Here is a 72,089-nt window from a genome sequence, read left to right as displayed (position 1 = left end):
AACCCTCTCCGGGTTCCTTGGGGCGGGGCCAAGCAGGCCCACAAAACTAGCAGGACTGATCCAATTTTCTTGGCAGGGGGAGAGCTAGAACAACCCAATGTAAAGCATACAACAGACCACAGAATGTGAGCTCAGATCTACAGGAATGCAGAGGTCACATAGGCTCCTAAGCTGAATATGGGCCTCAGACCTCATCAAATCGATGGTATTTACAGTCAACAGTATTTATACCCCTTTCCCATATTAGGGAGCTACTCTCTTCCCTGATCCAGCTTTTTGTTCCTTTTCCATCCATGACATCATCTCCCCAGACAATAATTTAGATCCACTTTCATATCATATTTCAGGCTCAAGGGGAAAAAATAAACTAGGATAGCCACAGGCCCTTTGGAATATAACTAAAATATGCCTACTAGCTATCTACAAAATGAAGGACCCTCCCAACTCTTCATCTGCAGTATTCCAGCCTTTAGGTCCATGATTATTCAACAATTTGTTTGGCTTTGTATGTTAACTCTCTTTTCAGCCACCAGGTTCCAGATGCCAGCATGATACTGACCAGACTTCCCTGGACAGACAACCCCACCAATGTGTCCTGGAGCTCTGCTTCCCCAGAGCCCTACCCTACTAGGGAAAGAGAAAGACAGGCTGGGAGTATGGATCAGCCTGTCAATGCCCATGTTCAGTGGGGAAGCAATTACAGAAGCCAGACCTTCCACCTTCTACATCCACAATGGCCTTGGGTCTATACTCCCAGAAGGATAAAGAATAGGAAAGCTATCAATGGAGGGGATGGGATACAGAGATCTAGTGGAGGGAATTGTGTGGAGTTGTACCCCTCTTATCCTATGAGAACCGCTCTTATCCTATTGAAAACATCATATGTAGGATGAAGGGAACTCCATGGTTGGTGGAGTTGTGTAATGATGTTTATCCTCTATCTATCTACCTATCTATCTATCTATCTATCTATCTATCTATCTATCTATCTATCATCTATCTATCTATCTTACTCCTTTCTCTCCCTCTTTATACATAAAAAAATGGAAAGTGGGCAAGAGGTTAACTATATATAGTTCTTCTTCTTCTTCTAGCATTTGCCCTTCTTCCGTAGCCAGTCAACGGCGTCAGGTTGAAAGCTGTCAGGAGCTGCTTGTTGCTGGCTTTGAAAGTGACTGGGATCCATGTGGATTCAGTCGGCTAGGAAGGATCGTCAGTTTCCCCAATGAATGGGTACTCCCGGGATGCACCACGAGAAGGTCGATCCAATGCATCCCATTGCATTACTATATTATATATTATATATATTACTATATATAGTACTAAGTACAAGTATCCACACAGGAACCTGGGTTCTCTACACAAATGTCTGCCTCCAAAGAGCCATATTACAGGGAAAATTAATTTTATTTTCCTTGACCATCATGAAATCCCATTCTTTGAAGTAGTCAAGGTTTTGCCAATGTTTCCTTTCTATAAAAAATAAATAAATAAATCAATGACAACTGCTGGGATAGCCTCGTGGGCGGGAGAGACGACCAGGGACTCATGGCTGAGCTGGGAAGCAGTATCTCTTTATTGACGAGCGGAGATGCAGTTCAACAATCTAATCTCTTCTAATCACAACACAATTCTGTCCTGCATCTCTCCTGAGGTGGAAGAATCAGGAACAAGGAAGTATGTAGGATAGGGGGCGGGGATAAGGGAAAAAGGTGAACCACTGATGATTAAACCAATGTCCCAGAGGCAGGGAAGTGCTTAGTTAACAGTGGCTATGTAAATAGAATACATCGTGAGTAATATAAGTGAACCTAATGTGATGATCAAAACAGAAGGTCTTATAAGCAGGATTTAGAAGCATACCAACAGACAACAACAAAAGAAAATAAATAAAATCTTTTTAAAATAAATAAATAAGTAAATCTACCATTCCTGGCAGCTATACCCTCTTTTTTTCTTTCTATTTTTATTTGATAGAACAGAGAGAAATTGAGAGAGGTGGGAGAAATAGATAGAAGATAGATAGATAGATAGATAGATAGATAGATAGATAGATAGATAGACAGATAGATAGGCAGACACATGCAGACCTGCCTTACCACATGTGATCATCCTTCCTAAAGGTGGAGGGTGCATGGTGTGTGTGCTTAACTGGGTGCACCACCCTACAGAGCATGATTTCTAATTGTGAAAGTTGCTCCATATACATTCTTTCATTTCATTTTTAAGATATAAATGAGAGACAGAGAGAGAGATATATAGCATAGCATCAAAATTTTCTTCAATGTAGTGAGGGCTGGGCTCCAACCTGGGTTATGTATATTGTAAAGCAGTGCACTATCCAAGTGAGATATTTTACTTGTCCCTTTCATTTCAATTTTAAAATGGTTTGATCATGAGACACATCAGAAATATTAGATGTAATAGGAAGTTAACTTTTATTTTAAAACATGAATTTTTATATGTCTTATTTTCTTTGTGGATCAACTATAATTCCAAACTGGCTTCTTTTAAATTTAGTTATGACTTATAGTTAATATACCAACATTCATTTGCTCAAAATATTTCTTTTATGGTATAGTCAATGTATGCTAGGGGAATAAAATATATGTTTATCATAAACTTGATCCAGACGTAATCAGGGAGGGAAATCTGCAAGGAAACACCCTATATAGAAGAAGCTTCCAGAACAGCTGAAGGTGGGCTCAGCCACCAGCAGAGACACTTCTCAAGTTCTGGCAGATAAACTAAGAAATGTCTGACTGCAGAAGAATCTTGGGAGCCTGAACTCGCCTCTCATTCTTGAATTGCATTTATTCTGGGAACCAGAGTGCTGTGTCAATCTGTTATGAAGGAGGCAGATTTATAAATAGGATATGTGCTAGAAATAGGAAATAGGAGGAAAGATGGCATTTGGGGCTTTCACACCCTCACTATCCACAAAATAGAGAAAGAAAATCCATCCAGATTTTTTTAGAAGCAAAAAAATTTTAGTGGCCATCATTTCAAGAAAAGTGAAAGGGAGCAAAGATGTAGAAAGTATGAAAGTAGTGAGAAGTAGAGAGGTGGGAAGTACTGAGTGAGATGTGAACAAAGTAGTGGAAGGTAAATTAGCCTTCCAGGAATATGAGATAAAATAAAAAAGAAAGACCTGGTACTAATATGAAAAGTGAAGCTAGTGAGAAACTTAAAATAGCAAGATAGTAACCACACATGGATAGAAAGAAGAATTAGGAAGGAAAAGGATTGAAAACAGTGTGGGAGGGCAATAATGTAATAGTTATGCAGTCTCTCAAGCTTAAGGCTCCAAAGTCCCATGTTCAATCCCCACACTATCACATTAGATGGACAGGCCGATATAACTGTGAGATAAAAGAACATTCCTGCTCAATAGCATGAGTAGCTCCATCTCCACTTTCCCCTAGGACCCCAGATTTAATGTTTACCTATGTTTAAGTGAGTATTTTCAATGGTATTTGTGAATCCATAATGGGTTATCTTGCCATCAGGAGTGGGGAATGGTCATAAGAAGTTCTAACTGTGGGTGTTGAGTCAAGATGGCAGCAGCCTGAAGACAGAAACCAGAAAGATCCCCCCCTAAAAAAAAACTGATTTAAATCCTGGGAATACTAAGTGGGAACAGGATTTCCAGACCTGCAGGAGATAGACTATACAGGAGGGTATAAAGAGGAACCACGGTGAAATATTATATCTCATCTATAAACCAGCAAAAAGGAGCTGAAAAGTACAAAGGAAAAGCGTGGGCACCTCAGAGTTGGGTGAGAGAGCAGTGGTTATGGCTATGTGGAGGTAGCAAAAATGGCCGCCTCGTGCAGCAACCTTCCCTGCGTCTAATCACCAAAGTGAAAAGTGGGCAAGAGCGAGAGGGGTGGAAGAAGAAGGGCTTTATAGGGCAAAAACCGGGAGTGATGAGCTGGGACAGGATTGGTTGGGAAGGGCAATGAGAATGTCCCAACTCTCGTGGGAACTGGCACTATCCTGAGGGGACATCTGCACAGCATCTCCCCCTTTCTTTTTACCTAATGGCCACAGTATAGGAAATTTAGATTGGAGCAGGCTTAAATGTTTTTTTAAGAAATACCATGCTCAGGTGGGAACATGTAGGATGTTTTTGTGGGGGAGGGAAGACTTACATGGCTGCCAACCTTGTGAGATTTATGTGTTCCCCCTGTGCTCAACCCCTCTGTAGAGAGAGACTTACCTGGAGGGACTCATCTCATAGGTTAAGCTCTGCCAGGCTCCACCATCTCCTCACAATATTTCTACATCTTCCTATCTTTCTATCTAGTCATCACATTAAGATGGTTCAATGTCTGTAAAAGACTCCATCTGTGACAGAGGAATAGTAGTGTAGGGGTGAGCAGAAACCTTTTGGGCATAAACCTGAATACTGTAACATAACAGGAAGGGACAAGTGGGGGAGCAGTAAGAGCCAGTGTGATACCAAGGGAAGGCTTGGTGTGCAAAGGGGCATTTCCTGCCTCTGGGGGTGTCCCATGCCTCTGGGGGCAGGGCTTAGTAATGAGGGGGGTTTCTGCCTCTGGGGGCATCTCCTGCCTCTGGGGAAAAGGTCTAGTAATGAGGGGGCATTTCCTGACTCAAAGGGCAAGGCCTGCAGGCGGAAGGGTGTGCCTGCCAAGTGAAGGGGCTGTTTGGTGTTTGGCTCTGTACAGTCCCCAAGGCAACTGGCTGCAAGGTCCATGAACTAGTGTGGGTTAGTCTTTGAAAAACTGGCAGCATGAAGGGAAGGAAGCTTCTGTAAAATTATGTAAAGTATCCAATGGATGTACCAGCAAGTCCGATAGAAGTCTCAGTCCAATGCAGATGACCAGGAGAAATGCCAGGGTATTAAACGCTGCACATCTATCTCCATGGGGAAGGTCAGCCACCGGAATTCAGCTTTACTATAGAGAGTGGACTGGAACCGCCAAAGAGTGACAGGCAAAGCAGAAGCAGGAAGGGCAGACAGACAATAAGAATGTTTTGTCCTTGGAGTCTGTGAATCAGATTCTTCAGATCGTGTCATTTGATATCATGGGTTTTGGGGGGTGTGCCACTGTAGTCGTGCCCGTCTAGTGGGTAATGTCAGAGTGTGCAGGGGTCCAGATGGTTTTTCCTGGATTCCTGTGAAAAAAACACAAACAATTTGCTTTCCGTGGCTAGCAAGGCATCTGATTCAATTTTTTTTTTTATAGTAAAAGAGGTTTGGTGCCTTAGCCAACTGATTATTGGGGGGATGTATCTCCCCTTATTTCTTTCTTTACTTAATTGAGCCTAGGCGTTTGGCGGGCCTTCTCAACAACGATTTGTCTTTGGGTTTAGTAAGGGATGTCTGTGGCATGGGTGATGTTATAAAGGGAAAAATCTTTAAATTGTTGGCTGACAAAGGCAGGCCTATTGTGGCAAAACGAGATACACCAGTTAAGTGTAGAAAAATATGTGAATGTTGTTAATTCACATGAGTTGTATATGGAGGAACTTCTTATAGTTTAATACCTTACCATATGAGCAGATGTGTCTTCATATGAAGGCTTGACAGCAGTAATCATTTACTTGTGAAAAAAAAATAAAACTTGTAAAAAATTAGAAGTTTACTATAATTGATAACTCGATGAATATAATTGGTTTGAGTATCTTTATAATTTTGGAAGGTCTTTCTCATATCATTTTAAGGCCGTTTAGCCAATTTAAGCACAATAAAATGTGGTAAGGCAAAGAACCATTGCTAGAGCCTCCGGCATTAGAATCATTAGCATAACCATTGTGATCTATCATTTGCCTGGGCTGGTTCTACCTCTAATTGATGAGGTATTTGAGAGCTTTACATATCAGTAACGTCTTTTCTATCTTTTGTTACACCCATTTAAGATGGAGACACACCCTAGGTTTGTGCAGGATTTTCAGAACAATTTTAGTTAAAATATATTGATATTTAACTAATTTTTACTTCATACTTTAAATGCAAATTAATTTTACCTTTATGAGCATTATGTTGAAAACTCTTTTATTTAACTTTGCCTGGTAAGAATGTAGCCTTAAAGTTACATTTTTTAACCTTAAAGTTAATGTTTACCAAACTTTAAACACACACATAAACATGGTCTTTAATACACAAGAGGAGAAAAACTTTTGTTACGAAGACATGTCATTTTAAACACAAATTTAGATCTGTACTGTCCTAGTTGAACCATTTCTACTCACACAGTTTAAGACTAAAACATTTTATATTTATTCTAAGACTTAAAAAATATCAAAAGAGGAGAAAAACAATTTTTGTACTGTTTTTTGGATGTTTCTAGAAACCATGGCTGTGTCTAGCATTTTTTTAATAAAGTCAATTAAGTTTCAGAATACTCAAAGCAAAATAGGTCATACAAAAATTCTGTCATTTAAATCATTCTCTTAAAAAACACTACTGAAAGCAAAGGGGTTAGACAGCAAACAGGCTTAAGATATTTAGAGAGAGTGAGGGGGGAAGAGAGAAATGGTAGGGAAGTTTTGTTTTTGGGCTCTGTGAACTAATTTTTTTAGATTTTGCCATTTTGTATTATGAGTCCTGGAGGACATCCTGCCTCAGGGAAAAGTGGCAGGGGGAGGGGCAGCAGAAGCTGTGGCGGCAGCCAAAGACGTGTCTGCTGAAATAGGAGCCTCTGGGCTACAGCCTCATGCTTGGTTAGATTAGGGCTGTTTTTCAGATTAGAGTCAGTGCTTCCTGCGGAAGACACGGGAGGGGACCCCGCACATCTTCCAAGCGCTACGATCATGGTCAAGAGAAACCAAGGTGTGGCCCAGACTTGAAGATGGCCTTGTAAAATGGACCTGGTCCATGGAGCATGAACTCTATTGTTCATAATTGTCTGGTGAAGTACGTTAGGATCTGTGGAGGAATGTGGGTACCACCCCTGGGATTTCTGTCTATTGGGGGTAACGTTTACCGGGAATGTGTGGACTTGCTCCGGAAGAAAAGCTCAGTTGCAAAGCCCACAAAGGCATTCTGTGTCTGATAGTGGTGTATCGGTGGGGGGAGGAGTCATAGAAGTGGGAGTCGCCGGAGGAGCAGCAGCCAGAGAAACAGCTGTAGAGGTAGAGGCAGCACGAGAGGCTGGACACGTCTGCCAAAATGGGGGTGGCCAAAGAAGCAGCTGTGGAGGCTGAAGGAGAATCCGGACACATGTCTGCCAAAACGAGAGCCTCAGAGCAAAATGCAGAGGGCTTAGGGTGGGTAAGCACAATGGCCATCTCCCTTAACTCTTATATCTCAACCTCAAGGTCCCTTAATCTTTTGGGATGGCACCCTACATATCCCCTGAAAGCTGCAAACATGGTCATGAGTATCCACAGTGCAGCCTCAAGAAAAATATCCCAGAGGTAGAAAACCTGTCTCAAGACAAAAGAGTGGAGGGTTTGGGAAGCCTCTTCGTAAAATGGAAATCCTCTCATGGAGGAAAGGAACACGAGGCCACAGAGAGTCAAGCGGCTGTATACTTACCTGCGTCTGGGCGGGTCAAGTCCCTGTTTGGGTGCCAGATGTCCTGCTGCGCCGTGGAGGAGAGACAGAGGAGATCCAGAGTGGAGAGGGAACACAATTCTTTATTCGTGTGGGCACCTCAGAGTTGGGTGAGAGCGCAGTGGTTCAGGCCACATAGAGGTAGAAAAATGGCCACTTCCTGCTATGTGCAGCAGCTCTCCATACACCAAGGTGAAAAGCGGACAAGAGAGAGAGGGGCGGAAGAAGAAGGGCTTTATAGGGCAAAAACTGGGAGTGACGAGCCTGGACAGGATTCATTGGGAAGGGCACTTTGAGAATATCGTATTAACTCTCGTGGGAACTGGCACTAGCCTGAGGGGACAACATGGCAGAACAGGTGCTCCGAGAATGTCCCAACTCTTCTTGGGAACTGGCACTAGCCTGAGGGGACATCTGCACAGCAAAATACAACATCCCTTTATGATCAAAACACTACAAAAATGGGAATAGATGGAAAATTCCTGAAGATAGTGGAGTCTATGCATAGCAAACCTACATCCATACTCAATAGTGAAAAACTGGAAGCATTTCCCCTCAGATCAGGTACTAAGTCAGGGCTGCCCACTATCACCATTATTTATTTATTTTTATTTATTTATTTTTAATTTATTTTATTTATTTATTCCCTTTTGTTGCCCTTGTTGTTTTATTGTTGTAGTTATTGTTGTTGTTGTTGTTGGATAGGACAGAGAGAAATGGAGAGAAGGAGGGGAAGACAGAGAGGAGGAGAGAAAGATAGACACCAGCAAACCTGCTTCACCGCCTGTGAAGCGACTCCCCTGCAGGTGGGGAGCCGGGGTTAGAACTGGGATCCTTATGCCGGTCCTTGTGCTTTGTGCCACCTGCGCTTAGCCCGCTGAACTACAGCCCGACTCCCACTATCACCATTATTATTCAACATAGTATTGGAAGTTCTTGCCATAGCAGTCAGGCAGGAGCAAGGAATTAAGGGCATATAGACTGGAAGAGAAGAAGTCAAACTCTCCCTATTTGCAGATGACATGATAATATACATAAAAGAACCTGTGGAGTCCAGCCAGAAGCTTTTGGAAATCATCAGGCAATACAGGTAAGGTATAAAGCTACAAAATTAACATTCAAAAGCCAGTGGCACTCCTCTATGCAAGCACTAAGTTAGAAGAAGTTGAAATCCAGAAATCAATCCCTTTTACTATAGCTACAAAAATAATAAAATATCTGGGAAGAAACCTAATCAAAGAAATGAAAGACTTGTATACTGAAAGTTATGAGTCACTACTTTAGGACATTGAAAAAGACACAAAGAAGTGGAAAGATAGTCCATGTTCATTGGCTGGAAGAATTAACATCATCAAAATGAACATTCTATCCAGACCCATATACAAATTTAATGATATCCCCATCAAGATCCCAATCACATATTGTTGTATGCTTTACATTGGGTTGTTCTAGCTCTCCCCCTGCCAAGAAAATTGGTTCAGTCCTGCTAGTTTCGTGGGCCCGCTTGGCCCTGCCCAAAGGAACCCCAAGAGGGTTCCAGAGTTCCAGAGTAAGAGAGTGCTTGGCGCTGCCAAGGGGGAAAGAGGCAGTAGAGTTCTGTTTGGTGACTAGTTTGTCTTAGTTTATAAATCGTTGTTCCTGAATAAAGAAATACAGCTTTTCTGCCCAGCCATATGTCTCTGGTAGTCTCTGTTACCCGCCCGTGAAGCTAGCCCGGCCAGCTGGAGCCACCGAATTTTAACAACAAATGGCACCCACGTGGACCTGACCTGCGCATCTCTCAGATAAGTGAAGACAATTTGACTACCTATGTACTATGGCCTTCTCTTCTGCTTATGAAGAGATCTCCAAAGGCCTCAGCTCTTTCTTCACGAGACTGTTTTGCTGTTTCTGGAACATATATCTCTTGACCACTCTGTGGTTTCCACTCGCTCGGATGAACTCAGAATAGCCAGCAGGAAGATCCAGCGGGCGGGAGGCGAGGCACGGAGCTGCTGTTTCCACCTGGTTAAACAGCCAGCCAGCCAGCTGCGCCCAGACAACCCCGCGCACCGCGCCCTCAGCCCCACAGCCTGAAGGAGGCTGACACCAGCACACAGGAGCCTGACACCACCACACAGGAGGCAGACGCCAGCACACAGGAGCCTGACGCCAACATGCTAGAGCCCGATGCCAACACGCAGGAGCCCTATGCCAGCACGCGGGAGCCCAATGCCAGCATGCAGGCAAGCCCACAGGAGCCGGCTCTCCACCACGTGACGCAGGCCACTGGATGCGTGATCACTCCACGCTGCTTGGCCACTGCGAACAGGGCAGCAGACATGGCAGGGCCATGGGGCAGGGCCGCGGTGGCCTATCATGGCCGCCACCCCTGGGCACCTCAGCCCGCGCCTTCTACAAGGCTAGCCCACCGGCCCTCATGCTATGAATTCTGGAACGATCCTGGACTTCCCGGAGCCCCGGGCTCCCTGCCGAAACTGAGCACATGAGATCTCCAGCTGCCGGTCCGGTCTGAAGGCAGACAAGCTGGAGTATGCAGAGATTTGTACAGAGATCGCAACCTGCAATTCCTAGAAGTGAAGCTGCCCAAGAGACCACCACTGGACAATGCAACCCCCCAACAACTAAGACAGTACATATCTAAATTCGTGTTTGAAATGACATGTCTTCGTAACAAAGGTTTCTCTCCTTGTGCATTAATGACCATGTTTATGTGTATGTTTAAAGTTTGGTAAACAGTAACTTTAAGGCTAAATTCTTACTAGTCAAAGTTAAATGAAAAAGGTTTTCAATGTAATTCTCATAAAGATAAAATTAACTTACATTTAAAGTCTGAGGTAAAAATTAGTTAACAATCAATATATTTTAACTAAGTTGGTCTAAAGACCTGCGCACACCTAGGGTGTGTCTCCATCTTGAATGGGTATAACAAAAGGTTAAATAGACTTGTTGATATGTAAAACTCTCCATTACCTTCTCTATTAGAAATGGTAGATCGCACAATGGCTATGCTAATTATTCTCATGCCTGAGGTTTTCTTTCCTGCGCACACCTAGGGTGTGTCTCCATCTTGAATGGGTGTAACAAAAGGTTAAATAGACGTTGTTGATATGTAAAAGTCTCACATTCCTTCTCTATTAGAAATTTTAGATTGTGCTGTGGTTATGCTAATAACAAGTTTTGTTTCATAGTAAGTAAATTGCAGCCAGCTGCCTTTGGGACTCTAGGCCATTCCCCACCCCCATGCAAATGCCTGTCGAGGCAAGTACGCCCCCCAGAGGCAAGAAATGTTTTTTTAAGCTGATAAAGTTTTGCCCACAGAGGCAAAAAATGGCCCCCTCAGGCCTTCCCTTGGCAGCATACTGGTTCTTGTTACTTGCTTACATGTTTCTCCATGTTTGTGCCAGTTTCTTTTTTAGAAATGCCTGTATGATATAGGTTTCTGTTCACCCCACACCCCTGATACTGTGGTCATATAGTTAAAAAGAAAAGGGGGAATTGTTGTATGCTTTACATTGGGTTGTTCTAGCTCTCCCCCTGCCAAGAAAATTGGTTCAGTCCTGCTAGTTTTGTGGGCCCGCTTGTCCCCGCCCCAAGGAACCCTGAGAGAGTTCCACAGTTCCAGAGTTAGAGAGTGCTTGGCGCCGCCACAGGGGAAAGAGGCAGCAGAGCTCTGTTTGGTGATTAGTTTGTCTTAGTTTATAAATCGTTGTTCCTGAATAAAGAAATACAGCTTCCCTGCCCAGCCGTATGTCTCTGGTCATCTCTGTTACCCGCCCGTGAAGCTAGCCCGGCCAGCTGGAGCCTCCGAATTTTAACAACAACATATTTTAGGAGAAAAGAACAAATGCTACAAAACTTTATCTGGAACCGGAAAAGACATAGAAACAAAAAAAAAACTAGGGTCCATCTATACATGTCAAACACATACTGAAAGAACTACAAAATTTCATCAATAATAACATAGTACACATCTTTTTGGTTGGGTGTTATGTAGTCCCAGGGGTATATCCCCAGAAGAGGAATTACTGAGTCATATGGAAGGTCTATGTCTAGCCTTGTGAGTGTTCTCCAGACTGCTCTCCACAAAGGCTAAACCAATATACATTCCCACCAGCAGTGCAGAAGAATTCTTCTGTCCCCACAGCCTCTCCAGCATTTGTTGCTGCTGTCCTTTTTATTTATTTATTTATTTATTTTTATAAAAAGAAAACATTGACAAAACCATAGGATAAGAGGAGTACAGCTTTGCATAATTCCTATCACCAGACCTCCATATACCATCCCCTCCACTGATAGATTTCCTATTCTTTAACCCTCTGGGAGTATGGACCCAAGATCATTGTGGGATGCAGAAGGTTGAAGGTCTGGCTTCTGTAATTGCTTCCCCACTGAACATGGGTGTTGACAGGTCGATCCATACTCCCAGTCGGTCTCTCTCTTTCTCTAGTGGGGAAAGGCTTTGGGGAAGCGGAGCTCCAAGGCATATTGTTGGAGTTGTCTGTCCAGGGACTCTTTAGTCACTATCAGGCCACTCCATCATCTAGGGCCCTAGTTGGGGAGTCCTGATATTCCCAAACAGACATGATGAGCCTAGAACTCAAAAAATCCCTCTCTCCATTGTTTTCAGTCATCTCTATCAGGACCAACAAAATAGACCCCTTTGTGGGCCCCTATAGGACCTACAATGGTAGAGAATGTTGCATCCTCCAAAGGGAGGATGGACAACATTCTTTGCTACACCTGAAGAAGATGGGACCATACTGGGGCAGCATGGAATGTTCCTACTCATGACCACAGAATGTGAGCTCAGATCTAGAGGTATGCAGAGGTCACATAGACTTCTAAGATAATTATGGGCCCCAATCACATCAAATTGATGGGGTTTACAGTCAACAATGTTTATACCTGTTTCCCATATTAGGGAGCTACTCTCTTCCCTGATCCAGCTTTCTGGTCCTTTTCCCAACCATGACATCATCTCCCCAGACAATAACTTGGATACACTGGCATATCTGATTTCAGACTCAGGTACAAAAAGAAAAACAAAACACACTAGTATAGCCACAGGCCTTTTAATTTAACTAAAATATGCCTACTAGCTATCGACAAAATGGAGGACACCCCCAACTCTTCATCTGCACTATTCCACTATTCCAGCCATGAGGTACATGATTGTTCAACAATTTATTAGGCTTTGTATGTTAACTCTATTGTCAACCCACCAGGTTCCAGATGCTAGCATGATGCCAACCAGAATCCTGGGACAGACAACCCCACCAGTGGGTTTTTTTATTTTATTTTATTGATTTATTTAATTAATTTATTTTTATTTAAGAAAGGATAAATTAACAAAACCATAGGGTAGGAGGGGTACAACTCCACACAATTCCCACCACCCAATCTCCATATCCTACCCCCTCCCCTGATAGCTTCCCCACTCTCTATCCCTCTGGGAGCACGGACCCAGGGTCATTGTAGGTTGCAGAAGGTGGAAGGTCTGGCTTCTGTAATTGCTTCCCCGCTGAACATGGACATTGACTGGTCGGTCCATACTCCCAGTCTGCCTCTCTCTTTCCCTAGAAGGGTGGGTCTCTGGGGAAGCAGAGCTTCAGGACACATTGGTGGAGTCTTCAGTCCAGGGAATCCTGGCCGGCATCCTGATGACATCTGGAACCTGGTGGCTGAAAAGAGAGTTAACATACAAAGCCAAACAAATTGTTGAGCAATCATGGACCCAAATCTTGGAATAGTGGAGAGGAAGTGTTAGGGGGATACTCACTGCAAACTCTAGTATACTTCTGCTTTCAGGTATATATTTTGCACTAGTTTACGGATACGTGTGAACATACGCTCTCTCTCACAGAAACTGGTGTGTATCTAGGTTTTGGGACTTTGTTAGAAAATAAACTACCTGAGACAAAATTAAAGTATACTATGAAAGGAAAGGTCTCACCTGAGTAATGAAGCTGAAGGGTTGTCACTCCACACGTGAAGTCTCTGAACACAGTCTGAAGTGAAGCATGTTGAGGTGGCAATCGTGTTGATTAGGTTGTGATCGGCAGATGCAATATTATTTGATATGGATTGGGAGAGGCATGTGACAAACTGGGCCCTATCCAAGGGTTCCAGGACTGGGGGAAGTAGAGGCTCTATAGTGGAGATGTGAGGTTCCTGCTGTCTTAGGGTTCAAAAAGACAATCGATAGTTAATGTTATCATCACATTGTTTGGTAATTGGGTTAACTTTGAAAATTCCTTTGTTAGGGTTTGCTGTACAGTACCCAGTATTTTGTATATAGCTGTGCTATTGGTTGCTTCTGATCTACTTGGTCTAGGCTTTTGAGAGAGTCCGCATATCAAATACACAGCCTATATATTAAAAAGGTTCAGTCTGTGTTTTAAAAAACTTCAAGAGATACAATTAATTTTCCCCTCTCATATTAACTAACTAGTGATTTATGTGACTACATTTTACTAAGAGTGTACATAAACACCATTCCCACCACCAAAAGACTGTGAACCATCCCTCCCACCCACTCCCACCCCCCACTGGCCCAGGAAGCTGCATGTCTACCCCTCACCACAGGGTTTTTACTTTGGTGCCCTACTTACAATTTGGTCAGGTCCTGCTTTTAGTTTCCCTTTCAGATCTTCTTCCTCAACTTCTGTTGATGAGTGGGATCATCCCATACTCATCTTTATCTTTCTGACTTAGCTCACTTAACATAATTCCTTCTAGCTCTGTTCAAGATGGGTCAGAGAAGGTAGGTTCATTGTTCTTGATAGCTGCATGGTATTCCATTGTGTATATATACCACAGCTTTCTCAGCCACTCATCTGTTGTTGGGTATCTGGGTTGCTTCCAGGTTTTATCTATTATGAATTGTGCTGCTATGAACATAGGAGTACACACCTCTTTTTGGTTGGATGTTATGGAGTCCTTGGGGTATAATCCCAGGATGTTGGTATGCATGAGACCCCTTCTGTTTCATTTGGTTTAAATCCCCCCTGCTTAACACTATTCTACTTACATAACCACTTCATTCTATTTACATAACCACTGTTAACAAGTTCCACCCTCCCTCCAGGGCATTTGTGGTTCAGTGATAGGATTCTCACCTAATCTGCCCCCTCCTTGTCACACTCTGATTTTTACCAGTCACTTTTCTCTCCACCCTCTCTATGTCACATCCTGTTTCCACCCTACTTGGCAAGTATATATAAAGACAGCATTGTGAGTTTTACTGTACTTTGAGTTTAACTTAGCTCGTCTTAGATTGTGCTGCATCCTGCATGAATAAAGAGATACTGCCTACAGCTCAACCATGAGTCCCTGGTCGTCTGTTACCTGCCCGTGAAGCCAGCCCAGCAAAAACAACATACCCCGTCGAAAACAACATATGGCGCTACAACGTGGGACTGGACCTGCACAACTCCCAGATAAGTGAAGACTTTGCCTACCTATGCACTATGGTCTTCTCTTCTACTTATGAAGAGGTTTGCCAAAGCCTCTACTGTTTCATTATGAGACAGTTTCTCTGTCTCTGGAACATTTTACTCTGGGCCACACTTCGGTTCCCTGACCGGGAACTTTGGTTTCTTATGACCGGGATCATAGAGCTTGGGAGATGCATGGAGATTTCTCCTTGGACTTTCTGGATTCCCTTGCCCATGTTTCCCGAGGAGAAGGACTGCATTTTGCTCTGGGCCACAATTTGGTTCTTTATGACCGTGATTGTAGACCTTGGGATATGCATGGGGATTTCCACTGGGACTTTCTGGACTTCTTCTCGCATGTTTCCCATGGAGAAGGACTACTCTAATTTGAAGAACATTCTCGAGTACCCTGGCAGTTCCCAAGTATGGAGACACATGGATAGTTCTACTCTCCTGATTGGATTCTTTCTTCGATGGGAAGACGCTTTTAAAAATGGGTGCCTGAAGCAATCCTGCAGGAACAGTCAGAAGCACCCCAAATGGAATTTCGAGGAGCTTTTTGGACTAGGACGCCCTCCGGGGAATCTTAATCTTACATGGTGAGATCTTGATAATCTGGTTCAAGTTGCGTTTCATAAGAGAATGATTTGAATGACTGAATTTTTGTTTGACATTGACTTAAAAAAAATGCTGGATGCAGCCATGATTTCTAGAGACATCCAGAAACAATCCAAAAATTGTTTTTTCCCTCCTATGATTTCTCTTTTACGTCTTGATATGAATCTGAAACGTTTAATCCTGAAAACTGTATGAGTTATGGGTGGGGCAGATAGTGCAATGATTATGTTAATTATTCTCATGCCTGAGGCTTTTAACTGTGGTTCTTCTGTTTACCTTTCCACATTTTATTGAGTTTAAACTGTTTAAACAACCTTAAAATCATACTAGAAAGTACTTCCAATTATAATGGAGTTATCAATTATAGTAAACTTCTAATCTGCTACAAGTTTTGTTTGACAAGTAAGTGAATTTCAGCTGTCAAAGTCTTCACATGAAAAAGCATCTACTCAAATGAAAATTTCTGGAAATCCATTTGGACCCCTGTTCTCTGACATCGCCCCCGGAAACCAATGATGAGACCTGGCACGACCTGAAGAAACAGATTCACAGACTCCAAAGCTCACTCTCTACAGAAAAGCAGAATTCTGGTGGCCGACATTCCCCATCGAGACAGACGTGCAGCATTTCATCCTTTGGCATTTTCTTCTGTGGTCAGCTACTTTGGACTGACACCTCCATCGGACTTACTGGTACACGCTGCTGTGTTTCTCAAAGACTAACTTCATCCAATTGCCTTGAGACTTTATAGACCATGTCCCCTTGCCTGCAGGCTCTGCCCCAGAGGTAGAAAACTCCCCCTCCTTATTAGGTTATGCCCACAGAGGCATGAAGCGCCCCAAGAGGCAAGAGATGCCCACAGAGGCAGGAAACGCCCTTTGAGGCAAGAGATGCCCCCAGAGGCAGGAAGCATTCCCAGAGGCAAGAAATGCCATTTCGCCTGCTAGACCTTGCCCTTTGAGGCAAGAAACGTTCCCCTTGACATCAAACTGGATATTGCTGCTTGCCTATTTTGTTTTCCATGTCTTATGCCAGTTCTTTTGAAAACGCCTGTACCATATACGTTTCTGTTCACCCCACAATGGCCATTAGTTAAAAAGAAAGGGGGAATTGTTGGTATGCATGAGACCCCTTCTGTTTCATTTGGTTTAAATCCCCCCTGCTTAACACTATTCTACTTACATAACCACTTCATTCTATTTACATAACCACTGTTAACAAGTTCCACCCTCCCTCCAGGGCATTTGTGGTTCAGTGATAGGATTCTCACCTAATCTGCCCCCTCCTTGTCACACTCTGATTTTTACCAGTCACTTTTCTCTCCACCCTCTCTATGTCACATCCTGTTTCCACCCTACTTGGCAAGTATATATAAAGACATCATTGTGAGTTTTACTGTACTTTGAGTTTAACTTAGCTCGTCTTAGATTGTGCTGCGTCCTGCATGAATAAAGAGATACTGCCTACAGCTCAACCATGAGTCCCTGGTCGTCTGTTACCTGCCCGTGAAGCCAGCCCAGCAAAAACAACATACCCCGTCGAAAACAACACCAGGAGAGGAATTACTGGATCATATGGAAGGTCTATGTCTAGCCTTCTGAGAGTTTTCCAGACTGCTCTCCACAGAGGCTGGACCAATTTCTCATTCTTGTCATCCTTTCTTCCTTCATCCTACAGCTCCCAAAGCCACAGGCCCCATCCCCCACACCACCAAACAGTGTGCTTTCACTGAATTCACTGATACACGTTTGGGAATTATTTTGGGGGAAGAATTCTGACTCAGAGAGGACTCTTACTGCGAGTATCTCTGCTCAACTTCCCTTCCTCCTTTAGCTACCCCTAGAATATACAGTGGATAGTATAGAATATACAGTGGATAGTAGATATATACAGTGGATATACAGTGGATAGTAGATAGTAGATTTACATAACTGTAAATACAGTGGATATACAGTGGATAGTAGATAGTAGATTTGCATAACTGTATATTCCAGCTAGCCTTGTCTAGTCCTGAGGTTTTTTATTTATTTATTTATTTATTTTTCTGAACAATCAGCTGCCTCTGCTCACGAAGTTTGAAGGAATCTGGGACAGGGTTTTTTTTTTACCCTGCTCTACTTTATTATTAATATTATATAAAGGCATATATCTCCCCCCCTTCAGGTTAATCAGAATTAACTCTTAGGGTATCGTTCATTGCTAGGGTAGTGGGCATCTTATCTATTGTGGGAGGAACTTGTCTCGTTACTCCTACCTCCTCTACAGACTATCCCCTTACTCCTCCTCCTAGCTAATTAAAAAAATTAAATTAAATTAAAAATAAAGTAATAAAAAAACTTTCCTTTCACTGCTCATTAATTACAACTCTTTTTCTTATCTTTTCTCTTTTCTCTCTCTTGTTTCTTTTTTTTTATCTTGTCATACACTTCTTCCTTCCTTCTTCTTTGCCTGTCTGAATTTGTGAATTATTTTGGGGAAGAAATCTGACTCAGAGTGGACTCTCTATGTGTGTACCTATGCTCTACGTCCCTTTCTCCTCTTGTTACCCCTAGAATATACAGTGGATAGTAGATTTGCATAACTGTCTATTCTTGCTTTCCCTTCTTTCTTTTCTCTTTCTTCTTCACTGGGATTTGGTTACTATTCTTTCACGGACTGGAGAAATTGTTTGGCTAACTGGTAACGATTAAACTGCTTCAATACTTGCTTCAGTTGCTGCTGTAATTCCTGAGGTTGGTGAGTGCAATCGTCATAAAGGTATTTAGTACAGTGTTGCTTGTACTCAAGACACAACAACTGAGGAACAACAGAGCATAAAAAAGAAACACATAAATAAAAAAAAATGGGTAGATCAAAAACAAATAAAACTGCTACTCCAATGAATGAAGACAAGAGCCCAGAAGAAACTATAAATCAACCAGAAGTAACCATAGATAAGAAAAGTATGCAAGCAATAATAAACTTATTAATCACAGAAATGAAAACAACATTGGAGGAAAGGAATGGCAGTATTAGGGAAACAACAGTTGAGACCCCCAAGGAAAATACTGATTATCTTGAGGCAATTAGAGAACTGAAAGCTGAAATAGCTGTAATGAAGAAAGAAGCTGAGGCAAGGGAAAGCAGACTAACAGAAGCAGAAAACAGAATTAGTCAGACAGAGGATGAGTTAGATAAAACTAAGAAAGAGGTGAAAGAGCTCAAATAGAGATTGAGAGACACTGAAAACAACAACAGAGACATATGGGATGATCTCAAAAGAAGTAACATTCGTATAATTGGCCTGCCAGAGGAAGAAAGAGAGGAAGGGGAAGCAAACTTTCTAGAGGAAATAATAGAAGAAAACTTCCCAGACCTGAATACAGAAAGGACATCAAGATTCAAGAGGCCCAGAGAGTTCCAAACAGAATCAACCCAGACCTGAAGACACCAAGACACATCATAGTCACAATGAGAAGGAGTAAGGATAAAGAAAGGATCCTAAAGGCTGCAAGAGAGAAACAAAAAGTCACATACAGCGGAAAACCCCTAAGATTATCTGCAGACTTCTCCACTCAAACTCTAAAAGCCAGAAGAGAATGGCAAGATATCTATCGAGCCCTGAATGAAAAAGGGTTTCAACCAAGGATAATATATCCTGCTAGACTTTCATTCAAACTAGATGGAGGGATCAAAACCTTCTTAGAAAAACAACAGTTAAAGGAGGCAACCATCACCAAACCAGCTCTGAAAGAGGTTCTAAAAGACCTCTTATAAACAAGAACATCACTATAATACTTGCAATATATCAGAGCAAACAAGAATTTTTTTTTGAACAATGGCACTACAATACATTAAATCCATAATATCAATAAACGTCAATGGCTTAAACTCACCCATCAAAAGGCACAGAGTGGGCAGATGGATCAGAAAACATAACCCAACCATATGCTGCTTGCAAGAATCCCATCTGTCACAACAAGATAAACACAGGATTAAAGTGAAAGGATGGAAAACTATCATACAGGCTAACGGACCAAAAAAAGGGCAGGAACAGCCATTCTCATCTCAGACACAATAGATTTTAAATTAAATAAAGTAATAAAAGATAAGCAAGGACATTACATAATGATTAGAGGATCAATCAGCCAAGAAGACTTAACAATTATTAACATCTATGCACCCAATGAGGGACCATCTAAATATGTCAAGCACTTACTGAAAGAATTTCAAAAATACATTAATAGTAATACAATAATAGTGGGAGATTTCAATACCCCACTCTCACACTTAGACAGATCAACAAAGCAGAGAACCAACAAAGATACAAGAGAATTGAATGAAGAGATTGACACACTAGACCTCTTGGACATTTTCAGAGTCCTTCACCCCAAAAAACTGGAATACACCTTCTTTTCAAATCCACATAACACATAATCAAGGATAGACCACATGTTAGGCCACAAAGACAGCATCAATAAATTCAAGAGCATCAAAATCATCCTAAGTATCTTCTCAGACCACAGTGGAGTAAAACTAACATTTAACAACAAACAGAAAATTATTAAAAGTCACAGAATTTGGAAACTAAACAACATATTCCTTAAGAACCACTGGGTCAGAGAGTCACTCAAGCAGGAAATTCAAATGTTCCTGGAAACAAATGAAAATGAAGACACAACCTATCAAAATATTTGGGACACAGCTAAAGCAGTACTGAGAGGGATACTTATAGCCATACAATCACATATTAAACACCAAGAAAAAGCTCAAATGAACTACCTTACTGCACACCTCAAGGACTTAGAGGAAGAGGAACAAAGGAACCCTAAAGCAACCAGAAGGACAGAAATCACTAAAATTAGAGCAGAAGTAAACAACATCGAAAATAAAAGAACTATACAAAAGATCAATGAAGCCAAATGTTGGTTCTTTGAAAGATTAAACAAAATTGACAAACCCCTAGCCAGACTCACCAAACAAAAAAGAGAGAAGACTCAAATTAATAGAATTGTAAACGATGGAGGAGATATCACAACTGACACCACAGAAATCCAGAGAATCCTGCGAAACTTCTATAAAGAACTATATGCCACCAAGCTAGAGAATCTGGAAGAAATGGAACAATTCCTAGAAGCATATGCCCTTCCAAAACTGAACCAAGAAGAACTACAAAATCTAAATGCACCAATCACAGACAAAGAAATTGAAACCGTTATTAAGAATCTCCCCAACAACAAAATTCCTGGACCAGATGGCTTCACAAACGAATTCTACAAAACTTTCAGGAAACAGTTAGTACCCATACTTCTTAAGCTTTTCCATAAGATTGAAGAAACAGTAATATTCCCTTCCATCTTCTATGAAGCCAACATCACCCTGATACCAAAAGCTGATAGGGACAGAACAAAAAAGGAAAACTACAGACCAATATCTCTGATGAACATAGATGCCAAAATATTAAACAAGATTTTGGCCAACCGGATACAGCAACATATCAAAAAGATTGTTCATCATGACTAATAATGACTTTTAAAAAATATTAAATCACCTAAAATCTCAGACCAGGGAGACCAGAAGCAACTGGTATTGTCAGTATATAAAATACAGTTATTTATAAATAGCATTAAATGACATAATTCATGATAAGGTCTTATATGGTACACTAAATCCTAACCATGTGATTTTCAGGGTAAAACAACTTCCCGAATAACTTGATTATAACTATAGCTCTCTATTGCCTTCTTAAACTCCAAGACAGCAGGAACCTTCCTCATTCTCTATAAAACCCGTATTTCTCCCAATCCTGGAACCTCTGGGGCATGGTCTATTTTCCTTCACACATCTCTCAATCCATAAATGGTAATTTGATACTGCATTTGTTGATCTCAACCAAATCAGTGCAACCAATGCCACCTCAACATGTTTCACTTTGGACAGTGTCCAGAGACACCAGCGGTGTGTTATCAACCCTTTAGCTCCATTACTCTGGTGAGACCTTTCCTAGCTCATAGGACTCTTCAATTCCATTTCCTATGGTGCACTTCCTCACAAAGCCACAGAACCTAGATATAGACCAGGATACATGAGGTAGAGCACATGTGCACATGTATCCATAAATTAGGGGAAATATATACCTTAAAGTAAAAGAGCACAATAGTTTTCAGTGACTCAATAAGTGAAGCAAACAAGTAGAAAGACCTTAAAAAGACAACATAAAGTACTTAATCAAATAGTTTCTACTTAGACTTAGATACGTACCTCACCTACTTCCCATTTCACTTCCTGAGATCACTCTAAGGCTAACTTTGTCAGATCAAGTAAGGACTACAAAAGCTGAATAAGGGCAAGAGACTGGCATACTTTAATGATGGCTATCTTGGTAACTCCAGGCCACCCCATCATCCAGAGCTCCAGTCAGGGAGTCCAGGATTCACACATAGACATGATGTGTGAATCTAACATATCTCTCCACCATCACTAGTCATCTCCATTAGGAACAATATCATAAGCTTTCTTGTAGGCCTCTATAGGAGATTGCCTTCAATGTGGAATAACAATGGTAGGGACTGCCTCATTCTCCAAAGGGAGGCTAGGTCAACTTACTTCACCATACCAGGAAGATGGGTCCTGAAAAGAGTACAGACTAGAATGTTCCTAGATACAACCATGTAATGTGAGTCAGACTGTTGGAGGCAGATTACACAGGCTTCTGTACTGAATATGGGCCCCAGATCAGATCAATGGGGCATTGGTGACATTCATATACTTTCCCCATATTTAGGAGCTACCCTCTTCCCTGATCCAGGTTTCAAGTCCTATTTCCAACTCTGACACCATCTCCCCAGACAATACCTTCAGCCCACCTGCATGTTAGCTGTCAGGCTTGGGCAAAATTACTGAAGTCATGGACCCCTTGGAATATACCTAAAATAGGCTTCCTAGCTTTTTCCAAAATGGAGACCCTAAATCTCATCTGCTATATTTTTACCTTTAGGGTCCTGGTTACTAAAGAGTTTGTTTTGCTTTATATCTTAATGTTTTTTCAGCCACCAAGTTGCAGATGCTACCATGACAGCAATCTGACTTCCCTGGGCAGATCACCTCACCAATGTGTCCTAGAACTCCACCTCTCCAGAGCCCGACCCCAGTAGAGAAAGATAGAAACAGGCTGGGAGTGTGGATAAACCTGCCAATACCGATGTCCATTGGAGATGCAATTACAGAAGCCAGACCTTCCACTTTCTGTATCCCATAATGATCCTGGGTCCATACTCCAAGACGGATAAAAAATAGGAAAGCGGGAGGAGGGTAGATAGCATAACGGTTATGCAAACAGACTCTCGTGCCTGAGGCTCCAAAGTCCCAGGTTCAATCCGCCGCACCACCATAAACCAGAGCTGAACATTGCTCTGGTTAAAAAATAAAATAAAATAAAAAGAAAAAAATAACTACAACAACAATAAAAAAACAACAAGAGCAACAAAAGGGAAAATAAATATATAAAAAAAGAAAAAACATAAAAAAAGAAAAAAATAGGAAAGCTTCCAATAGAGGGGATGAGATGCGGAACTCTGGTGGTAGGAATTGTACCCCTCTTATCTGATGGACTTGTTGATCATTATTAAATCAATTTAAAAAAATTTCTAACTGCACTTGAGGAAAGCTGTAGTGGATAAAAGAAATCTTGGAGTTGGACTGGGTTCTGGACCCAGCATTGTTATAAACTAGACACATTATCTATCTACTTTCCTAAGCTAGACATATTTTTATTTATCTTTTACAATGATTGATTTTAGATTAATCTTAAAAGACGTTGCCTGGTATAAAGTTCTACACTTTAATACATGGATGAGTGCTTAGATTGAGAAAGAAATGTGGCCTTAAATTTAATTTATTCTACATCAGAAGACACCTTATTTGCCAGATGAACAGATAGTCTTAAGTCATGGTCCAAAAAGTATAAATTTGCTTTTTAAATTTTTTTTTAAATTTCAGAGATTCATTCTTCTGTAACCTCTTTGAATTGTAATGGCGCCAAGACTGGATTTATGCTGCTTGGATTGGGGAGCTCCAGCAGTATTAGACCACGCAAGAGAGTTTTTAGTAACTACCCACTCAGAATACAGTGGGAGGGAGGCCTACAGATGACATCAAAGGCTCCTTAACAAGGTCTTGATGGAGACAGTCTAACAGCACTTTGCCAAGGATATAAAATGTACCTACTTGTCCTGCATGTAAAAAACATGAAACTTTGTAAGCAGGAGGTATGAAATTGTAGGTAGAGTTATTCTTTGTTTCTGCAAAGTGATTGGTGTTTCTGAGGCCAAAACATGGATTTGGGGAAGTCATGTGTCAGGGTATATCCAAGTATATCAATTGTACTATGAAGTGGTTTTTGCCTAACATCATTAACCAGGAACATTCATGGTTTATATATAAACTTACCTCCTCTTACCTTAAAATCTTTGCTATCAATTTGCCACAATGCAGTAATATGTTCTCCTATTGGGCCTTGAACTTTACTAAATGTGTTTCATTGGCCAGAAGTCCCTATAGGTCTTTACAGATGATCTAAACTATTTGTAGAAACTTTGGTACTTCTGTTCTGTCCTGTTCTGTTCTGTTCTGTTCTGTTCTGTTCTGTTCTGTTCTATCCTGCTTGCTTCTTCCCTCACCCCCTAAAGTAACTAGTATGCCAAATATGATGTCATTAGAGAAATATGTTTGACTCTTACCATCATTCCCTGCTTACTCTGCCCATAAGGGAATACCCAAATAGCACAAAACTTCTAAGTTTCCAACAAGGGTCTCAGGGGTGCAGACATCTTCATTGTTGAGAGTTCTGGAATAGGAGAGATGAGTTATATTATATTATACTATCAGAGGTTGTAAATAACATGTTCCAATGCTGTCAGAAAGTCAAAGTTTCAGGACCCATACAAGACCTACTGAATTAAAACTGCATTTGAGGGGGTTGGGCAGTAGCGCAGCGGGTTAAGTGCAAGTGGCATGAAGCGCAAGGGCCAGCGTAAGGATCCCGGTTTGAACCCCCGGCTCCCCACCTACAGGGGAGTCTCTTCACAGGCAGTGAAGCAGGTCTGCAAGTGTCTATCTTTCTCTCCCCCTCTTTGTCTCCCCTCCTCTCTCCATTTCTCTCTGTCCTATCCAACAACAGTAATGACAATAATAACCACAACAAGGATAAAACAACAAGGGCAACAAAAGAAAAAAAAAGCCTCCAGGAGCAGTGGATTCATGGTGCAGGCACCAAGCCCCAGCAATAACTCTTGAGGCAAAACAACAACAACAACAAAAACCCTGCATTTGACAATATTCTTAGGCAGTTTGTAATGCTTATCAAAGGCCAAGAAACTCATATAGGGGTTGGTCCCTAAACTCTTCTAGAAAGTTCCTGCAGGTCAGTCATTTATAATGTGATAAGAGTTTAATCAGATTACTTCTCAGTTATCCCTTAGTGAAAATAAGCTATAATATACTTTTTTTTTGGAAGGGAGTGAAAAAAAACACTAGTCCCCTTAATACCCCCAGTCTATGACCTCTACTGCAACCTCAGCTCTTATTACAGAATGTGGAACATCATTCTCAGTTTGCGGAATAATGTCATTAACCCATCAAAGGATCCTCTCCTTTTAAAAAAATTCTTGAATTGTTATTTTATTTTCACCCACTCTTCTCAATCTCAATGTCCTCCTCACATAGGCATTCACATAATATATTTAATACAGTTCTTCCAATTCACCCAAAACATATTTATTTGGATATTTGAGTGTCTTTACAAAAATATACAAGACTGTTTTATGTAGGTGTGTAAATACATAAATGGAATTGTGCTATAAATCTCATCCTGTTTTTATTTTTCCCCAGCAACTTTATTTTTGAGATCAATTCTAGTGGGTGTATGGAAATCAATGTCTTATCCTGTTGCATGTACACAATGTTTTAACTGTACATTTCTTAGAGCTGGACATCTAGGTTGCCCTCAACAGTCTAGCAGTGAACCTCCCTAGGCAAGTGTTCTGTTCCCTGGAAGGAACTTACCCCAGTGTATACCCAGGAGTGGGCTTGCTGGATTGCAGGGTACTCCATTGTCCTGCAGCCTAGGTACAGCAGCAGTGAGGAGAATCTGATTAATCCATTTCCTTGAACTCTTGCTAATAGTTCACTCAGAGAACACACATAGCTGAGAGTAACAAATAGCTATGAAAGGAAGTACAGATGACTTGGCAGAAATCATGATGTGAATACAAAATGGGTATGGATAGATGAGAAAATAATTCTTGGAAGGTCAGAGTCTTTTATTAATATTATTTATTTTTTTGCCTCCAGGCTTATTACTGGGGCTTGGTGCCTGCACCACAAGTCCACTAGAGGCTAGTTTTTTCCTTTTTTGTTGTCTTTGTTATTTTTCTTTATTGTTGTTGTGGTTATTATTGTTGTTGTTACTGCTGTTGGATAGGACAGAGAGAAATCAAGAGGGGAAGGGAAGACAGATGGGGGGAAAGACAGACACCTGCAGACCTGCTTTAGTGCCCGTGAAGGGACCTCCCCTGCAGGTGGGGAGCTGGGGGCTCGAACTGGGATCCTTACTCCGGTCCTTGCACTTTGTGCCATGTGCGTTTAACCCACTGTGCTACCACCTGACCTCCAGAAGGAGAGAGTCTTACGGGAAGTGACAGATGTGGCTGGGAAGGAGAAAGTCTTCCAGGAAGGAAAAATGTGTACAGGGTTGACAGCAGTTCATGATTATTCCTGAGTTGTCCTTCTGGGCAGGGGAAAACTCTCTTCTCCTCTGTCTATTGTAATCTGACATCCAATCCACTCTGTTTCTAACAGTCTATCCTAAAAAGGGCGTCTTCTTTAAACTTCCCTAGGGGGTTAAAGATGTTCTTAGTTACCAACTCTTCTTTAACTCTCTTTGACACTTTATGTATTTGTTCAACTTGATGAGTTTTTACAGATATACAGCCCTGGAAAACCGTCACTGCACTACAATCAACATAGAACATGTTCTCCCTCCCCAGAAATTTCCTTGCACATTTTTATCTATCTTTCCCTCTGTCCTAGCCCCACAGAACAACATGTCTACTTTCTGTTACTACAAGAATTTTCCACAGAATTTTTCATAATTCTGCATTAATTGACATTTATAACATTTTGTGTCTGCCTTTTCTCCAGTCAGCATAATCATTTTGAGATTCATTCATTTTAATAGTGTATCAGTAATTTGTTCATTTTTACTGATTAATAGTATTTCATTGTGTGTCTATAAGAGGCTTTTGTTTACCTATTCACTTGTGAAAGGATATGAATGGTTTTCTGTTTGGGGCAATTACGACTAAAATTGCTATGGGTATTTATGTATAAGCATTTGTGTTTAATTGTCTTGGATAGTAAGATCAGTTGGGTCAAATAACCAATATATATTTAAAAACATTTTTTTCTGTGACTGCACCTCATGAATGAGTTATTCCACCACTTTAAAGCTGGTTTAAACAATTTTTTTAAATTTATTTATAAAAAGGAAACTGACAAAACCATAGGATAAGAGGGGTACAACTCCACACAATTCCCACCAAGAACTCTGTACATATCCCATCCCCTCCCCCCCCCCATAGCATTACTATTCTTTAACTCTTTAGGAGTATGGACCCAAGGTTTCAGATAGAGTGAAAAACAGAGGGAGAAAGAAAGGACATGAGAGAGAGAGAGGGAGAGAGAGAGAGAGAGAGACTTTAGACATGTTTTCTCATTCATGGACTCATTTTTCCAGACTGTACCACCTTACATTCTCCATCTGTACTGCAGAAGAGTTCCAACTGTCTGCATCCTTGCCAACAGTTAATATGGTCAGTCTTTTCATTTTCCTTTGGCACAGGTGTGCAGTGGTATTTCATTGTGGCTTTAATTAACATAATGACTAGTGCTCAACAGCAGCTAATGATGTTGGGTATTTTTCATGTGCTCATTAACCATTCATATTTCTTCTCCTCCTCCTCCTTTTTGTTTGTATATATTGCTGGAGGTTGAATCCAGGGTCTAACACATATGTATTATCACTGAGTTTCATTTCAGTACAACCTCGCTCCTACTGACACATACTTTTTTTTTTTGCCTCCAGGGTTATTTCACTTAACATGAACATTTCAAGGTCCATCCAGGATTGGTTGAAAACAGTGAAGTCACCATTTTTAATAACTGAGTAGTATTCCACTGTGTATATATACCATAACTTGCTCAGCCACTCATCTATTGTTGGACACCTGGGTTGCTTCCAGGTTTGGGCTATTACAAATTGTGCTGCTAAGAATATATATATATATATATATGTGTGTGTGTGTGTGTGTGTGTGTGTGTGTGTGTGTGTGTGTGTGTGTATACAGATCTTTTGGGATGGGTGTATTAAGTTCTTTAGGATATATCCCCAGGAGAGGAATTGCAGAATCATAGGGTAGGTCCATTTCTAGTCTTCTGAGAGTTCTTCTGACTGCTCTCCACAAAGGTAGGACCAATTTACATTCCCACCAGCAGTGCAGGAGGGTTCCTTTGACCCCACAACCACTCCAGCATTTGCTGCTATTACGTTTTCTGATGTATGAAATTCTCACAGGAGTGAAGTGGTATTTCATTGTTGTCTTTATTTGCATTTCTCTGACAAAGACTTGGAGTATTTTTTCATGTGTTTCTCGGCCTTTTGGATCTCTTCTATGGTAAATATTCTGTCCATGTCCTCTCCCCATTTTTGGATGGGGTTATTTGTTTTCTTGTGGTTGTGTTTGGCAAGCTCTTTATTTATTCTGGTTATTAGCCTCTTGACTGATGTATGGCACGTAAAGATCTTCTCCCATTCTCCCATTCTTTGAGGGGGTCTCTTGATTTGCATGCGTAGTGGTTTCTTTTGCTGTGCAGAGGCTTTTTAATTTGATGTAGTCCCATAGGTTTCTGCTTGCCTTAGTCTACTTTGTAATTGGGTTAATTTCATTTAAAATGTCTTTAAAATTTATGCTGAAAGGAGTTCTGCCAATATTTTCCTCTAAGTATCTGATAATTTCTAGTCTAACATCCAAGCCCTTGATCCACTTGGAATTTACTTTTGTATTTGGTGAAATATAGTGATTCAGTTTCATTCTTCTGCATGTTTCAACCCATTGTTTCCAACACCATTTGTTGAAGAGACTCTGCTTTCCCCATTTAATAGTCTGGGCACCTTTGTCAAAGATTAGATGTCCATAGGTGTGGGGGCTTACTTCCGGGCTCTCAATTCTATTCCACTGGTCAGTATGACTATTCATGTTCCAGTACCATGCAGTTTTGACGACAACAACCCTATAATACAATTTGAGATCTGGGAGTGTCATGCCTCCAGTTCTGTTCTTTCTTCTCAAGATTGTTTTGGCAATTCTAGGTCTTTTCTGGTTCTAGATAAACATGTGTAGCATTTGTTCTATTCTCCTTAAATATGTGGTTGGGATCTTGATGGGGATAGCATTAAATTTGTATATGGCTTTGGGTAGTACATTCATTTTGATGATGTTAATTCTTCCAGCCAATGAACATGGGCTATCTTTCCACTTCTTTATGTCTTTTTCAATATCCTTGAGTAGTGACTCATAATTTTCAGTATACAAGTCTTTCACTTCTTTGGTTAGGTTTCTTCCTAGATATTTTATTGTTTTTGTAGCTATAGTAAAAGGAATTGATTTCTGGATTTCAACTTCTTCTAACTTAGTGCTTGCATAGAGGAATGCCACTGGCTTTTGAATGTTAATTTTGTAGCCTGATACCTTACCTGTATTGCCTGGTGATTTCCTAAAGCTTCTTGCTGGACTCCTCAGGTTCTTCTATGTATATTATCATGTCATCTGCAAATAGGGAGAGTTTGACTTCTTCTCTTCCAGTCTATATGCCTTTAATTCCTTGCTCCTGCCTGATTGCTATGGCAAGAACTTCTAACACTATGTTGAATAGTAATGGTGATATAGTGGGCATCCCTGTCTAGTACCTGATCTGAGGGAAATGCTTCCAGCTTTTAACCATTGAGTATGATGTTGGCTGTAGGTTTGCTATATAGAGACTCCACTATCTTCAGGAATTTTCCATCTATTCTCATTTTTGTAGTGTTTTGATCATAAAGGGATGTTGTATGTTGTCAAAGGCTTTCTATGCATCTATTGATATGACCATGTGGTTTTTGGTCTTGCTTTTGTTAATGTGGTGGATCACGTTGATTGATTTACATATATTAAACCAACCTTGCATACCAGGAATAAACCCCACTTGGTCATGATAAATAATATTTTTAGTATATTGCTGTATCTGGTTGGCTAGAATTTTGTTCAGTGTTTTAGCATCTATGTTCATCAGAGATATTAGCCACTTAATCTCTCCCTAGGCTCCTCTCTGTCTAAGAGTCACACGTATTTGCATTCACCAGTGATTTGGTGGGTTCCTGAAGTCGTTCCAGTCTCGTCCTGTTGTGATCCCAGGTATTCTCCTTTTGTCGACTTTTACTTTCTAAGTTGTGTTTTTCAGAGAATGATATCCGGGCTGGTAAAATAGCTCACCTTACAATGTGCTGCTTTGCCATGTGCACAACCAGTTGAGCTCAACCCCCACAAAATTGAAGAACAATTTGGTGCTGTTGTCTCTTTCAATCTCTGCCTCTCTACTTATCTGTCTTTATCTGAAAAACAAATGTATGAAGAAATGAATAAATTTATACAAAGAGCAACATTAAAATTTTAGATTCAATCTGTTAGCTTTAACTTTACTGTTTGTACATTGTATTGCCTATCACAAGGCTACAGATTTTCTCCAATATTTTCTTCCAGAAGCTATATAGCTTTAGATTTTGTACCACTTATATTTGTGTATATATTTTTAACTTCCTCCTTTGACCTTTGAGATCCTTGGGTCCATGAGTCTTTCATGGAATTGTCAGTAGTATCTTTTTATTTGTAATGGGAAAAAAATTAAGATCTAACCATAGTCCTTTGATTACATCATCACACAAATTTGGTTCACAGTCACACTGTCATGTAGAAGAAAAATTAGAAAGTCCAGCAAATGAATATTTCTTATTTAGGTGTAATATAGATTGTGATTCATTTGGAGGGGCTATATAAAGCCTATGTATGTTAAATATCTTATAAAAAAATAGTGGGCAGGGTTGCCTGGAGTTGACCTGGTCAAAGGGAGAGAAAAGATATTTTGACTCAGGTTCCTAGGAAGGAGAAGGGGATCAGGAGGGAACAAGCTATCTACCCTGAATATTTTTGATGAATCCAGTTCTAATGAATCAAGTACAAACTGAGGGATATAATTTCACAATTGTTGCTATGAGACAGAGAAGCCCACACAGACATGCACATGCAGAAGTGCTCCCTGAATGCCTAGGAAGAGCATGCACTGCAGAACCCTTTTCTTAGTTTCAGAGAGACTCAGCATAGCTCCACCCAGGGAGGAGTTGGAAGGACAGAGGGTCACATTGGCTCTGTGGGAATTTGCAACTCAAAGACAGCAGGGTAATCACAGAAAGAAAAAAAAAACGTTGTTCAACAATTTGTTTGGCTTTGTATGTTAACTCTCTTTTCAGCCACCAGATTCCAGATGCCAGCATGATGCCGACCAGACTTCCCTGGACTGACAACCCCACCAATGTGTCCTGGAGCTCCGCTTCCCCAGAGACCCACCCTACTAGGGAAAGAGAGAGGCAGATTGGGAGTATGGATCAACCTGTCAACACCCATGTTCAGCGGGGAAGCAATTACAGAAGCCAGACCTTCTACCTTCTACAACCCACAACGACCTTGGGTCCATACTCCCAGAGAAATAGAGAATGGGAAAGTTATCAGGGGAGGGGATGGGATATGGAGATCAGGTGGTGGGAATTGTGTGGAGTTGTACCCCTCCTATCCTACGGTTTTGTTAATGTCTCCTTTCTTAAAAAGAAAAAAGAGAAAAGAAAAGAAAAAAGAAAAAAAAGTGAGGACAAACTTGGAAAAAAGAAGAGACAAGTTTTCAAGTGCATGAGAAGCTCCCCTTGAGAAAGCTCTAAAATACAGTTGTGGGGCCCAGTGGTGGCACACATATATTATTATTATTATTGACTATACATATATTACAATGAGCAAGGGCCCAGACAAGCCCCCAGACCCCATCTGCAGGGGAAAAGTGCAAGCAATTAAGCAGTGCTGCAGGTTTCTCTCTGTCTCTCTCCTTCTCTATCTACCCCATCCCTTTGGATTTCTCTCTGTTTCTATCAAATAAATAAACAAAATATAAAATTAAAAAAATTTTTAATTTATTTTTTATTGAAGAAAGGATAAATTAACAAAACCATAGGGTAGGAGGGGTACAACTCCACACAATTCCCATCACCTAATCTCCATATCTCATCCCCTCCCCTGATAGCTTTCCCATTCTCTATCCCTCTAGGAGCATGGACCCAGAGTCGCTGTGGGTTGCAGAAGGTGGAAGGTCTGGCTTCTGTAATTGCTTCCCCGCTGAACATGGGAGCTGACTGGTCGGTCCATACTTCCAGTCTGCCTCTCTCTTTTCCTAGTAGGGTGGTGGGTCTCTGGGGAAGCAGAGCTCCAGGACACATCAGTGGGGTCTTCAGTCAAGAGAAGCCTGGCCGGCATCTTGATGGCATCTGGAACCTGGTGGCTGAAAAGAGAGTTAACATACGAAGCCAAACAAATCGGTGAGCAAATAAAATATTTTAATGCAGTTGTAGATGGACCATGCCTGTAATCAAATGAGAAATGAGTCCTGGATAAGTTTTGGATATAGTTACAACTGAAATGACTGACCCAAATGAACACCACTTGCTTTCTTTCTTTCTTTCTTTCTTTCTTTCTTTCTTTCTTTCTTTCTTTCTTTCTTTTCTTATTTATTTCCTTTTATTGCCCTTATTGTTTTATTGTTGTTGTTATTGATGTCATTGTTATTGGATAGGACAGAGAAGAGGGGAAGATAGAGAGGGGGAGAGAAAGATAGATGTCTATAGACCTGCTTCACTGCTTGTGAAGCAACTCCCTTGCAGGTGGGGAGCTTACTCTGGTCCTTCGGCTTTGCACCACGTGTGCCTAACCCACTGCACTACAGCCTGACTCCCTGCACAGGCTACTTTCAACCATGAAGGAAGCCCAAGGGAAGGACAAGCATGACAGGCTTTCTGCCTGCTGCAGTTGCAGTGAAGGCAGGCTATCTGATCTACCCTTCCTTCTTGACCTGGGATAGTGGACTCAAACTCAAGTTCAAAAAAAAAAAAACAAAAACAAACAAACAAAAAAAAAACAAACTCAAGTTCAATGTCAGCATAGCTATGGAACATTTGCTTCAGGAGAAGAATTACACTTCCTTACATTTTGATTTTCCCATCTGGAAATATCAGGGCAGTTATAGAAGACATGGAAACATACTTAATTGCTGTCAGGCCTTTCTACTTTAGTGTGCTCTAGTTTCTTAGTGCTTGAGAATTTTATCTAGAATCCTGGAAGTTCATTGGGCTTGAGATACATTATAATTTTTAATTGACTGCCCTGCCCTGCCCTTCCTGAATGCCTAAACGGCATTTAATGATGAGTAAGGATGTATGTAAATGATGAGTAAGGATGTATGAAGATTGAATCAATCCCATTCCTTGAAAGGAAAGATTCTGAGGTGTGTGTTTTACACTGCTTACTAGCAAGACAAAGTTATGGTTGTCCAGTGTGTAGCTGACTTAATAATTCACATTTTAAAAAAATAATTCACTTTTTCTTGGCTGTCTTCCCTGATTGACTTCCTTACTTTCTTGTTGGTATTTCCTTGGATTCATTCCCAGAGAACCCTCTTGCTCTCAAATCCTTGCTTCAGGGTCAGGTTCAGAAGGACCCCAACTAAGACAATGCTTCAGTATAAGTTAACTGAGTTCTAAATGACAGAGGCACTCTCTTCCTCTTATTTCTCTCTTTTCCTCTCCTTTCTCCCTCTTTTCTGCCAAGAAAGGGGCCTGTGTTCACCAAACTTAACACCAAAAAAGCAAATGACCCCATCCAAAAATGAGCAGAGGATATGAACAAAACATTCACTTCAGAGGAGATCCAAAAGGCTAACAAACATATGAAAAACTGCTCTAGGTCACTGATTGTCAGAGAAATGCAAATTAAGACAACACTAAGATACCACCTCACTCCTGTAAGAATGGCATACATCAAAAAGGACAGCAGCAACAAATGCTGGAGAGGTTGTGGGGACAGAGGAACCCTTTTGCATTGCTGGTGGGAATGTAAATTGGTACAGCCCCTGTGGAGAGCAGTCTGGAAAACTCTCAGAAGGCTAGACATGGACCTTCCATATGATCCAGTAATTACTCTCCTGGGATTATACCCCAAGAACTCCATAACATCCAACCAAAAAGAGGTGTGTACTCCTATGTTCATAGCAGCACAATTCATAATAGCTAAAACCTGGAAGCAACCCAGGTGCCCAATAACAGATGAGTGGCTGAGAAAGCTGTGGTATATATACACAATGGAATACCATGCAGCTATCAAGAACAATGAACCTACCTTCTCTGACCCATCTTGGACAGAGCTAGAAGGAATTATGTTAAGTGAGCTAAGTCAGAAAGATAAAGATGAGTATGGGATGATCCCACTCATCAACAGAAGTTGAGGAAGAAGATCTGAAAGGGAAACTAAAAGCAGGACCTGACCAAATTGTAAGTAGGGCACCAAAGTAAAAACCCTGTGGTGAGGGGTAGACATGCAGCTTCCTGGGCCAGTGGGGGGTGGGAGTGGGTGGGAGGGATGGGTCACAGTCTTTTGGTGGTGGGAATGGTGTTTATGTACACTCCTAGTAAAATGTAGTCATATAAATCACTAGTTAATTAATATGAGAGGGGGAAAATTAATTGTATCTCTTGAAGTTTTTTAAAACACAGACTGAATCTTTTTAATATATAGGCTGTGTATTTGATATGCGGACTCTCTCAAAAGCCTAGACCAAGTAGATCAGAAGCAACCAATAGCACAGCTATATACAAGATACTGGGTACTGTACAGAAAACCCTAACAAAATGACTTTTCAAAGTTAACCCAATTACCAAATAATGTGATAACATTAACTATCGATTGTCTTTTTGAACCCTAAGACAGTAGGAACCTCACATCTCCACTAGAGAGCCTCTACTTCCCCCAGTCCTGGAACCCTTGGATAGGGCCCAGTTTGCCACATGCCTCTCCCAATCCATATCAAATAATATTGCATCTGCCGATCACAACCTAATCAACACAACGATTGCCACCTCAACATGCTTCACTTCAAACTGTGTCCAGTGACTTCACGTGTGGAATGACAACCCTTCAGCTTCATTACTCAGATGAGACCTTTCCTTTCATAGTATACTCTAATTCCATCTCAGGTGGTTCACTTTCTAACAAAGTCCCAAAACCTAGATATAGACCAGTTTCTGTGAGAGAGAGCATATGTTCACACTTATCCATAAACTACTGCAAAATATATACCTGAAAGCAGAAGTACACTAGAGTTTGCAGTGAATATCCCCCTAACACTTCCTCTCCACTATTCCAAGCTTTGGGTCCATGATTGCTCAACACTCTGTTTGGCTTTGTATGTTAACTCTCTTTTCAGCCACCAGGTTCCAGATGTCATCAGGATGCCGACCAGGCTTCCCTGGACTGAAGACCCCACCAATGTGTCCTGGAGCTCTGCTTCCCCAGAGACCCACCCTACTAGGGAAAGAGAGAGGCAGGCTGGGAGTATGGACCGACCAGTCAATGTCCATGTTCAGCGGGGAAGCAATTACAGAAGCCAGACCTTCCACCTTCTGCAACCCACAATGACCCTGGGTCCATGCTCCCAGAGGGATAGAGAGTGGGGAAGCTATCAGGCGAGGGGGTGGGATATGGAGATTGGGTGGTGGGAATTGTGTGGAGTTGTACCCCTCCTACCCTATGGTTTTGTTAATTTATCCTTTCTTAAATAAATAAATAAATAAATAATAAAAATAAAAAAGAAAGGGGCCTGCATGGTACAATACGTATGTATTGTCCGAGTCATTCTGTTATATCCTATCCATGTCAGTATGTACTATATATGTCATCCTATTAATATAAAAATGTGTTCACAGGTCATGAGCCCATTCTGATGTGAATTATTGGGTGAAGAAATATTTGCCATAATTGAAAGAGACTGAATCAGATGCCACAGTGATGGTGAGTTGAGAGGATTTGTTTTTAACTTTGATTAGAGAGACAGCCCCTCATGGGTAGGGCATATGACTTTTGATGGTCACAACCAAGATTTAAACTATGACAACAAATGGGAAAGTTCCATAGAACATAGGAATTTCTGGTACTGTAGTGACTTTCACTCTCTCTTTGTCTATACCTGAATGAAAAAGTCCACCCAGGAATGGTGAAATTGTGTAAGATTCCAGCTCTGAAAATAAAGAGATAGTGGTGTGTTCTAAACTATGAGCCCTGTTCTAGGAGAGGCTAGTAGGTGAAAAATCGAAAATAAGAGTTCTTATGGCCTAATGTCTACGAATTGCTGGACTAAGCAGACTGTTTTATGGAAGGAATTCTCAGTGCCTTTAACAAGTGCCTCATGATTCTTTGAAAAAGGGTCACATGTATGATGTTTTCCAAATCTCTGACCATTGAGGAAACGTCTGTTAATTCCCCACTTTTGAGAGGTGATGACAGAGATAAATGTTCACGGCTTTTTAAAAAATGAGTTCTGGTTTTCATGCCAGTGGTTGAGATGTCTTCTCCCTTCTCTGTGAAGATAGGATCTAGTGAGGCTATTATTTCTTTATGTACATTTTTATTTGTTTTATTTTTGTGTGAGAGATAACAGAAAAGCATACAGTGAGAGAGAGAGAGAAGAGAGAGAGGGAGAATAGCATTGCCCAGTTCTGCCTTATGGTAGCTGCGAGTTGAAACTGGGACTTCAGAGCCTCAGACATAAAATTCTTTTTTGCATCACCCTATTCTTTGCTATTTCTATTTCTTTCTTTCTTTTCTTCTTCTTTTTTTTTGGTTTGTTTTTTTTTGTTTTGTTTTTTTTTTTTTTTTGCTTATAGCGTTATTGCTGGGGCTCAGTGCCTACACTAGGAATCCACTTCTCCTGCAGGCCATTTTTCCCATTTTGTTGCCCTTCTTGTTGCCCTTCTTGTTGTTATTGTTATTGTTGCCATTGCTGTTGTTGTTGGATAGGACAGAGAAAAATCGAGAGAGGAGGGTAAAATAGGGGGAGAGAAAGATAGACACCTACAGACCTGATTCACTGCCTGTGAAGCCACCCCTCTGCAGGTGGGGAGCCAGGGGCTCAAACTGGGATTCTTGTACCAGTCTTTGTGCTTCATGCCATGTGCTCTTAACATGCTATGCTACCGCCAGCACCCCTGCTATTTCTTTTTTAAACAGCTTTATTATTTCTTATTTTTTTTAGATAGAGACAGAGAGAAACTGAAATGGAATGAAGAGATAGAGAAGGAAAGAGAAAGAAAGACCAGCAGCACTGTTTCACCACTCATGAAGTGATGGCATTCCCTGCAAATGGGGATTTAGAGGCTTGAATGCGTGTACTTAGCCAGATGCAACAGCCTCTCTTTACTATTTCTAAAGTACCACAATTGTCATAAGACCCAGAAGATGCCTGGAAACTATTCCTATATATTAGTCTTCACAACAACCTTAAAGGTAGGTCTTATAGATTTGTACTTAATAGGTAAGGAAACCACAATTCAGAGATTTTTCTTATGGGGTTTCTATAAGGATAAAATTAAATAATGTGCTTAGGCCTCTTCATTTTTGAGATTTCCAGCATATAATATGAATAAAAAAGAAGGAGAAGGAGAAGGAGAAGGAGAAGGAGAAGGAGAAGGAGAAGGAGAAGAAGAAGAAGAAGAAGAAGAAGAAGAAGAAGAAGAAGAAGAAGAAGAAGAAGATGAAGAAGAAGAAGAAGAAGAAGAAAAGGTAAATAGGGTGGGGGAAATAGCATAATGGTTATGCAAACAGACTCTCATTCCTGAGAATCCCAGGTCCCAAGTTTAATCCCATGCCCCACCATAAGCCACAGCTGAGCAGTGCTTTAATAAAAAGAAAGAAAGAAAGAAAGAAAGAAAGAAAGAAAGAAAGAAAGAAAGAAAGAAAGAAAGAAAGGGGAAGAAGTAGCTATTACTAGTAGAATAGTAATAATCATAACTTTCATTTTCTGGCATGGATTAATAACAAAAAGACATAATTTTTTGGTGCGTGATTACAAGCTATTTTCCTTCTTCTCTTTATTCCTTTTAATATGATAAGTGAGTGGGTTTTTTTTTTACATTTTATTTATTTGTTTTTTAAGTTTTATTTATTTTAAATTATATTTATTTATTTATTTATTTATTGCAAAGAGCCAAAAATCGAGAGGAAAGGGGAGATAGGGAGAAAGATAGAGAGACATCTGCAGCACTGCTTCACCATTTGTGAAGCTTTCCCCCTGCAGATGGAGACCAGAGGCTCGAACCCGGGTCCTTGCACATTGCCATATGTTCACTCAACCAGGTGCATCATCACTGGCCCCATATTTTATTTATTTTTAACCAGAGTACTGCTCAGTTCTGGTATATGGTGGCGCAGGGGAGATTGAACCTGAAACCTCAGAGTTTCAGGTATGACAGTCCTTTTAAATAACCACTATGCCTATAAGTGCTATTTTTTAATGATTCCTTAACAGTGTTTTTTTTTTTTTTAAAGAATTGTCATTCCTTGTTTGGGGTTTTATTTTGTGTGAAAATAGAACTGAGATAGTGCTTTATTATTTTTTTTCTCTCTCTCCAAATAAATAGTCCATTATACCTCATACTTAACTCTCTCCCTTGGTGGGACAGGGGGAAGGGAAAAGAATAAATTGAGAGTGTATGGCACCACAACTCAGAAGCCTAAGTGGCTTCTATTTCAGTTTTTTTTTAAAATAATTTGATGAAAAGTCTGTACATGGTTTTAAGTGGCATTAGGATGTCCATCTTCTCTTCCTACCCCTAAGCTTTTGAATATGATTTATATTTCCCTATTTTAAGCTAGTGCAGATTTATGAGACTTTAAACACCATAGCTGAAGTTACTGGAGGCTTAAAGGGATTAAGAAAGTCCGACAGTACTTGGAGCAATATAGGTTGTTCAAAAAAGATTTATCATCATTTCCATACTTTTCAAGGATTTTCATAGCCTAGGTCTGCATCTGTTTAATTTGGGCAAAGCAAGACATTCTTAGGATTACTCTTTGATAAAAAAAAAAAAAAAAAAAAGAAGTCCAACACTCTATTCTTTCTTTCTGTTTGTGTGTGTGTTGTTCTGATCTGTCCTCTTTGGGGTTTCCTTCTTTCTATTCTATATTTTCAGAAGCACAGTTGGCCTCTTGGTGTTTATTTCAGCTCATGTATTCATTAGCCTCTAACCCATGAACCTAAAAGCAGCTAGAGAAAGTCTGGTACTTTCCTGCCCTTGGTGTTTAGCTTTTGGGTGCCAAGGGAACCTGCTGGCAAGGAAAGATTACACTGGGTGATCAGTGGCCTCGTGGGTGTCATTACCCCATGCCTTGCGGTGGGGGTTGGGGGGGGCGGAGTGACAGATCCCTGTGTTTACACCAGAGGGTGCAATGACTCCCTGCTGAAAATGACTGGCTGAAGTCCGGAGTCTTCAAATAAAGTGCTCATTCAAACCAAAGCTTGTAAAATTCCTAGGCAGTTACATTTTAGAAGACACTGTATTGAGCAACTGAGCAATTGAACTGAGAATAGGTTCTAGTGACAAAGTGGACATAAATCTGTCATATTCTACTGGGAAGAGGCAACATATCTTCTCAATGTCAGTTAATTATTCTCATCAGCCTTTGTTTCTTGCATCTCTTATTTCTTCCAACACCTACTTCTGCCCACCTGGTTAAATCAGTGTGGGTGTAGGGAATCTGAATTCATTTTAATATCATTGGGAAGAAAATCAGGAAGCTATCCCCAAATCAAGTAAAATTAACTTTTGTAAGTTTATACTCTATGATCCTACTTACATAAAAATCCTAGCAAAGATGAGTTTATGGCAACAGAAAGCAGATTAAAGGTTGCCTGAGGTCAAGGTAGGGCAATCCTGACCACAATGGGGCACAGATAACTTTTTAGGATGCTAAGAATGTACTTACTTTTGACTAGGGTAGCAGTTTTAAGGTATATAAAATTATGAAAACTCATTAAAATGCACAATTTAAATGGATATAAATTATGCCTTGGGTGGGGGTGTAGCATAATGCTTATGCAAAAGGACTTTCATGCCTGAGGCTCTCAAGTCCCAGGTTCAATCCCCCACACTGCCATTAGCCAGAGCTGAGCAGTGCTCTGGTAAAAAATAAATACATAATAATAAAATTATGCCTTGATTAAAAAATGTAACTTCTGTCATGCTCATTCTTTGTTAGAATACACACTGGGGAGTTGACAATAAATATTAAATTGTTCCCTAGTCTGTGGATGGTTGTTCAACCAGAAAATGCCAACACAGGGCATGAGATCAGTCCATTTCAAAGTTATATATAACTTTGAAATGCCTTCTGTGTCTTGACATTCCTTGAATACAGTCTAAAAGAGGCATGAGGGAGCAAATAGCCTAGAGATGAGGAGGTAGGGAGAGCCAGATTAAACAATTATCAGGAAGAATCAACAAACATATGATTTACTGACCACCAGATAACAAAAAATTGTAGACTTTGTAATATGAACTATGCATCATAATACAGTGTAAAATAAAAGGATTGGTGAGGCAGAGCAGATGCTCATTAAAGACCAAACCAATCCCACTGCATGGTCTGGGCATTTGGATTATAGGAGGCCTTCACCAACTCCATGTCTTCTACATCTCTAATTAAAAGTATGTTATTGCTTAATTAGGTGCAGTACCCTATTCATTCTAACATCCAAAGATCCATTTTTTAAAATTTTGTTTTGTTTATTTCATATGAGACAGTTTTCTTTTTTATATCTACTTAATTTTTTTATTTATTCCCTTTTTTGTTCCCCTTGTTGTTTATTGTTGTAGCTATTATTGTTGTTATTGATGTCGTCGTTGTTGGATAGGACAGAGAAATGGAGAGAGGAGGGGAAGACAGAGGGGGAAGAGATAGACACCTGCAGACCTGCTTCACCGCTTGCGAAGTAACTCCCCTGCAGGTGGGGGGCCGGGGGCTCGAACCGGGATCCTTACTCTGGTCCTTGCTTAATCCGCTGCATTACCGCCTGACTCCCAAATAAAATATTTTTTAAAAGAAAACTGTCCGGAGTTGGGCAGTAGTGCAAATGGGTTAAGCACACATGGCACAAAGCACAAGGATCCTGGTTTGAGCCCCCGACTCCCCACCTACAGGGAAGTCACTTTGAAAGCGGTGAAGCAGGTTTGCAGGTGTCTTTCTCTCCCCCTCTCTGTCTTCCCCTCCTCTCTCCATTTCTCTCTGTCCTATCCAACAACCATGACATCAATAACAACAACAATAACTACAGCAATAAACAAGGGGAACAAAATGGAATAAATAAATAAATGTTTTTAAAAGAATATATATATTATTTAGCGGGCTAGGTGGTGACACACCTGGTACATAATATTAAGTGCAAGGACCTGAGCAAGGACCCAGGTTCAAGCCTCCACTTCTCACCTACAGGGGGGACGCTTCACAAGTGGTGAAGCAGGTTTACAGGTGTCTAGCTTTCTCTCCCCCTCTCTATCTCCCTGACCCCTATCAATTTCTAGAAAAAATGGCCACCAGGAACAGTGTGTTCATAGTGCTGAGTGTATGTATTATTTATTGGACAGAGGGAAAGATCAAGAAGGAAGGATGTAGAGAGGGAGAGAAACAGAGAGACACCTTCACCACTGGTGAAGCTTCCTCCCAACAGGTGGGGACCAGGGGCTTGAACTCCAGTCCTTATTCATTGTAACATGTGCATTCAGCCAAGTGCACCACTGCCCAGCCCTCTCTCTGGATCCATTTCAAAGGTAGCCATGGTAACCCAGAGTATGGTGTAAATAAATCAAGGATGGAGTGACAATTTATAACACTGGATTTTTTGTCTCTGCTGTGTGACCTTCTGAAAAATGACTTTGTTTTTATATTTGATTACTTCTTCACTTACTCAATAAAATCATTCAACACCTACTACAAATAAAGTAGTTTTCAGACTTAAGGGATATATGCTTCTAGGCTTTGCTTCTGTCATTTATAAATACTTGTTCTGAGATCCCAGCACCATCTGCACTGTGTTTCTTGTTGGATGGATGGTGGTGGTGTCAGATACAAAGTTCCTCAGTGCAGTGCCTCCCTGGTAAAGCTGCCTAGGAGCGATAGCTAAAGACACCCTAAAATCTCTGGTTTATAGCTTTGCAAAGAGTAATTCTAGGCCACTAAAAGCATCTTTGTCTTTAAAAGTTCCACAGAAATGAAACTTAACATTTAGTTTTGTTTGTTGAAAAAAAATACCCTCAGAAAACCTTTTAAGGCAGTGTTAAATTTAATTCTTCATTGCTTTAAAGTCTAAACTCATATACAGTTATAAATTAACATGTTCAGTAGTGCAAAGCAATAGATTGAGGCTGTTGTCTAGTCTTTCATCCTAATTTGCAGTGTTCTTTATTCCAACCACCCACTCAACCCCAAACAAAAATTAGGAATCCGTTAGATGGAGAATTGTTTCTTTATGTAAAGCCCTTATTACACTTATTTTTAAGAATACAAGATCTGTTTCACTACAGATCATCCAACAAATTCTCAGGAGAGTCTGACTGAGTTCTATTCAGATATAGTCATTTATAGTATGTCTTCTTCTTTTAGCGTTTTCCCTTCTTCCGTAGCCAGTTAATGGCTTTGAAAGTGACTGGGATCCATGTGGATTCAGTTGGCTAGGAAGGATCGTCAGTTTCCCCAATGAATGGGTACTCACGGGATGCACCACGGGAAGGTCAATCCAATGCATCCCGATATAGTATGTCATGAACTAGGGAAAGTTCTATAACTTCTGTGCTTCAGTTTATTTATCTGAAAAAATGGGAATAATAAGATCTACTTTGTTTTTCTTGTGTGGTTTAAATAAGATAATGAATAATAATAATTAAAAAAACACCTGGTAGGGGCCGGGTGGTAGCGTACCAGCTTAAGTGCATATTGCTAAAGGATCTGGGTTTGAGCCTCCGGCTCTCCACCTGCAGAGGGATTGCTCCACAGGCGGTGAAGCAGGTCTGCAAGTGTCTATCTTTTTCTCCCCCTCTCTGTCTTCCCCTCCTCTCTTGATTTATCTCTGCCCTATCCAACAACAACAACAATAATAGCCACAACAATGATAAAACAACAAGGGGAACAAAAGGGAAAAAAATAGCCTCCAAGAGCAATGGATTTGTGGTGCAGGCACCGAGCCCAGCAATAACCCTGGAGGAAAAAAAAATACTCTCCAATTTTTTGATCAAGGGCAAATAGATAATTAACTTCCTCTGTTAGAATGGCAATCTTTCCCCTGATAGATAATGTGTACTACCTGCAGACTTGCTTCACTGCTTGTGAAGTGACCCCACACACACACAGGTGGGGAGCTGGGGGCTTGAACCAGGATTCTTATGCCGGTCCTTGTGCTTTATGCCATGAGTGCTTAATCTGCTGCACTACCGCCTGACCCCCGAGGATTTCTCTTTAAGCCAGCATCCAAGTATAGGAGAAATGCATAGGGAGTAATGATGGGAAAAAAAAAAAATCAAGCTCCAGCCAGTTGTAACAGCAGATGTCCCAATCAGATTACTGTCACATTTCCCCCAGAAAGGTGACATCTCCTGACTGTTTCCAAAGGAGATACTGTTCCACCCAACAGGCCAAAATTTAGTGTCACAAAGAAGGCTGAGAACCTGAAGATAGAGTGTGCCTGCTGGTCCAAGAACAACAGACAACTGATTTAAGCTATGATTAAAGTTGGTTGGAATTCACAACTGGCAGAACAATGACCACATTCACAAATTGAATATCGGATTATCCTTCTATTCCAAAATCTTTCATCTTGCTTCCATTTGGATAGCCAGCAGTGTTGAGAGATTTGTAGTGTTATCACCTGGAAGTGTTGGATGGATTGTGCAATAAAATCTAGCATGGATGATTTGGAAATAAAAATCAAAGGATACAAACCGACTTGTAATAACTGGAAGCCTCAGAAAAAACCAAAATCTATTAGGTTCTCTCTTTACCTTCCTCTCTCTTTTTCTTCTCATTGCTTTTTTCTTTATTTAGAAACTTTTATCAGTGATTTGATATTGATTTACAAAATTACAAGAGAAAGGGTTATCATTCTGCAATTTCCCCACCACCAGAGTTCTGTACCACTTCTGTGTCCTCACTCCCTCCATTGGAAACTACATTAGTTCTGAGATCACAGATATGGGCTGACTATTATTTCTATAACTATCTATCAGTATTTATATGTATTTGCCCACTTTTTCTATGGTCTTAACTTCTCTTTCCAAGTCACACCTACTACTTCTGAGAATCCTTCCTTTTTTTTTTTTTTTTTTTTTCCACCTCTTACCTCTCCAAGTCCTGGTGGTATTGGAGTTCAGAGCTCTCTGGTCACCTCCTCCTAACACTTACGCCTCTGGGAGTATGGATCAAAATTCTTTATGGGGTGCAGAAGGTGGAAGGTATGGCTTCTATAATTGCTTCTTTGCTAGACATGGGTGTTGGCAGGTTGATCCACACCCTCAGCCTGTTTCTGTCTTTCCCTAGTGAGGTAAGGCCCTAGAGAGATAAGTTCCAGGATACATAGGTAAGGTTGTCTGCCTAGGGAGTTCAGGATGGAATCATAGCAGCATCTGCAACTTGGTGGCTGAAATGCAATAAGGAAAATTAAGTAATAAAGCAGGACAATTTTTTAAATGAATAGGGAAACAAAAGTAGGAATAGAGCAGTTGGGGACAGGTATTTTAGGGTGGATAGAAGCTAAGAAGTCTACTTTAGGGGCCCATGACTTTGATAATTTTTGCTGGAACTTGATAGGTAACCTGCAGGTGGACTACAAATATTGGAAATACAGTGTCAGAGTTGAGAATAGGGTTAGAAAGCTGGATCAGGGCAGAGAGTAGCTCCTAAATTTGAAGAAGATATATAAATATAATTAACAACTTACCATGTCAATCTGACCTGTGGTGCATATCTATTCATATTTAACACAGGAGCCTGTATAACCTCTGAGTCCCTGAAAGACTGAGCTTATAGTCCTTAGTCATAGCTGGGAACATTCTATGCTGCACTCTTTTCAGAAACAGTCTTCCTCAAGTGGCAGAGTAGGATGGCCCAGCCTCCCTTCAGAGAGTGGTCTACTTTTTCCAATAGAAAGACAGAGACAGAGGTGTCCTTGGGTTACGTGCATGACAAGTCAGGTAGACTATCTAAGAGAGTTACATTGCTCAACTGCTGGTTTTGTAAATAAATAAATAAATAAATAAATAGTAGGAGTACAACTAGAAAAATAATGCAGTAAGTTGAATTACTGGATAGGAATCTATCTGCAGCAGACACTGATTTGAAGTGAAATCAACATATGTAGTGTAAAGACACATAGGCCAAGATTTGGGCTTCAAATGCAATCATATTTCTGTCCCATCTTTTGACATTTGTTTATGCATACAAGCCATTAGTCAGCATGAGACTGCACATTTTGAAAACTGTCCAACATGGTCAAAATATTATCAGAATTTCTAAAGTCTATTTTCTTAATAGGAAATTTTTCAACCCTACCTACATATAAACCAGGTGTTTTGATATAATCCATAGTATGCATTTGGGAATGGAGGAACATTTCTTCAATCAACGTGATTCACAGCTCTTTATAGAGTGATTGCTCTGGGCAATGAGCTTGGTGCTGCAGAGCATTCAAAATGAGTGAAATAGGATCCTTGCCCTTAGCAACTCTCAATCTAGCAGGGGTACTGTACATATGCATACATAAATATTTATGGCATGAAGCAGGTTTAATACATGTATGCTTTCTTAATTGTGCCCTGTGTGGCTATAGGGGTAAGGGAGATCAGTTTTGAGATTTAGTGGAATTCTTTCTTGAAGGAAGTGGGGGCTATGGGCGTAGGGATACGGAGAGTGACCTTCTAGGTAGAAAGTAGATATAAAAAGTGATTCCATTGGGCTACTCATTCCATAACTCTGTTCAATTACAGTAAAGCATATGCTTTGCATGCTTGAGACCTGGGACACCACATAAAATGATTTAAGAGTAACCCTGGCCTCTTCCTTAATAAAAGTCAAACAAGGAAATGCTCCTCCCCAAGGAATAACTAAATGGACGCTTAATATTTTTACCTAGTGAAAAGTCCAAGGCTGATGCAGGCACCAGGTACCAGGTACCATCAATGCCCACCCACCCCCTTCTTTTTCTAGCCTATTATCCTTAGTCTGTGGCTTTACTATTTCCTGTTCCCAAAATGGCTGCTTCACACTAAGCCTCCTGCTTGTGGATTAGGCAGGAAAAAGAAGAAAGAAAAGAAGGTATAAAAGGAAAACATTGAGCCTACATGTTGCCATGCACAGAGACCTGGGTTCAAGCCCAAGTCCCCACACGCAGAGAGGAAACTTCAAGAGTGGCAGTGCAGTGCTGCAGATATCTCCCTCCTTATCTCCCCCTTCCTCTCAATTTATGGCTATCTCTATCCAATTAATAAATAAAGATAATTAAAATTAAAAAAGAAAAGGACAACAGAGGACAAAGACAGGCATGTGGGGTGGGGTAGTGTGGGGGGATGTAGGGAGGGGGAAAAAATCTGAGTAGGAGGATGAATGCTTTACCCAACTTCCTAGAAGACTTGCTTAGAGAGTCACATCTCTTGGCAAAATGGGCTATATGGCCACCACTAGCTGCATAAGAAGCTGGGAAAGGCATTTTTTAAAATTTCTTTATTGGGGAATTAATGTTTTACATTCAACAGTAAATACAATAGTTTGTACATGCATAACATTTCTCAGTTTTCATATAACAATACAAGCCCCACTAGGTCCTCTGTCATCCTTTTTAAATCTGGTTTCTCCCCCCACACCAACCCCAGAGTCTTTTTTTTTTAACTGAATTTTTATTTTTATTTATTTTTATTTTTTTTAAAAAAAATTTTATATTTATTTTATTTATTTTTTCCCTTTTGTTGCCCTTGTTGTTTTATTGTTGTAGTTATTATTGTTGTTGTTGTTGGATAGGTCAGAGAGAAATGGAGAGAGGAGGGGAAGACAGAGAGGAGGAGAGAAAGATAAACACCTGCAGACCTGCTTCACCGCCTGTGAAGCGACTCCCCTGCAGATGGGGAGCCGGGGTTCGAACCGGGATCCTTATGCCGGTCTTTGTGCTTTGCGCCACCTGCGCTTAGCCCGCTGCACTACAGCCCGACTCCCTATTTTTTATTTTATTTATTTATTCCCTTTTGTTGCCCTTGTTGTTTTATTGTTGTAGTTATTATTGTTGTTATCGTCGTTGTTGGATAGGACAGAGAGAAATGGAGAGAGGAGGGGAAGACAGAGAGGAGGAGAGAAAGATAGACACCTGCAGACCTGCTTCACCGCCTGTGAAGCGACTCCCCTGCAGGTGGAGAGCCGGGGTTCAAACTGGGATCCTTATGCCGGTCCTTGTGCTTTGTGCCACCTGCGCTTAACCCGCTGCGCTACAGCCCGACTCCTGCACCACAGAGTCTTGTACTTTGGTGCAATATGCCAATTCCCGTTCAGGTTCTACTATTGTTTGTTTATTCTTTTGATCTTGTTTTTCAACTTCTGCCTGAGAGTGAGATCATCCCATATTCATCCTTCTGTTGCTGACTTATTTCACTAGACATGAATTTTTCAAGGTCCAACCAAGATCGGCTGAAAACGGTGAAGTTACAATTTTTAATAGCTGAGTAGTATTCCATTATGTATATATACCACAATTTGCTCAGCCACTCATCTGTTGTTGGACACCTGGGTTGCTTCCAGGTTTTAGCTATTACAAATTGTGCAGCTAAGAACATATGTGCACACAGATCTTTTTGGATGGGTGTGTTGGGTTCCTTAGGATATATCCCCAGGAAAGGAATTGCAGGCTCATAGGGTAGGTCCATTTTCTAGCCTTCTGAGAGTTCTCCAGACTGCTCTCCAGAGAGGTTGGATAAATTTACATTTGATTTCTTCCTTTATTTCCTCTTTGACCTAGTAGTTGTTAAGTAGTGTGCTGCTGAGCTTCCACATTTTGGGACTATTACTAATATTTTGCTGATTGTTAAGTGTTAGTTTAATTCCACTGTGGTCTGAGAAGATGCTTAGGATGATTTCAATGCTCTTGAATTTGTTGATGATGCCTTTGTGGCCTAACATATGGTTTATCCTAGAGAATGACCCATGTGGACTTGAGTAGAATGTGAATCCCAGTTACTTGGGGTTAATGACTCTGAAAATGTCCAATAGTTCTAGTTTATCTATCTCCTCATTTAGCTCATTCATTTCTTTATTGATTTTCTTCCTGGTTTATCTATTAAGGTGAGAAAGTGGGGTGTTGAAGTCCCCTACTATGAGTGTGTTGCTATTAATATATTGCTGTAGCTCTTTCAGTGTATGTTAGATGTATTTAGATGGTTTCTCATTGGGTGCATAAATGTTAATAATTGTTAAGTCCTCTTGATTGATCCTCTGAGCATTAAGTAATGTCCATCCCTATCTTTTTTAATTTTATTGATTTTTAAAGTCTATCATGTCAGATATGAGAATAGCTGTTCCTGTCCTTTTTTGTGGGCCATTGGCTTGTATGATAGTTTTCCATTCTTTGACTTTGAGTCTGTGTTTGTCTTGTTGAGTTAGGTGGTTTCCTGTAGACAGCATATTGTTGGGTTGTGTTTTCTGATCCATCTTCCTACTCTGTGCCTTTTATTAGGTGAGTTCAGCCCATTGACATTTATTGATATCAAAGATTGGAGATATTTTAACACTATTCTTGTAGATTTTTAGAGTGTTCCAGTATATGGCATGTTTATGGTGTTCTGACTGTATAGGAGACCTTTGAGAACTTCTTTCAGGGCAGGTTTTGTGATAGTTGATTCAACTGTTGCTTGTCTGAGAAGGTTTTTGTGCCTCCATCTAGTCTGAGTGACAGTCTAGGAGGATACAGTAGTCTTGGTTGAAAACCTTTCTCGTTGAGCACTCGATAGATATCTTGCCATTCTCTTCTGGCAAGTAGTGTTTGTGTGGAGAAGTATGCTTCTAATCTTAGGGGTTTTCCTCTGAAGGTGACTCTTTTTTTTTTTTTTCTCTTGCAGCCTTCAGGAACTTTTCTTTATCCTTATTCCTTTCCATTCTAAATATGATGTGTCTTTAAGTTTGAGTTAATTCTGTTTGGGACCCTCTGGGCTTCTTGAACCTTTATGTCTTTGATGTTGTCTAGACTAGAGATGTTCTCAGCTATAATGTCTTGAGGAATGCTTTCTTCCCCTCCTTCTCTTTCTTCCTCTGGTAAGCCAATAATGCGTATATTACTTCTTTTGAAGTCATCCCATAGGTCTTTGTTGTTGTTTTGAGTATCTCTTAATCTCTTTTTGAGATCTCTTACTTCTTTTTTAGTTGTCTCTAATTCGTCCTCGATCTTGCTAATTCTGTCTTCAGCCTCATTTATTCTATTCTCTCTCCCCTCTACTGTTTTCTGTACCTCAGCTATTTTGTTACCCTGTTCTGATACTGTTTTAGCTTGTTCAGCTAGTTGTGTTCTTAGCTCAGCTATTTCAGCTTTCAGCTCTCTAATTACCTCGAGATAGATAGTGCTTTCTTCCAGAGTCTCATCTGTTGTTTCTGCATTTATGATGACAATTCTTTCAAACTCTTTATTCACTCCTGTGATTATTTCCTTTACTAGTGTTTGGATGCTGACCTCATTTTTTGTGTTTCAAGCTTTGAGGGGCTTTTAGCTGGACTCTTGTCCTGGTTCATTTCTCTAATATTTCTTCTTGTTGGTTTAACCATTCTATATAGTATGTTATGAGGTCCCTCTCTCAGTACTTTTTAAATTACTGATACTCTTGCCTGGATTGGCTTGTGTCTAAGTAAGGTACCTGAAGGGTTCACAGTTGTGGAAATTGACAGTTGTTTCAATATTCTTTTAACCCCTGAGTTGGAGCACAGTGGCTTAAAAGCCTCTTTTGTTCTTTTTCTTCCCTGTAGGCTATGGAAGCCTGAGGGCTTTTAAACTATAAGTAAGCTTCTTAGCTTAATCACTGACTTGTGAACAAGAGATAAAGCAAGGTGAGGCAGAGATAATCCAGTGAATATGCAAAGAGACTCTCACAACTCCACTGCTAAGCCACCAATGTATAGATCTTCTCTTGAGTTTTCTGGTTAATTCTCTGTTCTCTGGTGTCAGCATAGCCCCCCCCCACCGCCCGCTGCTCCAGCTTCTGAGGGTGGTAGCAATGGAGACTCACAGTTGCATTTGTTGAGTCTTAAGGGAGACCTCTCCTCCTTTGAGCTGTCTTTTTGTTGGTGAAACAGACTGGAGGTGGTGTCTCAACTGGTAAACTGCCAGACTGTTACCAGCCACTTAGTCTCTCCCTAGGCTCCTCTCTGTCCACGTGCCACATATATTTGTACTCACTGGTGATTTGGTGGGTTCCTAAAGTCGTTCTAGTCCTGTCTTGTTGCAATCCCAGGTAGTCTCCTTTGGTATTCCTAGTTGACCCCGGAGAGGAGAGGAGAGAAATACCACTGCTGCTGCTCCATAGCCTCACCTCCAGAAGTCTCCTGGGAAAGACATTTTAGTTTGATTCAGTGTCCTCTTAGCTATTACTATATTCTCTTAGTAAGATGCATGGGAGGATGAGTTTGGGGGTAGGAGGCTAATAGTGTGCGTGCCTTAGTAGAAGATGGAAATAAGGTAGAGTTGGCTAGGTAAATGAGAGAATAAAGAGTACACTATTGTGTCTGGAATAGGAAGAGAAAGAAAGAGGGAATGAGAGAGATAGTCTATGAGATAAGATAAATGATTTAATGGAGTGTAAAGAAGAGTAATCTAATGAAGACAAAAAAAATAAATAAAATGAGTCAAATTCAGGAGGCAGGTAATTTTCATCTATCTGACCCCTTTAATTTCTCTACAGAAGCTCCACAAACAGCCCATACTGCTGTTTTACACTTCATAAAGTGGCATTCTTTGCCGGGCTAGCTTCGCGGGTGGGAGACAGATGACCAGGGACTCATGGCTGAGCTGGGAATGCAGTTCAATCTTTATTGATGAGCAGGGATGCAGTGCAATCAATTTAATCTCTATTCATTAGAAAATCCTGTCCTTTATATCTCCTGAGGCACAAGTGTTAGGTTGGAAGAGGAAATACGTAGGATAGGGGGTGGGGAGAAGGAAAAAGTGCATGAACAAGTGGGGATTAAATGGTGGAGAACAGGATGTGACTAGGAGAGGGGGCAGAGTGGAAAAAGAGCATGAACCAGTGGGGATTAAACCAGTGCCCTGTAGGCAGGGAGGGTCTCAGATAAAGCAGTGATTATGTAAATAGACCACAGCGTTAAGCAATGCAAGCGAACCTAATGTGATAATCAAAACAGAAGGGGTCTTAGAAGAGGAATTAGAAGCAGACCAATAATTCATCCTTTTTTTTTCCTCCAGGGTTATCACTGGGGCTCAGTGCTGGCACTATATAAGTCCATTGTTCTTGGTGGCCATTTTTTTCATTGGCTAGGGCAGAAAGAAATTGAGAGGGGAGGGAATAGAAAGAGAAAGATGGACACTTGCAGACCTGCTTCATTGCTTGTGAAGCGGGTCCCCCTTCAGGTGGGGAGGAGGGGTTCCAACCGGGAATCTTGAATGGGTACTTGGGCCTTGTACTACTTGCACTTAGCCCAGTGTGCCACTGCCCAACCCCCTGGCATTCATTCTTTACTCCCAGCCTTTTCCCTCCCAATTTCATGTTGCTGAGCAACAAATTTGTAACCTCATGCCACCATCAGAAAATAATAGAAATATTTACTTCATTATCCCTCCCTAAATTGGCTTGTTATATATTTATTTTTTATTTTAGTAGTCATATGTTAGGGTGATCAACTCCTCTAAATCCCTGAGACAATACCTTGCCATATAAATTTTTCATCATGTCATAAGTATACTTTAAAAACATTTTTAACTGTTTATAATTTTATTTATTTATTCCTGTTTGTTGCCCTTGTTTTTTTTTTTTTTTTAGTTATTATTGTTGTTGACATTGTTGGATAAGACAGAGAGAAATGGAGAAAGGAGGGGAAGACCCGCAGGAGAGATAGACACCTGCAGACCTGCTTCACCACTCCCCTGCAGGTGGGGGGCCGGTGGCTTGAACTAGGATCCTTATGCAGGTCCTTGGGCTTTGCACCACCGGTGCTTAACCCACTGCACTACTGCCCAACTCCCAAGTATAATTTTAATATTGTTAAATTAATGAGAAAAACATGTCAGACACCTACATACAGATTTCTGTATTATATATACACATATATCTTTAACTGCTTTAAGAGTCTGATTTATTCTTCAGCTTTGCAATATCTTTTTTTTTTTGTATCTTAGTACAGGTTTGATGTGCTCATTTTCTAAGTTATATTTCCAATTGTTTGTTAGTTTCTTTCTTTCTTTTTCTTTTTTCTTTTTTTTGCCTCCAGGGTGATTGCTGGGACTCTGTGCCTGCACTACAAATCCACTGCTTCTGGCAACCACTTTTTCCATATTTCTTTCTCTCCTTCATTTCTTTCTTCCTTCCTGTCTGTCTGTATTTCTTTCTTTCTTTCTTCTTTTCTTTCTTCCTTCCTTCCTTCCTTCCTTTCTTCCTTTCTCTCTCTCTCTTTTTTGTATAGGACAGAGATAAATTGAGAGGGGAGGGAAAGATACATAATGAAAGAGACAGAGTGACACCTGCAGATCTGCTTCACTACTTGTGAAGTGACACCCCTGGATGTGGGGAGCTAGGGACTCGAACTGGATCTTGTGCAGGTTCTTGAGCTTTGTACTATGTGCGCTTAACCTGATGTGCCACTACCTTGCCCACAAGATAGTAGTTTCTGAAGATAACTTGAAGCATAAAAAATTGTTGAAGAGGGAGTCGGGCGATAGCGCAGCGGGTTAAGCGCATGTGGCGCAAGGCATAAGGGCCAGCATAAGGATCCCGGTTTGAGCCCCCGGCTCCCCACCTGCAGGGGAGTCACTTACAGGCGGTGAAACAGGTCTGCAGGTGTGTATCTTTCTCTCCCCCTCTCTGTCTTCCCCTTCTCTCTCCATTTCTCACTGTCCTATCCAACAATGATGACATCAACAACAATAATAACTACAACAACAATAAAAACAACAAGGGCAACAAAAAGGAAATAAATAAATATTTTATAAAATTTTTGAAGAATTGGAGTCAGGCAGTAGCACAGCGGGTTAAGCACACGTGGCGCAAAGAGCAAGGACAGTGGAAGGATCCAGGTTGGAGCCCCTATCTCCCCATTTTCAGAAGGGTTGCTTCACAGGCGGTGAAGCAAGTCTGTAGGTGTCTTTCTCTCCCCCTCTCTGTCTTCCCCTCCTCTCTTCATTTCTCTCTGTCCTATCTAACAAGGACAACATCAATAACAACAACAATAATAACTACAACAACAGTAAAAAAAAAAAGGCAGGCAACAAAAGGGACAATAAATATAAAAAAAGATTTTAAAAAATTTAAAAAAATTGTTGAAGAATAATGGAGAGCTTATGAGTATTAGAAATGGCTATGACATTATTAGCCTAAGTCAAAAGTTAGCAAACATTTTTTTCAAAAGGGCCAGAAAGTAAATATTTTTGTCTTTGCAGACCATATGGTTCTGTCACAACAACTAAATTCTGCCATTGTAGCAGAAATGCAGCCACAGATACTAAATAAGTGACTGAACATTGTTGTACTTCAATAGAGCATTTTTTACAGAACCCAAGAGATTGCTAAATGGTTAGTGCCCATGCTTTTTATGTGAGGCCCTAAGTTGAGTACTCCCTGGTCCCACATGGGAGTACTAAAGACCATACCAAGGGAACTCCACATATGGAGCAGTGCTTTGGTGTCTTTTCTTCATAAAAGCAAAATAGGGGGTCAGGCGGTGGCACAGTGGGTTAAGCGCATGTGGTGCAAAGCGCAGGGACCGGCGTAAGGATCCCGGTTGGAGCCCCCGGCTCCCCACCTGCAGGGAAGTCGCTTCACAGGTGGTGAAGCAGGTCTGCAGGTATCTATCTTTCTCTCCCCCTTTCTGTCTTCCCCTCCTCTCTCCATTTCTCTCTGTCCTATCCAACAACGAACAACATCAACAATGGCAATAATAATGACCACAGAGAGTCTACAACAACAAGGGCAACAAAAAGGGGGGTAAAATGGCCTCCAGGAGCGATGGATTCATGGTGCAGGCACCGAGCCCAGCAATAACCCTGGAGGAAAAAAAAAAAAAAAGCACAATGAAATTTCACTGGAGGGGCTGTTAGATAGCTTTACTTAAGAGAGCACATATTTTACCATGTGTGAGGATCTGGGTTTGATGTCCTAGCTATGACATGAGAGCAGTCTTCAGAAGTAGAGGGGTGGTGCTGTGATATCTCTCTTTCCTTTTCTGTATTTCACCCTTTATCTGGAAAAAAGAAAAATAATTGGGCTGGAGGGACAGCTTAGTGGCAACTGTACATGTGAAAAACACAGAGTTCCTTCCTTGGCACTTCATTAGAAAACATATTTGAAAGACTCTTGCCCTAGAGTCAAACGGCTGCACAGAGGTATCATACCATGCTTTCATACCTGAGGTCTCAGAGGCCAAAGACTGAGTCCATGGTGCCACCAAATACCAGAGCTGAGAAGTGATCTGCTTTTTCTCTCAAAAATATATAAGTAAATAGTATCTTTTTAAAAAGACCCCACTCTAAGTGGACATCAAGAAGTGATTCCTTCTTTTCCACCAGGTCTTTTCCACCTCTCTCCTTTTGGTTTCTTCTTATTACCATCTTTCTTCCACTTTTGTCTTTATTCCATTCACATCTTTATCTTTTTCTCTCTCACTTTCTTTCCCACACATTGATTCCTTTCTTATCTTTTGCCACATGACAAATCTTGACAGATCTGTCCAGCCTCTTGAGATAACATCAGAGAGGAAACTTGACTCTTCTTTGACTCCACTTGATAATACAAAGAGGCTCCTTAATTGAGTGGATAATGGTCATTTATCTGGTGACTTATTTTTTAAATAGTTTTAATTAATTAATTAATTTTATTTTTGGATATATATAGAGAAAGAACTTGAGAAGGGAAGGGGAGATAGAGAAGGAGAGAGACATAGCGACACCTGTAGCCCTGCTTCACCACTTGTGAAGCTTTTCCCCTGTAGATGGGGACCAGAGGCTTAAACCTGGGTCCTTGTGCACTGTAGTGTGTGCACTTAATAAGGTACACCACTGCCTGGCCCCTAGACAAAGAGAAATTAAGAAGGATGAGAGAGGGAGAGAGCGAGACTTGCAGTACTACTTCACTGCTCATGAATTTTCTCCCCCCTAGATGGGGACTAAAGGGTTGAACCTGTGTCCCTGTGCATGGTAACATGTGCACTTTACAGTGTGCCACCCAAACCCCAAGTCTAATCGTTTCTTAAACATATGTGGATATTTTTGGTAGATTAATTTATGCATCAATTTATTTGATGTGGATATTCTTCTGACTTTCTCAGACTTAATTTTTTTCTACTACCAGGGTTGTCACTGGGGCTTAGTGCTGCCACTATGAATCCACCACTCTGTGTGGCCATTTTTTTCCTACTTTTTTTTTTAATTGGATAGGACAGAGAGAAATTGAAAAGGGAAGGGAGTTAGAAGGAGAGAAAGATAAGACACTTGCAGACCTGCTTTACTGCTTGTGAAGCGTGCCCCCTGTAGGCAAGTGGGGTGAGAGGGCCGGAACCTTGTACTTGGTATTATATGTACTTAACCAGCCTCCTCAGATTTAAATTTGTAGTTTGGCTAAAGGGATCTTTTCCCTAAAATGTCAGTGTTAAATGAAGTGTATCTGGATGGTCTTTAGATTTTTTTATACTTTATTTATTGTTGTTATTATTTTTTTAATCAGAGCACTACCCAACTGTGGCTTATGGTAGTGTCAGGGATTAAACCTGGAACTTTGGTGCCTCAGATGCCTCAGAGAACCTCTTTGCATAACCACTATACTATTTACAGCCCCCCACACACACTCTCTCTTTAGATTTTTTTTTTTTTAGAGTCCCCATTTCCTCAAAAAAGGCAAAGTTGACAGTGAGCAACTTCCTAAGGATCTGGAGGAAATTCTTATTACATATAACTGTACAGATTTCCCTTCACATTCTTCCACAGAGAGGATTACAGGGTATGGAATTCTACTGCAGCAGGAAAGATTAGAAATAGAGTTCAGGAAGAACTTCAGTTTTGTCAGAACTGTGTATTAGTCAAGGCCAAGACCAGGGGATGTTTTGGCTTTCACTTGGAATTGTTAAAAGAACAGGACAGATTACTTCCTAGGCTCACTCTGAACAGAAAACAGTATGACAAAGGAAACAGCTTTGTGTTAGAAATTTCCTGTGCAGAACAACACAATAGACCCCTTTGTGGGCCCCATAAGACCTTGCCCCCAATGTGGATCAACAATGGTAGAGAATGTTCCATCCTCTGAAGGGAGGCTGGACAACATACTCTATGTTCCACCTGAGGAAGATGGGTCCTGAAATTAGGGCAGCTTGGAACATTCCTGCTCATGACCACAGAATGTGAGCTCAGATCTACAGGGATGCAGAGGTCACATAGGCTCCTAAGCTGAATATGGGCCCCAGACCAAATCAAATCGATGGGGTTTACAGTCAACAATATTTATACACCTTTCCCATATTTGGGAGCTACTCTCTTCCCTGATCCAGTTTTCTGGTCCTTTTTCAAGCCATGGCATCATCTCCCCAGGCAATAACTTGGATCCACCTGAATATCAGACCTCAGGCTCAGAAAAAAAAAAAAAAAAAAAACTAGTGTAGTCATGGGCTCTTTGGAATATAACTAAAATAAGACCACCAACTATCTATAAAACAAAGACCCCCAACTCTTGATCTGAACTATTTCAGCCTTTAGGTTCATGATCAGTCAACAGTTTGTTTGGTTCTATATGTTAACTCTTTTGTCAGCCACCAGGTTCCAGATGCTAACATGATGCCAACTGGACTTCCCCAGGCAGACAACCCACCAACGTGTCCTGGTGCCCTACTTCCCAGAACCCCAACCCACTAGGGAGAGAGAGAGACAGACTGGGAGTATGGATTAACCTGTCAACACCCATGTTCAGCAGGGAAGCAATTATAGAAGCCAGACCTTCCACCTTCTGCACCCCATAATGACCTTGGGTCCATACTCCCAGAGGGATAAGGAATAGAAAACCTATCAGGGGAGGAGATGGGATACAGATTTCTGGTGGTGGGAATTGTGTGGAGTTGTACCCCTCCTATCCTATGGTTTTTGTCAGTGCTTCCTTTTTATAAATAAAAAGAAAAAAAATAAAGAAATTTCCTGTGCTGTGTGGGCTGAGGACTAGGAATCCAGATTTGGGGACAATTACCTGCCACTAACTTCCTCTATATAGATTGACCACCAGGATGGTGACCGACTTATCATCGCAAGTTGGACAGTCACTTACCCTTTCAGAGTCTGAATGATGCTGATAATTATGCTAAGAATTCTCTCCCTTCCAGGGGAGCCCGCGGTAGCGCAGCTGGTTAAGTGCACTTGGTGCGAAGCCCAAGGGCCAGTAAGGATCCTGGTTCAAGCTCCCAACTCCCCACCTGCAGGAGGTTCACTTCACAGAAGCACACTTCACAGAAACAGGCCTACAGGTGTCTTTCCCCTCTCTGTCTTCCCCTTCTCTCTCCATTTCTCTCTATCCTATCCAACAGCAACAGCAATAACAACATCAATAATAACAACAACAATAAACAAGGGCAACAGAAGGAAAAAAAATTAAAAAAAAGAATTATCTCTCTTCCTCTCTTTCAATTCTGCATAACAAGCTCCATTTTCAAAAGCAAAATGAAATAAACATTTGGAAAAGTGATCATTCTACCCAGCTGCTGTCTTTTATTCACTGCCAACACCTCATGTGCAGATGACCTGGCTCTACTGCTTCCATTGTCTCACCACACACTGGTTGCTGCCCTTACCCTTCTCCTCCCAAAGGAAGCTCACAACCTACCACTTGTCCAAATCCTGTCTCTATATCTCAGTCCTCAATTACCATTTTTTGCTCTGTGAAATATGATATTTCTGAGGGCCAGGTGGTGGCATGCTCCATTAAGAACACACATTGCAACGTGTAAGGGTACAATTTCAAGCCCCTGCTCCCCACCTCCAGGAGGATACTTCATGAACATTGAAGCAGGTCTGCAGGTGTTTAACTTTCTCTCTTCCTCTCTATCTCCCCTTTCCTCTTAATATATCTCTGTCCTGTCAAGTAAAAATAAAGAAAAAATGGCTACTTTAAGTGGTGGATTTGTAGTCCTGGAACCAAGCCTTAGTGATGATCCTGGTGACAATAAAAATAAAATAAATAAAAGATATTTCTGATACCTGCCTACCTCCCCCAAAACTGTCTTGTTTCTATGGCCAACATGTACCTGTGACTTTTCTGAACCCTGATCTATCTTTAAAAAAATTATAAATTTTTCGCCTATTGGACTTTTTTATGTTTAAGCTATTCTACCGCTCCCAGTGGACCCCCCCCTTCAGGATCAGATAAGACAAAGCCTTCTTTGACAAAGCCTCAGAGACAGACAGGAAGAGAGAGAGAGGAGAGACACCACATCACCATTCATGAAGCCTCCCCTGTGTATGCTGCTCCCATGTGGTTCTGAAGGCTATAACTTGAGACCTTGTGCTTAGTAAAGTGTGTACTTTACCAGGTGAGTCATCTCTAAGGCCTTCCTTGGTCTTTCTGTTTTTTCAGATGCTGACTTTACTTTCCACCTTTCTGGGGAGCCAGCTAGCAAACTGTTGAGAACTTCAAGATTATAGAGCTGAAGGCTGAGCTAGGATGATGGCTGACATTGGAGGGCAAGAGTGCAATGGGTAGCATTTCAAAGGGAAATTGGAGGAGGGAAGGAGCCATGCAGACAAGGGTTCTAGTCTGTGAAATTGGAATAATGAAGTCAAGAAAGTTAGCAAAAGGTGCTATCTCTAATCCAAATCTGATTTGAGTAAAAACCAGGATATGTAAATGGATAATACATCTGAAGACGAAAGTTAATGGAAATGGATAGAAAACCTTTTTTATCTTATTTTCTTTTGCTGCTTCAGCCAGCAACTTGCTCCTTAGTCAATATTTCTAGTTCCCAATCCCTCTCAGGCTCTGCTGACAGTTTAATTGCCTTCTGCACACTACTACCTGGATGCCCAGCATCACTTCAGGCTCCTCATTAACTACTCTCTCATCTTTCTCCAAATCGGTTTCTCTTCTAGATCATTTCCTTCTGTTAGCATGTCACCAATTCCTCAGTAAGCTAGTACCAAGAGATAGCTTAGACTTCTGTTTACCTCCACTCCCTCTTCCCTGCCCATACTGTATTCCACATATAAACCATCAACAAGTTATTGCTTTTTTCTTAATTCCCACATCTACTATCTCAGTCCCACAGTAACACCTAGCTTGAGATGTTTAGCACCTCATTCCTAGAATTTTTCTATGGGCTCTGAATTCCTCTTCAGTCTTTTGGTAAGTCTATCTTCTTTCTACACACATATTCTACCTTGTACCACACTCTCTCCTTTCTCCTTAGATCACCATAGAAGGTTGGAGAGAAAGGGATGTTCATCTAGTATCACTGGAGTCTTTTGTTGGTTTTTTTAAACTTGTACCTGAACATCTTTCCTGCCTCCTCTGCACTGACTTTCTTGTGCATAATATGAAAAGGTTTCCTAGTGTGATAATTTTGTCTTTCTTTCCTCATTTTATGTAAAGAATCTACATTACAAAAATGTAAATATAATAACTATATTTTATAGACCATAAACATAGAATGTTTTCAAGGTAACTATTTTATCCTTATAAGTATCTTTTCAAGGTAACTTTTTTTCCTTATAACTATGCCCCTTCTTTAAAAAATACTGGCTTTATTAAAATAACTTTAATGAGATAAAATTGACATGTGAGAAGAGCAAGATTTTATCTATTCTGACATAAGCATACACCAATGGAACTATCACCATAATCAAAAACATATCTATCTTCTCCAAATGCTTTCTTGTTCCTTTTTGTCATCCAATTCTCTCATCCTCTTCTCCCAGTTTCCACTCTGGATTATTTTGCATTTCTTAAAATTTTATGTAAGTGGAGTAATTCACTTTATCTTGTTTGACTTTACTATGAAAACTATTTATTTTGTATGGTTTCTTTCACTCAGCATACTTATTTTGGGATTCATCCATGTTTTGTTGGTATATAAATAATTCACTGTTTTTTAAATTTCTGAATGGTATTCTGTATATGTATATGTCACAGTTTGTTTATCCCATTACTTGTTGATAGATCTTTGGGTGGCTCCCTGTTTGGGTTATTATAATAAAGCTGCTGTGAACTTTTGCATACAAAATTTTGCATGTATATGTGCTTTATTTTCTCTTGAGTAAATAAATACCAAGAATGACTTGATCTTAATTGATGTAACTTTATAAGTCTTGAAATTGGCTGATGCAAGTCCTGCAACTTTTTTCTTCATTGTCTTGGATTTTTTGTCTTTTCTAGTTTCTTTGTATAGAAGTATTTTGTTACTATCTACAAAAATCCTCTGGTATCTTAATTAGAACTGCACTGAATCCAAGGACCAATTTGGGAAAAAACTTATGTCTTAAGCATTATGAATCTTCTGAGCTATAACAACAGCATATCCTCCCATTTACATAAGCTTTTTTAAAAACACTTCTTCCAGCAATGTAGTGTAGCTTACAAAGTATGGGTCTTGCATTTTTTAAAAATCTGATTTAGTCTTTATATTTCATAATTTTGAAGTTAAGTAATGGTGTTTTAAACTTCAGCTTCCAAATCTTCATTTTTTTTAAATTTTAATTTATTATTATTATTTTTTGCCTCCAGGGTTATGACTGGGGCTCGGTGCCAGCACTATGAATCCACTGCTCCTGGAGGCTATTTTTCCCATTTTGTTGCCCTTGTTTTTGCCCTTGTTGTGGTTGTTGTTGTTATTGTTATTGTTGTTACAACTGATGTTGTTGAATAGGACAGAGAGAAATGGAGAGAAAGATAAGACACCTGCAGACATACTTCACCACTTGCAAAGCGATCCCCCTGCAGGTGGGGAGCCGGGGGGTTCATACTGGGATGCTTAAGCTGGTCCTTGTGCTTTGCACCATGTGTGCTTAACCCACTGCACTACTGCCCAGCCCCCCAAATCTTCATTTCTAAGTGTATAAAAATAGTATCTGTGGGATAAAGGAGATGGCTCACACACTAGCAAGTATACTTTGCCATGTGTGAGGACCTAGGCTTGAGTCCTTAACTAAAGGAGCACCTATATGTGGGAAGCTTCACAAGTGATGGAGAAGTGCTGCAGTGTTTCTCTCTCTCTTTCTATCGTTCCCTCTCTTTCTCTCACTCTCACTGCCTCACCCTCTATCTAGAAAAGTAAGAGTCTGCTGTGAGTGGTAAAATCCTATAGGTACAGGCCCCCAGAGATAACCCTGGTGGAAAAACATAATTTGCTTTTATATTCGTATTTTGTCTTGCAAGCTAGCTGAACACATTAATTCTAATAGAGTTTTGGTATGTTTTATGAAAATTTTCTAAATAGATAACCATATTACCCATCGATAAAGGCAGCCATATCTCTTTTTCCAAATTTTTTTATTGCCTGTAACTTCTTTTTCTTGCCTTTTTGTATTATTTAGAATATCCAGAACATGTTGAATAGGAGTAAGAATGGTTATTTTGCTTTATTTTGATCTTACGTGCAAAGAGTTTAGTCTTTCTTCACTAACTATGATGTTTTTGGGGTGGTGCACCCTGTTGAGTGCATCTGTTACCATGCATAAGGACCTGTGTTCAAGCCTTGCTCCACACCGGCATGGGGGAAGCTTCATGAATGGTGAAGCAGTGATGCAGTTATTTTTCTTCTATCTTCTCTCTCTACCTTTCCCTCCCCTATTAGTTTCTCTTTCTCCTATCAAATAAAGAAATAAAAATAGGAAAAAAGAAAGGCCACTGGGAGTGGTGCATTATTTTGCAGGCACCAAGCCCTAATGATAATCCTAGTGGCAACTGGAAAAAAAAATAAAAGAAAAATAAGGATTAAGTTAGATATAGATTTTTTTCATAGATACACTTTATTTCTTACTTTATCTGATAGAAGAGAGAGAAATTGAGAGGGAAGGGGAGATAGGGAGGGAGAGAAATACACCTGTAGCACAGCTTCAACACTTGTGAAGTTTTCCCCTGCAAGTGACAACTGGGGGCTTGAACCTGGATCCTTGTGGATGGTAATTCACCAGGTGCTGTAGGGACATTTTGAGGAAGACACTTCTATTTCAATGAAATCTTTGATTAGACGTTGTATTTTATAAAATGCTTTTTCTGCATCTATCAAGATGAACACATAACTTTTCTTAAAAAAAGATATTTTATTTATTTTTTTCTAGAGAGACAGAAACAGAGATGGAAGTCAGAGAACAACTACAATACATGTGATGCCAGGTCTCAAACTAGAAGCCTTAGGCATGAGTCCTACATTTTGCCGATCGAACTCTCTGGTCTCATAGCTTTTTCTTTTTAATATGACAGATTAATTTTATAGAGTTGTTATAACAAGGTATCACAAATTAGATGACTTTATTTATTTATTTATTTTTACCAGAGCACTACTCAGCTCTGGCTTATGGTGGTACAGGGGATTGAACCTGGGACTTCAGAGCCTCAGGCATGAGAGTCTGTTTGTATAACCATTATGCTATCTACCCTACCCAATTAGATCACTTTAAAGAACAGAAATTTAGCACCAGCAAAATACTGACTTGGATAGTATACCTACTTTGTCCAAACCCAGGTCCAAGCTCTGCTTCTGCCACCTTGGGGGAAGCTTCTATGCTGTGCTGTCTGCCTCTCTTTGTCTATCAGAAAAAGTAGGCTCAGAGCAGCAAAACCCAGAAAATCTAAAAGAATGAAATAAACAAAGCTAATAACACCTCCCCATATTTATTTCATTATAGTTCAGGAGGCTAGAGGTGTCAAAAGAAAGATCCCAAGAGAGATATTCTGTCTCTGAGACTCTAGGTAGACTCCATCTTTATTTCTTCCTAAATTCTGGTTGTGATGGTCAATTCTTGGTGATTTTGGTTTATAAATACATCTCACCAGTCTCTCTCGGTTGTCAGTACATTCTCTGTGGTATTTGTTTCTTTAGATGGAAATTTTCTCTTCTCAAAAAAGCACCAATATTTAAATTTTTTTATTAGTGATTTAATATTGATTTATAAAATTACAAGATACAATTACAGTAGCCAGATATTCTACCTTCTATACCACAAAACTAAATTTGATCCATACTCCCAGTGGGGGAGAAGTGATAGGAAGAAGATAAGAAGGCTCTGACCTCCAATTCCATCAGGTCCTGGAGAGAGAGAAGAAGAAAAAAGGAGGGACCTTTGGATATAGTAACAGGTGTATGTGTGACTTGGAAAGGAAGAGAAGATGGCACCTGAAAAAAAAGGGGCAATATGTACAAATATAGACAGATAGTTGTAGAAATGATAATTAACCCGTATTTGCCACCTTAGGAGAACTGCTATAGCTTACAATAGAGGGAATGAGGATTCAGAACTCTGGTGGTGGGAATGGTGTGGAGTTGTATTTCTGTTAGCTTGTAATTTGCCAATCAATATTAAAGCACTAATAAAATTTAAAAAATGTAACCTCTAAGTCATGTTGGTCTGAGCTTGCAGTTCATAGCCACAGCTGGGAATATTGCAGGCTGCACTCATTTCAGGGCCAGTATTCCTCGAGTGGCAGGTTACGATGACTCAGGCTCCCATTGGAAGCTGGGGCAGTCCCTACCATTGCTGCATTATAGTGAGGGCAAGGTGTTGGGAAGTCCTGCAAAAGGGCTTATGATGATGCTCCTAATGTAAGTGACCTATGATGGTAGAGAGGGGGATCCAAAAGAGGTTGAGGCCCATCATATTTGTGTGGGAATCCAAGAATTTCCCGACTGGTGCCCCAGATGATGAGGTGGTCTGGTATTGACCAAAAAGGCCATGTTTTAATTTATAAAAAGAAAACATTGACAAAACCATAGGATAAGAGGGGTACAACTCCACACAATTCCCACCACCAGAACTCTGTCTCTTATCCCCTCTCCTGATAGCTTTCCTATTCTTTAACCCTCTGGGAGTATGGACCCAACGTCATTGTGGGATGCAGAAGGTGGAAGGTCTGGCTTCTATAATTGCTTCCCCACTGAACATGGGTGTTGACAGGTCAATCCATACCCAGCCTGTCTCTCTTTCCCTAGTAGGGTGGGGGCATCTGTCCAGGGAAGTCTGGTCAGCATCATGCTAGCATCTGGAACCTGGTGGTTGACAAGACAGTTAACATACAAAGCCTAACTAATTGTTGAACAATCATGAACCTAAAGGAATAGTGAAGATGAAGGGTTGGGGGGGGGTCCTCCATTTTGTAGATAGCTAGTAGGCATACTTTAGTTATATTGCAAAGGGTCTGTGGCTATACTAGTGTTTTGTGGTTTTGTTTTGGTTTGGTTTTTTTACCTGAGCCTGAAATCTGATATGCAGGCGATCCAAGTTATTGTCTGGGGAGATGATGTCATGGCTGGAAAAGGAACAGAAAGCTGGATCAGGGAAGAGAATAGCCCCCTAATATGGGGAAAGGGTATAAATATTGTTCATTGTAAACTCTATTGATTTTATTTGGTCTGGGGCTCATAATTAGCTTAGGAGCCTATGTGACCTCTGCATCCCTCTAGATCTGAGCTCACATTCTGTGATCATGAGTAGGAACATTCCAAGCTGCCCCAATATAGGACCCGTCTTCCTCAGGTGTAGCTTAGAGTATGTTGTCCAGCCTCCCTTCGGAGAATGGAACATTCTCTACCATTGTTGACCCAAGTTGAGGGCAAGGTCCTATGGGGGGCCCAGAAAGGGGTCTATTTTATTGTTCCTGATAGAAATGACTGGTAACAATGGAAAGAGGAATTTATTCGAGGTCTAGGCCCATCATGTCTGTTTGGGAATCTCAGGACTTGCCGATTAGGGCCCCAACTGATGGGGTGGCCTGATAGTGACTAAAAAGTCATTGCTAAAGTATGCCAGTCTCTTGCCCTTATTCAGCTTGTGCAGTCCTTGCTTTGATGAGGTTAGCTTTGTGAGAGAACTGTAATAGGAAGTCAGTGAGGAGGGTATCTAAGTCTAAGTAGACACTATTTTATTAGGAACTTTATACTGACTCAATGCAGACTATTGTGTACTTTTGCTTTCAGATAGATATTTTTCCCTAATTTATGGATACACGTGAACATATGCTTTATCTCATGATACTTGGTCTATATCTAAGTTTTGGGACTTCGTTAGGAAGTGAACTGCCTTCAATGGAATTAGAGAATACTATGAAAGGAAAGGTCTCACCCAAGTAATGAGGGTGAAGGGTTGACATTTCATGCTTGATGTCTCTGGACACAGTCTGAAGTGAAGCATGCTGAGGTGGTACTCCTTGCATTGATTAGGTTGGGATCAGCAGATGCAATATCATTTGGTATGAATTGAGAGAAGAATGCAGCAAAGTGAGCCCCACCCCAGAGGTTCCAGGACTGGGGGAAATATAGGCTGTATAGAGGAAGTGGGAGGTTCCTGCTGTCTTAGTGTTAAGAAGACAATAGATAGTTATTGCTATAATCACATTATTTGGCAATTGGATTAACTTTGAAAAGTCTCTTTGTTAGGATTTGCTGTATCATACACAACATCACCATACTTTGTCCTTTGACATTATTTGTATATAGCTGTGCCACTGGTTGCCTCTGTTCTTCCTGGTCTAGGCTTTTGAGAGAAGCAACATATCAAAGACTCAACCTATGTATTAAAATGACTAAGGGGAGACAGGCGGTAGCACACCCAGTTAAACTCATGTGGTACAAAGTGTAAGGACCAGCATAAGAATCCCGGTTCAAGCCCCCGACTCCCCACCTGCAGGGGAGTCGCTTCATAGGCGGTGAAGCAGGTCTGCGGGTGTCTATCTTTCTCTCCCCTTCTCTGTCTTCCCCTCCTCTCTCCATCTCTCTCTGTCCTATCCAACATCAAAGACATCAATAACAACAATAATAACTACAACAATAAAATGAAAAGGACAACAAAAGGAAATAAATAAATATTTTTAAATGACTCAGTCTGTGCTTTAAAAAGTTTGAGACATACAATTTTCCCCCTCTCATATTAATTAAAAAGTGATTTATATGACTACAAATTAATAGGAGTGTACATAAACACCATTCCCACCACCAAAAGACTGTGTCCCATCCTATCCTCCCCCACCTCCCACCCTCCCAGGAAGCCGAACATTCACCCTCACCCCAGGGTTTTAACTTTGGTGCCCTACATCAGACTCAGTCAAATCCTGCTTTTAGTTTCCCTTTCTGTTCTTCTTTCTCAATTCTGTTGATGAGTGGGATCATCCCATACTCATCTTTATCTTTCTGACTTAGCTCACTTAACATACTTCCTTCTAGCTCCATCCAAGATGGGTCAGAGAAGGTGGGTTCATTGATCTTAATAGCTGCATAGTATTTCATTGTGTATATGTACCACGGCTTTCTCAGCCACCTGAGTTGCTTCCAGGTTTTAGCTAATATGAATTGTGCTGCTATGAACATAGGTGTACACATATCTTTTTGGTTGGGTGTTATAGAGTCCTTGAGGTATATCCCTAGGAGAGGTATTACTGGGTCATATGGAAGGTCTATGTCTAGCCTTGTGAGAGTTCTCCAGACTGCTTTCCACAGAAATTGGACCAATTTACATTCCCACCAGCTCTCAACCAGGTGCTTCACCACCTGGCCCCACCTGTATCTAGTATCTGTAACTTTGTTAAATGATGTACCATCTTAAGTGGAACTAGGTAGTCCCATGTGTTCAGAAAGATTTGAGGAATTGGGAGATTGACATCACAGGCTTGGTATCTCTGATGACACTAATCTTTTTTTTTCTTTTTAAACTTTTTTTTGTTTTGTTTTTATGTATTTACTTATTTATTCCCTTTTGTTGACATTGTTGTTTAATTGTTGTTATTGATGTCATTGCCATTGGATAGGACAGAGAGAAATGGAGAGAGGAGGGGAAGAAAAAGAAGAGGAGAGAAAGATAGACACCTGCAGACCTGCTTCACTGCTTGTGAAGTGACCCCCTGCAGGTGGGGAGCCGGGGCTTGAACCGGCATCCTTACCCAGGTCCTTGAGGTTTGTGCTAAGTGCGCTTAACCCGCTGCACTGCCGCCCAACTCCTGAAAGATACTAATGTTAATGGATTATAGCCCATCCTTATAAATTCAACCAGAATTGATTGCATATGCAAATAATTTATTTACAAACTAGGTCACATCCATAGTGAAAAATACATCCATAATATATATATATATATATATATATATATATTTTTTTTTTTTTTTTAAGGTAGAGACAGAGAAATCAGAGAGGCAGAGAGAGAGAGAGAGAGAGAGCAAAGAAGAACACAGTGCCAAAACTTCCTTCAGTGCATTGGGGGTGGGGAGAGACTTGAATCTAAGGCTTGAATCATGTTGTACACATGGCATAGGGATTAGAATTTTAACATATCTTTCTGGGGGATGCAATTCTAGCCAAAATAGATGATATATTAGTACCTGAGCTAGCTTGCCTGATAGAGGATAGAGTGCATGTCTTTATGTATATAAAGCCCTTGGTTTCAACCCTGGCACCACATGGGAGCACAGGAACCTGTGTAACCTCTGAGTCTCTGTTGGCTTTAGCTTGCAGTTTAGGTCACAGGTGTGTCCTATAGCCAATCATCTCTTGGCTGTTTAGGCTGCTTCCACTCATTGGCTATTGTGAATAATGCAGCTATGAATACGGGAGTACATACATCCCTTTGGATAAGTGTATATCTTTTGGGTAAATGCCTAAGAGTGGTATTGCTGAATCAGACAGTAATTTCATTTTTATCTGTTTAAATATTCCCTCTCTCTACACACACACACACACACACACACACACACACACACACATACACACACACACACACATATATATATTCGTCCAAAGGGGCTGCACCACCAGTATGCATACCCACAAGCAGTGTAGAGGTGTCCCTTTTTCTTAACTTCACTAACACTTGTCATTTCCTATTTTGTTGATGTAGGCCATTCTCAAAGGTAAATTATGTATTTCTTCTTAAGTGAATTTTAGTAGTTTGTGTCTTTCAAGCAATTTATATATTTTGTGTAAGTTGTCAAGTTTACTGGCATGAAATTGTTTGTACTACTTCTTTTTATAAATTTTTGTTGTAGTTATTATTGTTATTATTATTGATGTCGTTGTTGGATAGGGCAAAGAGAAATGGAGAGAGGAGGGGAAGATAGCTATGGGGAGAGAAAGATAAACACCTACAGACCTGCTTCACCACCTGTGAAGTGACTCCCCTACAGGTGTGGCGCTGGGGGCTGGAACTGAGATCCTTATGCTGGTCCTTGTGCTTCCTGCCACATGCGCTTAACTCAATGCGCTACTGCCCAACTCCCTGTTTCTTAATTGTTCTTTTTTTTTTTTCTTCCAGGATTATTATTTGCTGGGGCTTGTTGCAGGCACTATGAATTCACTGCTCCAAAAGGTCATTTTTTTTCAATAGGACAGGGAGAAATTGAAAGGGGAGGAGGGATAGAGAGGGAGAGAGGAAGATAGAAACCTGCAGATCTGTTTCACCACCTGTAAAGAGTCCCCCCTACAGCTGGGGTCCTTGTGTTGGTCTTTGTGCATAGTATTATGTGTTCTTAACCAAGTACATCATTGCCTGGCCCCATAATTTTTTTTTTGTAACTTTATAATCTATAGTGATAACATCTCTTATTCCTGCTAATAGTGACTCGAGTCTTATTTCTTGTTTCAGTCTGGCTAGAGGCTTATCAATTTATTATTTTATTCTTTCTCTCTGTCCTATCCAACAACAACAACAGCTATGACAACAATAACAAATACAACAAGGGTGACAAAATGGGAAAAATGGCCATAGGAGCAGTGGATTCCTAGTGCCTTCCTGGAGGAAAAAAAAAAAAAGACATTATTGACTTCATATTTTTTTCTGTTCAAAATATGCTTTTTAGAATTATAAATTTCCCTCTGAGTGCTGATTTACTTGCATCAGATCTTATATAACGTTTTAAATTCTATTTGCTTGTAAATAATTTCTACGTGACCTATGAAGTAACTTAATAAGTAGAATATGCTCCTTGTATGTGTTAGTCAAGTTGTGGATTCAGTCCTGAGCACCACATTTGATGATGCTTTGGTGTCTCTTTTTTTTTTTTTCCCTCCAGGGTTATTGCTGGGCTCGGTGCCTGCACCATGAATTCACCGCTCCTGGAGGCCATTTTTTTCTCCCCTTTTGTTGCCCTTGCCTCGTTGTGGTTATTATTATTACCATTGTTGATGTTGTTCGTTGTTGGATAGGACAGAGAGAAATGGAGAGAGGAGGGGAAGACAGGGGGAGAGAAAGATAGACACCCGCAGACCTGCTTCACCGTCTGTGAAGCGACTCCCCTGCAGGTGGGGAGCCGGGGCTCCAACCGGGATCCTTACGCCGGTTGTACTTTGCGCCATGTGCGCTTAACCCACTGCGCCAGCGCCCGACCCCCGGTGTCTCTCTTTTATACATTTTAACAACTAGGGAGATGGCTTAGTGGTACAGGACAGGATTTACGTGTATGAGGCTCTACGTTTGATTCTCTGCAGTGCATACCAAACCAGTGTGATGGTTCTCTCTGTATGTCTCTCTCCCTTGTGCACTCTCACTAAAAAGCAAACAAAACAAAAAAACACCTGGATCTTCAAAAAATAAAATTCTCTCTAATATCTCATTTTAATTCTAAGTTGATCATAGGTTATTTAGAAATAAGTTATTTACTTTCCAAATATTTGGGGCATTTTCCATATATTTGTTATTGATGCCATATATTTTGTTATTCATTTTGTTGTGCTCAGAGACATACTCTGTCTAAACAATCCACAGGGGGCTGGGTTGAGTGAATACATTACCATATGCAAGGATGGGGATTAAAGCCCTAGCTCCCCAAATGCAGGAGGGACACTTTACAAGAGGGCTAAGCAGGTCTACAAGTCTCTCCTCTCCTCTCTCAATTCCTCTCTGTCCTTTCAAATATAATAAAATGAATAAATAGGGAGTCAGGCGGTAGCGCAGTGTGGCGCAAAGTGCAAGGACCTGAGTAAGGATCCTGGTTCCAGCCCTTGGTTCCCCACCTGCAGGGGTGTGACTTCACAGGTGGTGAAGCAGGTCTGCAGATCTATCTTTCTCTCCCCTTCTCTGTCTTCCCCTCCTCTCTCCCTTTCTCTCTGTCCTATCTAACAACGACGACATCAATAACAACAACAATAATAACTACTACAACAATGAAAAAACAGCAAGGACAACAAAAGGGAAAATAAATAAATAAATTTTAAAAATACTATCTTAAAATGTAGTGCTGGCACCAAACCCCAATGATAACCCTGGTGGTGAAAAAATAAACAGGGAGTCGGGCGGTAGCACAGCGGTTTAAGTTCACATGGTGCAAGGACTGGCAAAGGATCGCGACTGGAGACCCGGTTCCCCACCTGCAAGAGGTGGGCGGAGGGGGTGTCCCTTCACAAGTGGTGAAGCAGGTCTGCAGGTGTCTTTCTCTCCCCTCCTCTCGATTTCTCTCTGTCCTATCCAACAACATCAGTGGTAACAATAACAATAACGACAACAACAAGGGCAACAAAATGGGGGAAAAAATGGCATCCAGGAACAGTGGATTCCTAGGCACAGAGCCCCAGCAACACCCTGGAGGCAAAAAAAAAAAAAAAGTAAATAAATAAATAAATTGTGGTCCAGGAGGTGGCGCAATGATAACACTTTGAGGTCCCGAGTTCGCTCCCCAGCAGCACATGTGCCAAAGTGATGTCTGGTTCTTTCTCTCTCCTCCTATCTTTCTCATAAATAAATAAAATCTTTAAAAATAAATAAATAAATCCACATAACTTGCATACTACTTTATGTGGCATTTTCGCATTTATTGAGACTTGATTTATCGTTTAGCATATTTGAGGGGCTTTCTTATATGTTAGATTAAACTGGTTGATAGTGCTGTGTACATTTTTCATACTGTGAGTGATGATCTGTTATAGTTATAGAATTTTTATTTTCTCCTTATAATCCTACTAAATTGCTTCATATAGTTTGTTTTTAAAAATAATATTTATTTATGAGCATGAGAGAGAGGGAAAGAGAACCAGGACATCATTCTGGCACATGCAATGCTGGGATTGTACACTGGATATCATGTTTGAAAGTCAAACACCTTATTCAGTGTGCCACATCCTGGATCATTGCTTCAATCATTCTTTATTTTTTTTTTCTTTCTTTCTTTATTTTGCCTCCAGGGTTTTTGTTGGGGCTGGGTGCTGGCACTATGGTGGCCATTTTCTTTATTTTACTTTTTTAAAAAAAAACATATTTTATTTTTTAGGACAGAGAGAAAGGGGTAGAGAAGGAGAGACTTTTTATTTATTATTTTTTAATTTATTTATAAAAAGGAAACAGTGACAAAACCATAGGATAAGAGATACACAACTCCACATAATTCCCACTACCAGAACTTGTATCTCATCCCCTCCCCTGATAGCTTTCCTGTTCTTTAACCCAGGGTCATTATGGGGTGTAGAAGGTGGAAGGTCTGGCTTCTGTAATTGCTTCCCTGCTGAATATGGGCATTGGCAGGTCAATCCATACTCATAGCCTAAGAGAGACTTTTGTAGACCTGTTTCACCCACTGCAGGTGGGGGGAGTAGAGGCTCGAGTCCAGATCTTTGTATGGGTCTTTCTGTATAGTACTATGTGCACTTAACTGGGTATGCTACCACCTGGTCCCCTCAAACATTCTCTTGAATACAGAAAATTATAAAACATCTATTTTTATTTATTATATATGAGAAATAATTGGATAGAGAGAGGGAGAGGGAGAGAGAGAGAGAGAGAGAACACATCAGAGCACCATTCCGGTAAATTCAGGGCTGGAGATCTAACCAGGAACCTCTGACATACAAGTCTAATGTTCCATCAGCTGTTAAATGTAGAAACATTTATGGTTGTTCTGTCCAACTGATGAACTGAAA

This window comes from Erinaceus europaeus, chromosome 9 (genome assembly GCF_950295315.1).
Source record: "Erinaceus europaeus chromosome 9, mEriEur2.1, whole genome shotgun sequence".
NCBI classification, from domain to species: domain Eukaryota; kingdom Metazoa; phylum Chordata; class Mammalia; order Eulipotyphla; family Erinaceidae; genus Erinaceus; species Erinaceus europaeus.
This window is presented reverse-complemented; position numbering follows the sequence as displayed.